Source organism: Stenella coeruleoalba (genome assembly GCF_951394435.1).
Source record: "Stenella coeruleoalba genome assembly, chromosome: 3".
Lineage (NCBI taxonomy): Eukaryota > Metazoa > Chordata > Mammalia > Artiodactyla > Delphinidae > Stenella > Stenella coeruleoalba.
The window spans coordinates 92,294,683-92,366,771 of record NC_137148.1 but is presented as its reverse complement, the minus strand read 5'-3'; the positions used below and the strand labels follow the sequence as shown (position 1 = coordinate 92,366,771).

General features: G+C 41.0%; 1 protein-coding gene across 6 annotated transcripts; it reads right to left on the bottom strand.

The window, feature by feature from the left end:
• Positions 1 to 34,564: 34,564 nt before the first annotated feature.
• On the bottom strand, positions 34,565 to 65,994 carry NREP (neuronal regeneration related protein). Of its 6 annotated transcripts, none has more exons than XM_079918375.1 (5): positions 65,663 to 65,975; positions 65,061 to 65,102; positions 63,685 to 63,753; positions 42,564 to 42,641; positions 34,566 to 38,290 (listed from the first exon to the last, which is right to left on the bottom strand). In XM_079918375.1, the coding sequence occupies exons 3-5, from the start codon at positions 63,685 to 63,687 to the stop codon at positions 38,165 to 38,167; spliced, it is 207 nt and encodes a 68-aa protein (XP_079774501.1). In that variant the 5' UTR covers positions 63,688 to 63,753; positions 65,061 to 65,102; positions 65,663 to 65,975; the 3' UTR covers positions 34,566 to 38,164. The 6 variants fall into 6 exon arrangements, with proteins under 6 accessions (XP_079774505.1, XP_079774501.1, XP_079774504.1 ...); XM_079918378.1 differs by having other exon boundaries at positions 65,061 to 65,096; XM_079918376.1 differs by lacking the exon at positions 65,663 to 65,975 and adding an exon at positions 65,483 to 65,630.
• Between the last annotated feature and the right edge of the window lie 6,095 nt (positions 65,995 to 72,089).

Here is a 72,089-nt window from a genome sequence, read left to right as displayed (position 1 = left end):
GGTTCATGCCCCGGTCCGTGAGGATCCCACGTGCCGCGGAGCGGCTGGGCCCGTGAGCCATGGCCGCTGAGCCTGCGCGTCCGGAGGCCTGTGCTCCGCAACGGGAGAGGTCACAACAGTGAGGCCCGCGTACCGCAAAAAAAAAAAAAAAAAAAAAAAAAAAACCTGACCTTTCAACCCCCTTCCAAGACAGACAAGCCCATTACAGTCCCCAGTGCCTCACTAAGCTCCGCCTAGCGGTCTGAGATCCTGACCTAACAGGTGGACCTCTCATGCTTAATGATTTCTTTCAGCTTCTTTCTGCAGAAGGAGCACACCCAAGACAGTGATAAGAAAGAGCATGGCTGCACCGCCACTGTTATTGCCCCACCAGGCTGATTTCTAAGGTTAAGGCAGCAATTGTAAAACTTGCCATATTTTTCTTGATGATGATGTTAATGCTCTTTACGAAGTTAAAACAACAATGATCTGAACTGATGTAAACCTTTGGGGGCTTGCTGCATTTTCATGAAAGCCTGTAATGACACGTGCAGAGTAGGAAGAGAGTCACCATCCTTAGTATTCATGAAGAAGACTGGCGGTGAGAACCCCAAGCACGAGCGCCATTGTATTAGCGCTTCCCGCCAAAAGCACAGCCTAGGCACTTGATGGCGCAAGAGCAACACGTGCCCTGCTTTAAGGAACCCTCAGACACAGAAGGAGCTTATACTTGGAGTCAGGTCCATAACTTCCCATTACCGCGTATTAGCGACTTTCTAGAAAGGGACAGTTTCTAGATTTTTAATACAATCTAACGTTTATATGAAGTGCTTTATTATGCACTACACACTACATATGCATTTTCTTTTTTCCTTCTCATAAAAATCTTATTGGTCACTTTTATTATTATCCTCATGTTATGGATGAGAAAACAAGGCACAGAGAAGTTAAGTAGCTTTTCCAAGCTCACACAGCAATAAATGGCAACAGTGAAACTCAATCAAAGACAACAAAGTTCATGCTTCTCTGAGACTCTGTTTTTGGGTCTGTTTACCAAGAACTTTCTCACATGTAATCCCCGGTAAACTTCAAAACAGCCCTGTACATTAAATATTATTGTCCTCATCGTATGAATGAAACTAATAAGGCTATAACATATACTTAGGTCCATTAGCTTTTTAAGTAAATCATTTTTAAATGCCAAACAGATGTATGAACAACTAAAAACTCTTAAATATAATACTTTTCATATCATATATTTCAAATATTCATCACCTAAGAAAATGTTAATGTTCAATTTGAACATAAATTTTGCCAACTCCCTTTCTGGATAGGTTGCCAGATTTAACAAATAAAAATACAGAATGCCTAGTTAAATTTGAATTTCAGATAAAAAGCAGATGATTTGCATGGGGCATACTGGTACTAAAAAAGTATTCATTATTTATCTGAAATTCAAATTTAACTGGGCATCCTGAATTTTATCTGGCAGTCCTATTTCTGGAAGATATATTTAGTGTGCCATAAATAAGGAAATTTTAAGCCAATTGAAAAAGATCAGAGAACTACTCTTTTGTCATCAGCTACATTTGTACTAAGCGTATATCTGTGGATGATGACTGCCTAGCTACTATACAAGTGTGTGGTCTGGTTTCTGCCCTCCAGGAGTTCACAGTCCAAACAGTCATTACAATGTAAAAATAGTGATAAGTCGATGACTCTTTCAAATGCTTTTAGTTCTAGCTACTAAAAATTAATAACAGGAAGTGCCGTTTGTATAGTTTTTGATGATTTGTGCTAATTTAAGATTCACAAAATTTTATGAGGGCTGTGAGCATTCCCATTTTACAGATAGAGAAAAAGAGACTACAAAGTTATTTGTCTAAGGAAACAAAGAAATGGAGCAGAACTGGGGTTTAAGTCTCCTGATTCCAGCCTCACTCATCTTTCCTCTACACCCAAAGGACCACATTTCTCAAAGCAGCAGGCTAGCCATGGAGGGGAGCACGGGGAAGCCACTGCCAGATAGCGGTGAACGCCCTATCTTTCTGGGTACCTTTATGATGGTGCCAGATCCTGGAACCCCAGATGACAACAGAGGGTGATGATTCACCTTGAAGAGTCTTCTGGTTGGCCTCAAGCCCTTCAGACTCTGTTAACGGAGCAGGCAGGACTGGCTCAGGTGAACAACCTGGAAAGCAAATTTGTTGGGAGCAAAAAGTAAGTAATTCAGGAAAAGCTCAGGTCCTATAGGGGTGGTCTGACTTCCATCTAGGTCACATTTTTCTAAGTGGATATGATGGTTAACTTCATGCGTCAACTTGAATAGGTCACAAGGTTCATGCTTGGTCAAACATTATTCTGAGTGTTTCTGTGAGGGTGATTTTGGATGTTTTTAATATTTCAATCAATAGACTGAGGGAAGCAAATTGCCCTCCCTAGTGGGTGGGCCTCATCCAATCAGGTGAAGGCCTGAGTAGGACAATAGGCTGACACTCCCCCAAATAAGAGAGAATTTCTCCTGCCTGATGGTCTTCAAGCTGAAAAATCCGTTTTTTCCTGCCTTTGGACTCGAAGTGAAACAGTGACTCTTTTGGGTCTCAAGCCAGTTGGCCTTTGCACTGGAACCACACCATCAGCTCTCCTGGGGCTCCAGCTTGCTGACTGCAGATCTGGGGACTTGTCAGCCTCCATAATCACAGGAGCCAAATCCTTATAATAAATATATACATACACATACATATGTATACATGTATGTATGTGTATATATATATATAAAGCTAATATTTTCAGGTTTCTGAATTGTTTACACATACACATGCATATTCACATATTTGTGTAATATACATAGACCAAAGCCATTCTGAAATAATTCATTTCAGAACAATTAATCATATAGAACTCTAATGCATCCTTTCATCAGGAAGCGGTAGAATGCAATTTATCTTGACTAAGGAACAATTTCATCTATTTAAGCTGACTTTTGATTACACGAACCAGAGCCTTTACATACAGATGAATGCTATCCTCTTCCTAACAGTTACCTAGAAAGACTATCAATTCTATAATGCTGAAAATATTTTTTTTCAGATTGTCTAGAGTCCTCAGTACGTTCCTCTGAGTATTTCTAATTGCAATAAATCTTTAATCTTCAGAAATGAATCAGATGTCTGAAAATAGTCAGATATTCAGAGAATAAAAAGGAGGACCAAGCTGGATAATGTAGATGGATGGCCCACTTGGGGTTACAAATTCCAAATGAAAAACGGTGAATCTGGTTTTTTTACTTTATCTGAAGTCAATCATATAGAGAAGGACAAAAAATTTTTCATCTGGCAGAATTGTTTTAATATACATATCACCTTCGCAGGATATTTTAGAACAGCATTGAGGGCCTTCAGTTCTCTTCCTGGGGTACCTCTCTAATCTCTCCTCCCACTTCTTGTCATTTCTCGTTCCCTAACAGCCTGCCTGAATTTCATGTGTTCGTGCCCTTGACATCCCTCCTCCTCATCTGTAGAAAACATACTCATACTATTTTTTAACATCTTTATTGGAGTATAACTGCTTTATATTGTTGTTAGTTGCTGCTGTATAACAAAGTGAATCAGCTATACATATACATATATCCCCTTATCCCCTCCCTCTTGCGTCTCCCTCCCACATTCCCTATCCCACCCCTCTAGGTGGTCACAAAGCACCAAGCTGATCTCCCTGTGCTATGCGGCTGCTTCCCACTAGCTATCTACTTTACATTTGGTAGTGTATATATGTCAATGCCACTCTCGCGCTGCTTCCCAGCTTACACTTGCCTCTCCCCTTGTCCTCAAGTCCATTCTCTATGTCTGCATCTTTATTCCTGTCCTGGCCCTAGGTTCTTCAGAACCACTTTTTTTTTTTTTTCAGATTCCATATATATGGGTTAGCATACGGTATTTGCTTTTCTTCTTCTGACTTACTTCACTCTGTATGACACACTCTAGGTCCAACTACCTCACTACAAATAACTCAATTTCGTTTCTTTTTACGGCTGAGTAATATTCCATTGTATATATGTGTCACATCTTCTTTTTCCATTCATCTGTCAATGGACACTTACGCTGCTTCCATGCCCTGGCTATTGTAAATAGTGCTGGAAATGAACACTGTGGTACATGACTCTTTTTTTTTTTTTTTTTTGCGGTACGCGGGCCTCTCACTGTTGTGGCCTCTCCCGTTGCGGAGCACAGGCTCCGGACGCGCAGGCTCAGCGGCCATGGTTCACGGGCCCAGCCGCTCCGCGGGATGTGGGATCCTCCCGGGCCGGGGCACGAACCCGCGTCCCCTGCATCAGCAGGCGGACTCTCAACCACTGCGCCACCAGGGAAGCCCCATGACTCTTTTTGAATTATGGATTTCGCAGGGAATATGCCCAGTAGTGGGATTGCTGGGTCATATGGTAGTTCTATTTTTAGTTTTTTAAGGAACTTCCGTACTGTTCTCCATAGTGGCTGTATCAATTTACGTTCCCACTAACAGTGCAAGAGGGTTCCCTTTTCTCCACACCCTCTCCAGCATTTATTGTTTGTAGATTTTTGATGATGGCCATTCTGACTGGTGTGAGGTGATACCTCATTGTAGTTTTGAGTTGCATTTCTCTAATGATTAGTGACGTTGAGCATCCTTTCATGTGTTTGTTGGCAATCTGTACATCTTCTTTGGAGAAATGTCTATTTAGATCTTCTGCCCACTTTTGGATTGGGTTGTTTGTTTTTTTTGATACTGAGCTGCATGAGCTGCTTGTATATTTTGGAGATTAATCCTTTGTCAGTTGCTTCATTTGCAAATATTTTCTCCCATTCTGAGGGTTGTCGTTTTGTCTTGTTTATGGTTTCCTTTGCTGTGTAAAAGCTTTTAAGTTTCATTAGGTCCCATTTGTTTATTTTTGGTTTTATTTCCATTTCTCTAGGAGGTGGGTCAAAAAGGATCTTGCTGTGATTTATGTCATAGAGTGTCCTGCCTATGTTTTCCTCTAAGAGTTTTAGAGTGTCTGCCTTACATTTAGGTCTTTAATCCATTTGGAGTTTATTTTTGTGTATGGTGTTAGGGAGTGTTGTAATTTCATTCTTTTACATGTAGCTGTCCATTTTTCCCAGCGCCACTTATTGAAGAGGCTGCCTTTTCTCCATTGTATATTCTTGCCTCCTTTATCAAAGATAAGGTGACCATATGTGCGTGGGTTTATCTCTGGGCTTTCTATCCTGTTCCATTGATCTATATTTCTGTTTCTGTGCCAGTACCATACTATCTTGATTACTGTAGGTTTGTAGTATAGTCTGAAGTCACGGAGCCTGATTCCTCCAGCTCCGTTTTTCTTTCTCAAGATTGCCTTGGCTATTTGGGATCTTCTGTGTTTCCATACAAATTGTGAAATTTTTTGTTCTAGTGGTAAAAAAAATGCCAGCGGTAGTTTGATAGGGATTGCATTGAATCTGTAGATTGCTTTAGGTAGTACAGTTATTTTCATAATATTGAATTCTTCCAATCCAAGAACATGGTATATCTCTCCATCTGTTTGTATCATCTTTAATTTCTTTCATCAGTGTCTTACAGTTTTCTGCATACAGGTCTTTTGTCTCCTTAGGTAGGTTTATTCCTAGGTATTTTATTCTTTTTGTTGCAATGGTAAATGGGAGGGTTTCCTTAATTTCTCTTTCAGATTTTTCATTATTAGCATATAGGAATGCAAGACATTTCTGTGCATTAACTTTGTATCCTGTTACTTTACCAAATTCATTGATTAGCTCTAGTAGTTTTCTGGTAGCATCTTTAGGATTCTCTATGCATAGTATCATATCATCTGCAAACAGTGACAGTTTTACTTCTTCTTTTCTGATTTGGATTCCTTTTATTTCCTTTTATTCTCTGATTTCTGTGGCTAAAACTTCCAAAACTATGCTGAATAATAGTGGTGAGAGTGGGCAACCTTGTCTTGTTCCTGATCTTAGTGGAAACAGTTGTAGTTTTTCACCATTGAGAACAATGTTGGTCGTGTGTTTGTCATATATGGTCTTTATTATGTTGAGATAAATTCCCTCTGTGCCTACTTTCTGGAGAGTTTTTATCATAAATGGGTGTTGAATTTTCTCAAAAGCTTTTCCTGCATCTATTGAGGTTATCATATGGTTTTTATCCTTCAATTTGATGAAAAATTTTTTATCCTACTCTATATGATTGACTTCAGAGAAAGTAAAAAAACCAGATTCACTGTTTTTCATTTGGAGTTTGTAACCCCAAGTGGGCCATCCATCTACATTATCCAGCTTGGTCCTCCTTTTTATTCTCTGGCATATCACATTGATTTGTGTATACTGAAGAATCAATATTTCCTTGCATTCCTGGAATAAACCCCACTTGATCATGGTGTATGATCCTTTTAATGTGCTGTCGGATTGTTTGCTAGTATTTTGTTGAGGATTTTTGCATCTATGTTCATCACTGATATTGGCCTTTAGTTTTCTTTTTTTGTGACACCTTTGTCTGGTTTTCATATCAGGGTGATGGCCTCGTAGAATGAGTTTGGGAGTGTTCCTCACTCTGCTATATTTTGGAAGAGTTTGAGAACGACAGGTGTCAGCTTTTGTCTAAATGTTTGATAGAATTTGCCTGTGAATCTGTCTGGTCCTCTGCTTTTGTTTGTTGGAAGATTTCTAATCATAGTTTCAATTTCAGTGCTTGTGATTGGTCTGTTTATATTTTCTATTTCTTCCTGGTTCAATCTCGGAAGGTTGTGCTTTTCTAAGAATTTGTCCATTTCTTCCACGTTGTCTATTTTATTGGAATATAGCTGTTTGTAGTAATCTCTCATGATCCTTTGTATTTCCGCAGTGTCAGTTGTTACTTCTTTTTAATTTCTGATTCTGTTGAGTCTTTTCCCTTTTTTTTCTTGATGAGTCTCACTAATGGTTTATCAGTTTTGTTTATCTTCTCAAAGAACCACCTTTTAGTTTTATTGATCTTTGCTATCATTTACTTTATTTCCTTTTCATTTATTTCTGATCTGATCTTTATGATTTCTCTCCTTCTGCTAACTTTGGGGTTTTTTTGTTCTTCTTTCTCTAATTGCTTTAGGTGTAAGGTTAGGTTGTTTATTTGAGATTTTTCTTGTTTCTTGAGGTAGAATTGTATTGGTATAAACTTCCCTCTTAGAACTGCTTTCGCTGCATCCCATAGGTTTTGGGCCGTCATGTTTGCATTGTAATTTGGTTCTAGGTATTTTTTGATTTCCTCTTTGATTTCTTCAGTGATCTCTTGGTTATTTAGTAGCATATTATTTAGCTTCCATGTGTTTGTATTTTTTACAGTTTTTCCTGTAATTGATATCTAGTCTCTTAGCATTGTGGTCGGAAAAGATACTTGATATGATTTCAATTTTCTTATATTTACCAAGGCTTGATTTGTGACCCAAGATATGATCTATCCTGGAGAATGTTCCACAAGCCCTTGAGAAGAAAGTGTATTCTGTTGTTTTCGGATGGAATGTCCTATAAATATCAATTAAGTCCATCTTGTTTAATGTGTCATTTAAAGCTTGTGTTTTCTTACTTATTTTCATGTTTGATGATCAGTCCTTTGTGAAAGTGGAGTGTTAAAGTCCCCTACTATGATTGTGTGACTGTCGATTTCCCCTTTTATGGCTGTTAGCATTTGCCTTATGTATTGAGGTGCTCCTATGTTGGGTGCATAAATATTTACAATTGTTATACCTTCTTCTGGATTGATCCCTTAATCATTATGTAGTGTCCTTCTTTGTCTCTTGTAACAGTCTTTATTTTAAAGTCTATTTTGTCTGATATGAATATTGCTACTCCAGCTTTCTTTTGATTTCCATTTGCATGGAATATCTTTTTCCATCCCCTCACTTTTGGTCTGTATGTGTCCCTAGGTCTGAAGTGTAGACAGCATACATATGGGTCTTGTTTTTGTATCCATTCAGCCAGTCTATGTCTTTTAGTGGGAGCATTTAATCCATTTACATTTAAGGTAATTATTGATATGTATGTTCCTATTCCCATGTTCTTAATTGTTTTGGGTTTGTTTTTGTAGGTCTTTTCTTTCTCTTGTGTTTCCTGCCTAGAGAAGTTCCTTTAGCATTTGTTGTAAGGCTGGTTTAGTGGTGCTGAATTCTCGTAGTTTTCGCTTGTCTGTGAAGGTTTTAATTTCTCCATCGAATCTGAATGAGATCCTAGCTGGGTAGAGTAATCTTGGTTGTAGGTTTTTCCCTTTCATCACTTTAAATATGTCCTGTCACTGCCTTCCGGCTTGCCAAGTTTCTGCTGAAAGATCATCTGTTAACCTTATGGGGATTCCCTTGTATGTTATTTATTTTTCCCTTGCTGCTTTTAATATTTTTTCTTTGTATTTAATTTTTGATAGTTTGATTAATATGTGTCTTGGCATGTTTCTCCTTGGATTTATCCTGTATGGGACTCTCTGTGCTTCCTGGACTTGATTGACTATTTCTTTTCCCATATTTGGGAAGTTTTCAACTATAATCCTTAAAATATTTTCTCAGTCCCTTTCTTTTTCTCTTCTTCTTCTGGGACCCCTATAATTCAAATGTTGGTGTGTTTAATGTTGTCCCAGATGTCTCTGAGACTGTCCTCAATTCTTTTCATTCTTTTTTTCTTTATTCTGCTCTGTGGTAGTTATTTCCACTATTTTATTATCCAGGTCACTTATCCATTCTTCTGCCTCAGTTATTCTGCTATTGATTCCTTCTAGAGAATTTTTAATTTCATTTATTGTGTTGTTCATCATTGTTTGTTTGCTCTTTAGTTCTTCTAGGTCCTTGTTAAACGTTTCTTGTATTTTCTCCATTCTATTTCCAAGATTTTGGATCATCTTTACTATCATAACTCTGATTTCTATTTCAGGTAGAACTCTGATTTCTATTTCAGGTAGACTGCCTGTTTCCTCTTCATTTGTTTGGTGTGGTAGGTTTTTTCCTTGTTCCTTCATCTGCTGCATATTTCTCTGTCTTCTCATTTTGCTTAACTTACTGTGTTTGGGGTCTACTTTTTGTAGGCTGCAGTTTCTTAGTTCCTGTTGTTTTTGGTGTCTGCCCCTAGTGGGTAAGGTTAGTTCATTGGGTGGTGTAGGCTTCCTGGTACTGGGGACTCATGCCTGTGTTCTGGCGGATAAGCCTGGATCTTGTCTTTCTGGTAGGCAGGACAAGTTTTGGGGTGTCTGTGAACTTAGTATGATTTTAGGCAGCATCTCCACTAATGGGTGGGGTTGTGTTCCTGTCTTGCCAGTTGTTTGGCATGGGATGTCCTGCACTGGAGCTTGCTGGTCATTGAGTGGAGCTAGCTCTTAGCACTGAGACAGAGATCTCTGGGAGAGCTCTTGCTGATTGATATTACGTGGGGCCAGGAGGTCTCTGGTGGTCCAATGTCCTGAACTCGGCTCTCCCACCTCAAAGGCTCAGGCCTGACACCTGGCTGGAGCACCAAGACCCTGTCAACTACATGGCTCAGAAAAAAAGGGAGAAAAAGAAAGGAAAAAAAAAAAGAGTAAAATAAAATAAAGTTATTAAAATAAAAAATTATATTACTAAAATAAAAAAATTTAAAAGTAATTTTAAAAAAGAGAGCAAAGAAACCAATAAGCAAATCCACCAATGATAACAAGCACTAAAAACTAAGATAAACATAAAATTCAGAATCTAGTCAGGTGGGACTTCCCTGGTGGCACAGTGGTTAAGAATCCGCCTGCCAGGGCTTCCCTGATGGCGCAGTGGTTGAGTCCGCCTGCAGATGCAGGGGACATGGGTTTGTGCCCCGGTCTGGGAAGATCCCACATGCTGCGGAGCGGCTGGGCCCGTGAGCCATGGCCGCTGAGCCTGCGCGCCCAGAGCCTGTGCTCCGCAACAGGAGAGGCCACAACAGTGAGAGGCCCGCGTACCGCAAAAAAAAAAAAAAGAATCCGCCTGCCAGTACAGGGGGCGCAGGTTCGAGCCCTGGTCCGGGAAGATCCCACATGCCGCGGAGAAACTAAGCCCGTGTGCACAACTACTGAGCCTGTGCTCTAGAGCCCGCAAGCCACAGCTACTGAAGCCCGCGTGCCTAGAGTCCGTGCTCCGCAACAAGAGAAGCCACAGCAATGAGAAGTCCGCGAACCGCAACAAAGAGTATCCCCCCTCGACGCAACCAGCGAAAACCCGCATGCAGCAATGAAGATCCAATGCAGCCATAAATAAATAAATAGATAAATAGGATAGAATAGAATCTAGTCAGGCGCATACAGCAAACCCCAAGTCTACATTTGCTCCCAAAGTCCACAGCCTCAATTTTCGGATGGACGGGGTTAAAGGAGCAGCTGCTTCGGGGGCTGTGGCTCACTCAGGCCGGGGGGAGGGAGGGGTACGGAGTGCAGGGCGAGCCTGCGGCGGCAGAGGCCGGCGTGATGTTGCACCAGCCTGAGGAGCGCCGTGCATTCTCCCGGGGGAGTTGTCCCTGGATCCCGGGACCCTGGCAGTGGCGGACTGCATAGGCTCCCGGGAGGGGAGGTGTGGAGAGTGACCTGTGCTTGCACACAGGCTTCTCTGTGGCTGCAGCAGCAGCGTTAGCGTTTCATGACCGTCTCTAGTGTCCGCGGTGATAGCCGCGGCTCGCGCCCATCTCTGAAGCTCGTTTAGGCGGTGCTCGGAATCTCCTCCCCTCGCACACCCCAAAACAATTGTCTCTTGCCTCTTAGGCAGGTCCAGAGTTTTTCCCGGACTCCCTCCCGGCTGCTGTGGAGCACTAGCCCGCTTCAGGCTGTGTTCACGCAGCCAACCCCAGTCCTCTCCCTGGGATCTAAGCTCCGAAGCCCGAGCCTCAGCTCCCAGCCCCCACCCGCCCCGGCGGGTGAGCAGACAAGCCTCTCGCGCTGGTGAGTGCCGGTCGGCATCGATCCTCTGTGCGGGAATCTCTCCGCTTTGCCCTCCACATCCCTGTTGCTGCGCTCTCCTCCGTGGCTCCGAAGCTTCCCCCCGCGCTGTCCCCACCAGTGAAGGGGCTTCCTAGTGTGTGGAAACTTCTCCTCTTTCACAGCTCCCTCCCAGAGGTGCAAGTCCCGTCCCTACTCTTTTGTCTCTTTTTTCTTCTGCCCTACCCAGGTACGTGGGGAGTTTCTTGCCTTTTGGGAGGTCTGAGGTCTTCTGCAGGCATTCAGTAGGTGTTCTGTAGGAGTTGTTCCACATGTAGATGTACTTTTGATGTATTTGTGGGGAGGAGGGTGATCTCCACGTCTTACTCCTCTGCCATCTTGAAGGTCTCCCCATACTTATTTTGAGCCAGTGTTTCTCAAACACCAGTGTGCATCAGAATCACCTGGTGAGTTTGTTACAGCACAGCTGGCAGGGCCCAACCCCCAGAGTTTCTGATTCAGTAGGTCAGGAGTGGGGATGAGAATTTGCCTTTCTAACATGTTGCCGGTGAGGCTGATCTGCGGCCGACAAATTGAGAACTACTGCTTTGCACTGCTTCTTCGACTTTGCTGCATCTACCGTAACCTGAGGATCTTGTTAAATGCGGAGCCTGATTCAGTACATCTGGGGTGGAACCCAAGGTTCTGCTTTTCTAACAAGCTCCCACTTTTAGCAGCATGACTGTGGGACTCAGCTCCGAATACCCCTAATTTTTTTTAGAAGAAGAGGGCCACCCCCCTCCTCTATATCAGTGGTGGCCAAACTTGTCTGCACGTTAGAATCACACAGAGATCTTCACAATATACTGGTGCCTATGTCTCATCCCAGAGATTATGGCTGGTCTGAGGTACAGCCTGGCCTTTGGGAGTTTTAAAAGATCCTCAGGTGACTCTAATAATGCCAACAAGTTTAGGAACCGCTGCTCTAAAAACTCAAGCTACTTTCCATCCTCCATTGTATTTTCATCACAGCTATTGTCAGTCTGTTGGCTTCTTTTGTCTTTGCTTTCATCTAATCTGCCCTACCAGCTCATTCACCCCCCTGAAGGCAGAAACAGAGTCTGTTTCCCTAACAGTGTTTGACACACACTAGCGGTGAATAAATATTTGTTGAATAAATAAATGAGTGACAAAAATAGAAATAAAAATGAATTTTAAACGATATTACCCAAGTCACCAGACCCCAGTAGAGTAGGGTCTGCCAAAAAGCCATTTACCTAAAATAAATTGTCTGACTTTCTCATAATAGACTTACAGGGACTACTGCTCTTCACATGTTCAACCATCTGACTCGTTTGCGTTATGAATTCCGTCAAGAAACTTTTCTGGGGCTTCCCTGGTTGCGCAGTGGTTGAGAGTCCACCTGCCGATGCAGGGAACACGGGTTCGTGCCCCAGTCCGGGAAGATCCCACATGCCGCGGAGCGGCTGGGCCCGTGAGCCATGGCCGCTGAGCCTGCACGTCCAGAGCCTGTGCTCCGCAACGGGAAAGGCCACAACAGTGAGAGGCCCCCGTACTGCAAAAAAAAAAAAGAAAGAAAGAAAGAAAGAAACTTTGCTGATACAGCTTTTATCAATATTTCACACAGTTGATTTTTCACTTGCTACTGCAGGCTTGCTAAGGAATCCAGCTCAGCCCTGGGATCTAGAAACTGTCCTGCCCGCTCCTCGGATTTCAAAAGAACAGGAACAGAGCCTACCCCAAGTTTGTGCACTTACCTTCTCCTGCAGGGGAACTCTGTCCCTCTTCTGCACAGGACATGGTGCCTTTTACCCCATCATCAAGGGGTCCTATACAGAAGCCAAATGTCTCTGAAAAGATGGAGTCCATTCTCTTTCCCATCATACTCTTCCCTTTCAGACCTCTCCACAACTGCAAACGTAGAGAAATCAGCTAAGTGTAGGCAGCTGAAGCCTGGATCCCAAGCTCCCGTGTCTCATGATGAAGTGAAGACTCCTGTGGGTTTGTTGAATGAGCATAGTTTCTTAGGGTCCATTGGCTTTGTAGTCACACCTGGAAAGGGCAAAACTTCACTCTGTATTTATTCTCAGAGAACTATTAAGTCTTAAGTCACTCACTGTGCCAGTGGCTCCTATACACATTTCCAGGTCCTCAGGCTGCTTCTTGATGTTTGGAACAGATTCGTGTCAAGTCCTGACATTGTACCAAAGAACAGTACCGAGGCCCTGCAGCATTACATGAACTAGGAGAGAAGTTAGCTGCTCATATCAAAAAACCAAATCTCCACTAGCTTAAATATGTAGGATTTATCTTCCCCCCCCCACCTTATCTAACAAGACTTTTAACTAATGCTGCAACTCAAAATACAATTAGAGGCAAGGTTCCTCTATTGTCCTTAATAAGAAGACATTATCACCTCTTGGTTACAAGATGGCTGCTGTGTCTACTTACTTAATTGGATACTGGCATTCTGCTTAGCCAGGATCATACATGACAGTTTGTTTTTTCTGGGAAAACCTAGTATCCTGAATTGATTTTGGAAACATAAAATGGTTTTAAGGTCAGCTTCTTTTAGATTGGTAATTTAATTCATTTGGACCAAGATTCAGTGAGAGGCTAGAAAGGCCACTGTAGCCACTGAGCCATGAGGGGCCCAAGTTGAACAAGAGGCTATCCCCGCTTCAAGGATTTTATATTAGCATTGTCACCTAAAGCCTCCTCTTTAGGGACAAGTTCTCTATACATGTGCTGTTTGCACATGCTCTCTGTAAAATGCTTCAAGTAGCATGCTTTGAGGTGCTAAGCTTGGTACTCTGAGAGTAGGAATCGAATTCCACCACATGATCCATTTGAAATGTCATCTGGAAACAATTAAGGACCAACAGCTCTTCCAAATGGCTCATAAGTGATACTCTTGGCACTTGGTGGCCAAATATTTGTGGAGGAGAGGAAAACCCACTCTTTTCTAACCACAAATGAAAATACAGTAACTGCTAAAGCCTGACTCCTCCTTAAATAGTCTTTCGGGGAAGGGCCAAGGTGACAGGCTCTCATGTAGTCAGGTAATTAGAAAGCACATACCTTGTGGCAACATCATGTTCTCTTAGACAAAAGGATAACCCTGGAATCAGCTTAGGAAGAACTAAGTAAAGAGAGTAAAGGTTAAAAAAAAAAAAATCTTTCTGAGAGCTGAGATTAATGGGTAACTTGTTTTACTTTCTAAACCCAGTTTCTCCATCTAGAAAACAAGGGTAATATTGCCTACTTCAGAATAAGTTGTGATGAAGATCAATAAAGATAATGTTTGAAAAGCAATAAGGCAACGCCTCTCACATTTTAAGACCCAAATAGATGGTGTCTGTATTATTATTACTCTTATTGTTGCTGCTATTGTTATTTTTACAGTCAAGTGCAATTACCAGTCTAGCTCAGGAAGTCTATTTCATGGTTGTCATCATTATGGTAGAGGTGTTACAAGATTACAGTTGGGAAAGAAGAATATGAGAAAAGCATATACTTTTGAGTGATGTCTCTCCTTATCCCTAAATGTTCTTCTTTCATGGGGAAAGATTTTTTCTTATTTGTTCACAACCATCAGCCACCATAAAGAAACCCTTTGGGAAAGCAATAATCTGAGGCATGATTCTTTTGCTCTCTACTAAATGCAGAAATGGAATCTCTTACACATCACAGACATCTTGTGATTTTTTTAAATTACTTTTTAATTAATGACTCTCATAAACTGTCTCCTGTGTAACTATTCCCTTTAGTTACACAACTGTGTGCCAGACCTGAGCACAGAATCATGGGATTGCCTTGCTGCACACCCATCCCCTGGGAGTGGGTGTGGGGATGTCCTCTGGAAGGTGGGATTTTCTTCCTCAACCATAGATCCAGGGAGAAACTAAGTCATGCCTTGATCCCACCTTCATAAAGGGGGACTGTTCTCTTTTCTTGGGATTGAGCTGAGGTTGGAGCCCTCAATGCTGGCTAGAGGAGAACAAGCTCAGTCCCATGCACAGAGTTCAGGGGATCCCTTCGTGGCAGGGTATAGGGAGCTCAGGACCAAGGCAGCCTGCGGAAGCCCCTAGGAGGAGATTCCAGGAGACATCCTATCTAGAAGCCAGTTTTAAATTTCCTCTTTCTGCGTTATTATTCCCTCCTCTTACACCTAATACTTCACTAAGCCTATGTTAAACATTGCTGCAGACTCTCTGGTAGTTGGAGGAATTATCCATGTCCATATGGGAGGGTCCAATGTCAGTACTTCAGGAGGAAGCAAGTTATGAGATGGCAAAAGATGAATGACTAGTAGACAAGGAATATCAGTCAGAGGAAGAAAGCCAGCTGAGGGGTGCAGGGGAGAACAAGTTGTTTAATGGAACATAAAATCATCCCTAAGCAAATTTTCAAAAGTTTACTAGGGGTGGTGGGAGGGTAGAGAAGAATGTGAGAAGACCAGATTTCCACATGGCATGGGATAGGATTCCAGACTATCATTGTGTTTGTTTTTCTACTGTCATTGTTTGAATTCAAAGGAAAAATTACCCAAAAAGCTGGAGAGTTTGCCGACATTGGGGTTGTCCTCGTTTGCTAGGGCCACCATAACAATATACTACAGACTGCATGATTTAACAAAATGTATTTTCTAACAGTCTGGAGGCTAGAAGTCTGAAATCAAAGTGTCAGCAGGACTGGTTTCTTCTGAGGCCTCTCTCCTTGGCTTGCAGACAGCCACTTCCCCGCTGTGTCCTCACGAGGCCCTTTCTCGGGCACACACATCCCTGGTGTCTCTCCCTCTCTTGTAAGGACACCAGTCCTGTAACTCCTATAAGGACACCCCAACAACCTCACAATCACCTCTTTAAAGACCTCATCTCCAGGGCTTCCCTGGTGGCGCAGTGGTTGAGAGTCCGCCTGCCGATGCAGGGGACGCGGGTTCGTGCCCCAGTCCAGGAGGATCCCACATGCCGCGGAGCGGCTGGGCCCGTGAGCCATGGCCGCTGAGCCTGCGCGTCCGGAGCCTGTGCTCCGCAACGGGAGAGGCCACAACAGTGAGAGGCCAGCGTACCGTAAAAAAAAAAAAAAAAAAAAAAAAGACCTCATCTCCAAATACCGTCATGTTCTGAGGTCCTGGGGGCTAGCGCTTCAACATATGAATTTGGGAGGGACACAATTCAGGGGTTAATACAGATGTCAAAAGGCAATAACATCTAGGCCCTAAAGTCTAGAAAAATAAAAGAAGGAGAGACAGGTGGCCATCAACATCAGGGTGACAGCCTTTCTTCTCTTCATTCTGATCCTCTCTTTTGTCTGCAAAACATGGCATTGTTTTTAACGGATCGTCTTTCTGAAAACCCTAGGCTGTCTCCTCGATGCTTTCTCGAAGATTTTAATAAAGAGGTCTCCATTAGGGGTGAATGGAACGGTGTGGTGGGAAGGACTGCAGGGGAAAAATCAGGAAATAAAGGAAGCCTCCGGTCTCTCGGCCCAGCAGGAAGAGCGTTGGCTGAGACGTGACAGGTTTGCTGCACACAGACCTGCTTTCAGCACTCGACTTCCCCACTGCCTCTGGGGCATGCAGCACTTCATTCAAACACACTCAAGGCAAAGCACTCCAACATTGCTGAACGTTTCTCTGGCAGGTTTCCTGTGCTTCATTCTTCGAGTTAATGGTGGCCGAGAAAATTACACAAGGTATCCAGCATGTTGACATGCTACTTGCTTCACCGTCTACTTCAAAGTCCCTCAGGGTTCTCTGAATTTTGTTTTCTAGAACAAATATTCTTGACATAAGCATCAAGGATGCCCATGCAGTTATTCTTAATGGTGGCAGAAAGCAAGTTCCGGATTTTCAGGTCAGAAGCAATCTGTCTTTTAGCAATTAACAATTAATGGCTTCACAGTAATAAGTTTGGTTGGCACAGGCTTATTTCTTCAATTCACTGATACGATAACAACCATGCATTAAAAATGAACTTATTTCTATTGAGTGATTATCACTTTGCTCTTTTTCTTGCTCTTACGCTGTAACTTACCTGGCATTGCCCGAGGTTCTCCTTCAGTTTCCTTGATTGAAGATGCCATCTAAGGAGATGAATTTGATTCACCAAATCATAAAGCTAGACGAGACCACAAGAAATTGTTCAGTTAAATCTGCCAGGAAAACTCCAATGCAACAAAACCATCAACACTTTCCAGGGCAGAAAGGCAGTGTTTCCTGTATATTTCACGGTCAGAAGGATTTTCCTATATCAGGTCACTCCCCTAACAGTGTCTGAACTTGAATTAATTCTGTATTACCGAATCCTCTGCCCCATATCTAGCCTCAGGAAGAGGCCTGGTATCCAACGTTTCCAAGGAAATACACAAACTGAATTCTGAAAATGGTGACCCTGGGTCCCCCTTGAAATCTTGATTTCCAGTGTTAGTTACGGCTACAGCTAGAAGAGCACTTAGCCTGTGGCTAATTCAAGAATTTTTGCCCGATGGATGACTTGTATGGTCAACTCCCTTGAAATCTGGAGAGTCATGCTGGTCATAAATGCAAATTTCCAGGGGGAACCCTCTGCAATTTTTTTGAAGCAATTTTTCTTTTTCTTACGATACATTAGAAATTTGGCTGGTTGCTTATCTTGTGCTATTTGCTTATGACTTTGCTGTACTTTTACATGGATGATCAAAGCATACTTTGCTGTGTCCCCCTCCTTCTGTGGTCTCCTATTCTGCTCTCCTTCCCTCAGTCTTCAGCAAGGATTTGCATCTTTGAGAAGACCATCCACCCAACAGTGCCCTCTCCCTTCCATCTGGCAACTTGGCAGTGGGATCAGTCAGGGCTGGCTCTGAACTCCTGCCTTGTGCTATTGGCCAAATAGGAAGGGAGATTTGCTCAGTGACCTGCTATTTGCAAATAAAGAGCCCAAGACACGGTCATTGAGTGACAAGTGGCTGAGGAAAGACTTGGGTTGTCCAATGCTGCATGTTAAAAGCACCTTCACCAGCCCAGAAACCCAGGGTTTCTGGACAGAGTCAAAGTGGAAAAGCTTCAGGGGTCATCAGCATAGCTGCACTGTATCCCCTACTGCTGCCAAACAGCCCAGCTCAGGCCTTTATTTCAAGGGTGAGGAAACTGAGTCCCTGAGACATACGGTCATCTGCCCAAGTTCGTGTAGCTAGCTCATTGCTGTAAAGTTGAGCCCATAACTCAGGTCCCCTGATTTCTAGCTCAGGGTTCATGCTGTTATAGCATGTGGCTCGCAAGGGCTTCTGCACCATCCCATCTATCCCTCAGTGCCACCCTAGCCTCCAACCGATAAAATCAACTCTCTGCATGCCAGACAAAATAAGAGGTCTGAGAATGTGAGTTGTGCAGCCAAAAAGCCCGAAGCTACTCTTGTCTCCCTGCCTCAAGAATTGTCCATTTCCCTTACCAGCCAGCCCCTGGAGCAGCTAAAGGGCATGACGTGGCTTTGCACGCTCATTCTGCAGGGAACAAAGGCATACAAAAAGCAACTCATATTACTGGTGTCCTCAAATTCTTTCAGTGTTTCCCTACAGAAGGTCACAATCCTCACTCAGTATTAGAGGCATCCCTTAGCCTGCCCCGAACCTCCCCACTTCCTTTCTCCCCAGCAGCTCCTTACCCTGCCCGTTCTTGTCAGTGCTGGATTCTTGCCTCTTGCTATCCCATTGCCCTCCGCCAGAGCACCCCTCCTGCACCCTTCACCTAATGCTAGCTGAGCCGCCAGACGCAAATTCTTTTTCCCAGGCGTTGCTCGAGAGGGATCCCCTCCACCTCTTCTCTGAGGTCATCCAAGTACTCCCTGCACATGGAGCATGTGAGTTCAGGTATTGTTTTCTGTGTGTCTCCCAGGCTCTCCTTCCCTAATGGCTCCCGTGCTTTTTAATATCTATTGGATACACCTTGTACTTTCTCACCTCTGTACCTTTGCCCATGCTGTTCTCTTGCTGGGAATTCCATTTCTCATTTCTGCCTATTAGAATCCTACCTATGCATCAAAAGTTCAGCCGAAATATTACCTTCCATTAAACTGTCTCTACTCCTCTGTATTCTAATGCCGTTGTAACAAATTACCACAAACTTAATGGCTTAAAACAACACAGATTTATACCTTTATAATCCTGGAAGTCAGAAGTCTGCAATGGCTTTCACTGGGCTACCATCAAACTATTGGCAGGTCTATGTTCCTTTTGCAGGTTCTAGAGGAGGTTTCCTTGGCTTTCCCAGCTTCTAGAGGCTACCCACACTCCTTGGCTTGTGGTCCCTCTTTCGTCTTCAAAGCCAGCAGGGTTGCATATTTAAAATCTCTCTCTGCTTCTGCCATAACTCTGCCTCCTCTCTGTCCCTCCTCTTATAAGAATTCTGTGATTTTATTGGGTCCACCTGAATCCTCCAAGAAACCTCATCTCAAGATCCTTAATCACATTTACAAAGTCGTTTTTACCATGTAAAGTAACATATTCACAGGTTCTGGAGATTCCCCTAATGGAGAATCTATCTTTTTCATTTCTATAACCTCATAACATTGTGTTTGAGTATCTGTAATTCAGAGTTCATCAGAGACTGTCTGTATCCTTACAGCGGGGTAAATGCTTTTTTTTTTTTTGAATTCCAATAAAAGTTTATTTTTGGACACTGGTATTTGAATTTCATATTATTTTCACATGTCACAAAGATTATTTTTTTCTTTTTCTTTTTGTATTGAAGTACAGTTGATATATATTACATTAGTAATTAGTAGTAAAATTTACATTAGTAAAATCACATAGTGATTCAACATTTATGTACATTATGAGTTGATCACCATGATAAGCCTAGTAGATATCTGTCACCATACGAAGTTATTCCAACATTACTGACTATAGTCCCTGTGCTGCACACTACATCCCCATGACATATATTTTAATTGGAAGTTCGTACCTCTTAATCCTCTTCACCTGTTATGCCCAATCCATACCCCCACTCCCATCTGGCAATCACTAGTTTGTTCTCTGTATCTGTGAGCCTGTTTCTGTTCTGTTCTGTTTGTTGGTTTGCTTTGTTCTTTATATTCCACATATGAGTGAAATCATACAGTATTTTTCTTTCTCTGACTTATTTCACTTAGCATAATTCCCTCTAGGCCCATCCATGTTGTCACAAATGGCAAGATTTCATTCTTTTTTATGGCTGAATAATATTCCATTATATATATTTCTCATGACAACTTCATTTCTTGGAAAAGTCTAACCTCCCTTCCCCACTGCAATGTCCACCTACAGGCACAAAGATAATTTACATAAGTATGATCACTGCAGAAATATCTATAGTAATGAATAATTGGAAACAACTTAAAAGTCTATCAGTATGGTACTAGTTAATTAAATTGTGATGTAGTAAAAAAACAGAATATTAAGCAGACATTCAAAACAAGACGAAGATGCATGAACTGGCATGGAAAACGTTCACAATATGTTGTTAAGTGAAAAAAAAAAGCAAGTTGCATGCAGTACGTCTAAAACAATTTGGCTTTTGAAAGCAAATCATAACATATGTGTAATAAGTTATATATGCAAACAAAAGGATCTGGAAAATAAAGAGGTTATCATTTGTCTATGTGATTTTGGAACATTTTCACCCTCTTTGAACATTTGAACTTGATTTTACAGTTATGTTTTGCTTTCATAATTGGAAGAAGGGAAAGAAACCTATTCTGAAAATACAGCAACAGATGTTATGTGAATTCTGGAAACAGGAGGTCAGCAATGGGCATTTGGTAAGAGACTAAAACAGAAGACATTTTTCTTTCACAGGAAACTGAAAGCTAACAAGGAGGTCCTACCCTCTTGTTAACCTTTTTGAAATTAACTGCTTTGCATTCACTTTCTTTCCCACAAAGTGACAGCACTCACATAAAAATGTCTCTCAATGACATTAGGATGTCATGATTCCACGGCTCTCTACATCTGACTCTTCCGGTGCTTCTGCAGCTTGACAATAAGCTTAAGGAAATCTCCCAGAATTCCCAGGGTGAAGAGTGAGAAAAAAGCACCCCTTTGTTATTGAATTGGATACAGGATTCCAGGCAATATTAACAAAGGAATATTTTTAAAGTGGATTTAATTAGACTGTTCATGGTATAAATTTCTTTTTATATCACTCCATTTGTGAATTGAGGAAGACTTTTAAATGTCATCTCTTCTTTCCTTACATTTCTGTGTCACTGTATTTTTTTTCTCCTATACTCCAGAATCTAATCAATTTAGAATCCTTTACATGTGACAATTCTTTGAATTGAGTTTGGCCACCAAAATAGCAGGACGCTATCAAACTTATTTTTGTATATATGATTCCATATGTTTAAAAGTCAACATGCAAATATATGCAAAAATTCTAGAATTAAAAAAAAAAAAAAAAAAACTCCCTGAACTTAAAACCAGGCCTTATGGGTGGTTCCAGGTGTTTCGAAATCGGGTGCCTTGCATGTGTGGGTGGGTGGTGGATGGTGAACACCAACCTTACTTTCTTCCTTGAAGTTGCTAAAAATGAAATTCTCCAGGAGACAAAGGAGATGCATTCAGTGAGTGTTCAACGATGATTTTCTAATTGACAGTTTTTTTGTAGATACTTTTTAAATGAACATAATTCCATTTACGTTAGTCAACAATACTGCCACTGTTATCCCTGGAATGAGAACCACAAGATTATGCCTCTATACTCTGTCTAGTACCATGATTCCTCTATTACAGAATAATAAATCCAGTTATCTGTTTATTCAAAATTTCAACTTAACTCAATAGTATTCAAAAACACAGCAATTATTTTTTCTGAGTCTCATTTCCATTATTGGCAATCTTCTCTGCATAAAATGTCTTCTGCTATGATGAGGCTAGAATTTCAAAACCTTGAAAAATGCCTTGCTTAGTGTCAAAATAAGAATTACAAATTTACAAAAACTTGGCGCTGTTTATTTCTACTTAGAATCACCTCCTTCTCTCTGGAATCATAGAACTCTTATGAGGAATCTGTGTACCAAGCAAAGATTGCAAGCACATGGAAGAAAAGAAAGAAGAAAGGAATTCAAGTGGTTGGGTTATAAGATATAATGGACAAGAGAATTCTAAGAGGTTTGGAGTGCTGCAAATATCTTCCCAGCTCTAGGCAAGCCCAAGCTTGCAGAGTACCACCCACACGCCCACCTCCTAGTCTCCAGCCTCCCACTTCCTAACCACGTACTCTCCTTCCCCCGACCCAGGACCTTCCCTCTTCCTGCCCACTCACCCTCTTACCACCTATCTGGATACTCACCTATAAAGGTGAGCTGATGACATATAATTCAGGATATGAATGAACATGTTTTGAGGATAAAATCTCAACCCATTCTTAATTTCTTGGCGCATTCTAAGATACAAAGTGACCTTCCCCAGGATGGAACACAAATATGCCCTGTTCATCCCGGGCAGTGGATCAAGTAATTGTGTTTCTGAGGATTAAAATTGCCTTACATTGGGGAAGTAAAGCCAGTTTTTTTGATGTTGAAGATTTGGGCTCATGTTTAAAGTAGAGTCAAGTTTCTTACTGATTGGGCCATTAAAGTCTATTGTGAGAGGAAATAAAGAAATCTGAGCTTTTGGATAAAGCAGAAGTTGGCATGAAGTTAAGGAGGTTGGGAAGAAAGGGGAGGGAGGGGAGAATGGAGCCCTGAGCCAGGAGGGTGTTCCACCATCGCCAAGACCATACTAGGAAAGGGACCAAGAAAAAGCCCTCCATGAGGAGGTTATCATAGGCATGTTAGCAAATATTTTTCCCAGCTGGAATAAGAGATTTTCAAGATAGGTGGTTGGCCAGGGAGATTTAGAGATGCACACTTCGGACTGGTCAGTCACAGATGCCCATACACAGTGGGGATTTGGAAAGGATATTCACACAAGAGGTCATGTTCTAGTGACATATATTGTTCCATAAGATAAAATGCATTTCTATTGTGAATGTTTAGAATAACTAGAAAAAAATGGATAGTGAGAGTAGATAGTGGCAAGATGGGGCAGAGGGGTGGGTAGCAGTTGTGGGGAAAGGGCCAGGCTTTTGGGAATACCAGAAATAAGAACACAAAGAGAACAGTAAAATCAACAAAGTTATTTTCAACCATAAGTGCAGAAAGATCGTTTTGCCAAAGTGCAATTCAGATAAAAACCAGACAAGTTAATTTTAAGTAATCAAGAAAACTAGAGTCATTGTTCTAGAGCCTATTTTTTATGTCTTCATCCTGGAATTCTTTTTGGTATGTTTTTATTTTTTAAAATATATAGCTAGGGCTTCCCTGGTGACACAGTGGTTGAGAATTTGCCTGCTAATGCAGGGGACACGGGTTCGAGCCCTGGTCTGGGAAGATCCCACATGCTGCGGAGCAACTAGACTAGGCCTGTGAGCCACAACTACTGAGCCTGCACATCTGGAGCCTGTGCTTCACAACAAGAGGGGCCACGATAGTGAGAGGCCCGCGCACCGCGATGAAGAGTGGCCCCCGCTCAATGCAACTAGAGAAAGCCATCGCACAGAAACGAAGACCCAACACAGCCAAAAATAAATAAATAAAGTCTATATATATATATATATATATATATATATATATATATATATATAGTTTCTTCAGACCTGGAAAATTTACACTCGTGGGTAAAAGAAAGATGACAATAATGTCAGTGATTCATCACAGATAAATATTGAGAAACTAACAATGTAGACCAAGGATAGAGCTGGAGGATTTGGTGGGCGGGGGGGTGGGGCGTGCGTGGTACAGAGAGGGGAAACGACCTAACTTTTTAAAAGGGAGAATAAGGTAGATGCTGAAGACTATTAAATTTAACACCATTCTCGGGATTTTTCCTGAGCACACGATGATGTTGGAGTTAATCTTTTAGAGCCAATCCGTGTCACAAAGGAAAAGTCATGCCAGGCTATGGTTTCCTTGATGGCTACGATTACTCTACAGGTAGATGGGGGTGCTTTAAATCGAGTGAGTCTAGACTTAAGCAAGTCACTTGACAAAGCCTAAGTTCTGTCCTTGTAATCAAGTCAGGGAAAAAGAGGTAGCAGTGATGAAAGCTAATCCTTGGACTACTGCCAAAACAGTTGCTTAAGAGTAGCCTGGGGAGCTTGTTAAATGCTCCAAGATAGTCGACTGTGCCATAGCTCTTTAGGCTCTGGAGTGAATTCCAGAAGTCAGGTTTTGGTAATCTCCCCAGATGACTCCCATGAGCAGACAGGCATGACATCGCTGAAGGAAGCTGACTTACAGACAAAAGACAAGCTGAAGGGAGACACCCCAAAATGCCATGCGGTGTTCCATTCCAGTCAACACTTTCCTCAGTGTCTCAGATAAGGAGGAGAAGTTTATCACATTCTAGGATGACATGAAACTGGACAAGATGGTAGAGTTAGCATCTGAAATGATCTCAGCCTAAGTCTGACCAGATAGAAACCAAAGATTAGGTAAAAAAAAAGCGCCTGTCAGTAAAATTTTCACATCACCTATGACTTCAAGTCATAGGGGAGACATCTAATATTCATTTTATAATTTGTAATATTAGAAAGTCAATGAAAAAGAATGCAGGGATCTGGCCATGGTCAAAGGTCTTTCGGCCTGGGCAGGAAGATGATTATGTATAGACCTTGCAAGACAAAGAGTCAATCATGTGGTCACTTTGGCACACGAATGGGGAGTTACAGATTTCTGTGAGTAGACTTCAGGAAAAAATAGATAATGTGTATGTCTTGAGTCCAAAAATGTAGATCACATGGCATACCTTTCTTAAAGTTATGGAATCAAGTATTAAAAAACTGTACTGCATCTCAACAAGGTCCAGGCCAAAAACGCTAGTCATCAGTTAACAACGATGGTACTTGACCTCCTTGAAAGGTAAGCATTTTTCAATCTCAGAATTGAAAATTGAGTAGAGGAATATCTTAGAAAACTAAAACCCAATAATATCAACATTTTTGCATCAAGGAAACTTAAAATTCAATATTTTGCATACTTGTAATGTTTGAGAGTTGCATTTGAATGACAGCTTTGTAACTTCAATGTAAAATATTTAAGTAACTGATTCAGACTTCTGGTTTGCAGTGGAATTCTTACTAACTATATGATACAACAGTACCACTTAAGATAACTCAGGGTTCACAATATTTATAAACTTAATTTATTAGATTTATATGAATTACTTAGTACTTGGAAAAGTTTGCCAATCAGGCAAACAAATTACTCTAAATGGAAATAAAATATATTAAAATTATTAATGCAATGTAAAATATGTGAAAGTGTTTAATTAACTAGTTTTAAATGTGATCAAATGTTGTTCAAAGTCCATTAGAGTGATTGCTAAAATTGCTAAGCATAACTAGAATAACAGGATTTATACATTGAATTTACAGCCTAAGGAAGAATGAGGTTATTAAAAAGCAGTGACTTTAACTAAGTGAGTATCGATTTTTGAGAACAAAATCAACACCTGAATAGTCTTTTCTACATAGACAAGCTATCCTTGAGTGAATCAAAACCTCACGTTAGCTTGTCCAAAGTTGGGATGGACCAGCAGCAAGTGTGAAAATGATGAAGGCTGGAATTTGAGTCCTTAAAGCTCCAGTGGAGGTCTCGTGATGTTGAACCTGCCAAGAGCCGCCACGATCTTGGACTGAGCAGAGAGGTCAGTGTCCAGAGAGAGGGAGCCCATCACCTCTCTCCACTCTACACTGATCAGATCCCTTGACATACCATGCTCACTCCTGGAAAACCTGTCTTTAAGACCAATTGTTGCTAACTGTCCTGAGCCAGTTTGATCATTCACTGAGGTTCTTTTTAGTTTGTTTTTGTGAATAATGGCAGATGTTTTAGTAGATAATAGAAATGGGTGAGATTAGTTACCTCCCCACAAAGTCACTACCAAGTTATAATGAAAGCAGGTCTCCAAACAAATTCTGCCACATGTCTATCAGACGTTTATTAAGCAAACATCTATTAATAAATAGGCACAAGGGGCTTCCCTGGTGGCGCAGTGGTTGAGAGTCCGCCTGCCGATGCAGGGGACATGGGTTCGTGCCCTGGTCCGGGAAGATCCCACATGCCGCGGAGCGGCTAGGCCCGTGAGCCATGGCCATTGAGCCTGCACGTCCAGAGCCTGTACTCCGTGAAGGGAGAGGCCACAACAGTGAGAGGCTCACGTACCGCAAAAAAAAAAAAAAAAAAAAAAATAGGCACGAAACACTTCATACAATCTGAAATGCCAGTTCTCTGTCCTTTTATGGCATCTGACCATACTTTTCATGGAGATGTTTCTAGAAGCAGATGTAACAACATTTTGATGGCAGAAATCTGTACCTCTTATGGAGGAGCTGGCTTCCAAAACTTAACAGGGCTCTCACGAGGGCACAGGCTTAGACCTGTAAGGCAGCTTAGCAGAACCTAAGAAAATACTTTAGAAAAAAAGCCTGAATTCAAATATTGGCTGTTCTCATACATCAACTTGGGAATTTTACATAATCTCTTTTGCCTTCCATTTCTTCATCTGTAAGGCAGATATAATAAAAATTACCTATTTTAAGTAAAGGAACTAAAGGAAATAATGCATGTAATGTACATAGTGTCAAATAGCCAGCACTCAGTAAATATAAACTGTTATTGTCATTGTTTTGTGTGATTCCAGAGAGAGAACTACTGTTTATGGGTGAGAGTGAGAAATGGGAAAATAGTGAGTCAAGTCAAAGAAGTAATTTTCTGGCAATTAGACCATTACAGAAATAGATGAAGGTATCTTTTGCTGAAATAAATTCCTATCAAGGTCGGTATCCAAGATGAAACTGTCTTTGGTCTTACCAGGAGTTTATCTAAGGTTTCAGAGGAGATTCCTGCTGAGGGTAGGAGATTAGATGTAGAGAGGTCTCTTTACTTTTCTCCAGCACAGATTCTACAATATTGGCCCCTTTTCTTTCCTGGCAGGTGTAATTTAGATGTGATTATCCATGTGTGGTCACAGGAGGGTCCTCTAGTCTTGTACTTTTACAGATTGAGAAGGTTGGTCTAGAGAGATCACTGTTTTCTTCATTTCTAACTCTGTGTCCTTTTCCTGGAAAACAGTCACAAGGTCTCTGCTACCTCTTTATTCCTGTTACAGGCAGTGTAGATGATTTTCTGCTTTCACGTTTCTTTCAGGTGAGTCCACGATCACCAATCTGACATTTCCCATTCCCCACTTTACATGCACAGTCACACACATCTTCAAGCAACCCTCACCCCATATTTGTTTTAAAGAATAGACTAGGACCTTGTTTCTGGGCTTAAAATTGTACCCTGGGCTACCTCTCTAGCTTTCTGCCATTTGTATTTCTATGCCATTTGATTCTTGCACAATTTTTGTATATTTACCCACCTCTGTGCTCCTTTTCTCCACCGGGAAAGGCTACAAGCAACTCTTTATCTGTGAAGTTCTTGATGTAATACCTCTATCTATACAGAAATCACCTCCTGACTTCTCCTAGGCTTAAATGATGTCTAGACCCCAACTCTGACCTTGCCCTGGTTATGTCTGCTCATCTCCTCATTTCTTGGTTATATTTCACCTGAGGATTTCCTTAACACCCAAACCTGTTACTTTTACTGTATCTTTTAATAAATGGCAATCAATTTTTAACCAGCTCATAATGTTTTCCTGTGCCCATTGCTTCATGCATGAAGAGTCAGAGGAATCCCTTGGTCCTTGATGAACAGACTAATCATAAAATGATATAAGTGATTTATAAACATTTTAAAATGTTCATCCTCACTAATATGAAAAAAGAAAAGAAAAGAGACCCAAATAGGAGCAACGAGGTACTATTTTACTCTTACAAAATTAGCAGATTGGAAACCAGGTGAGTACTGCAAGTCTGGTGAGGATGTCGTAGGACAGGTATCTGTGCCTACCCTGTGGATAAGAGTGTAAGTTGGTACAAGCTCTTGGGAAAGCAGTTTGGCAAAATATAATTAGGAAACATGACAGATACATATATAGCCTTGGCGGCAAAGAGTTTCATCATAGATAAGGTAATAGGTAAGAAAGTTTGCTATAATTGAATATTTGGCAGCCATTCAATGTTTTTTTCTTCCTCTATTCTAAAAATTAAACTTTCTATTTTGAGATCATTGTAATCTCACATGCAGTTGTAAGAACTAATGCAGAGGGATCTCATGTACTCTTTACACAGTTTTCCCAGTCATAACATCTTGCAAAACTGTACCACAGTATCACAATCAGAACACTGACACTGAGACTGTTAAGATGCAGAACGTTTCCATCACTACAAGGATCCTTCATGTTGTGCTTTTTTTTTTTCTTGTAATAAACTTATTTATTTATTTATGGCTATGTTGGGTCTTTGTTGCCACGTGTGGGCTTTCTCTAGTTGTGGCGAGCGGGGCCTACTCTTTGTTGCAGTGTGTGTGCGGGCTTCTCACTGTGGTGGCTTCTCTTGTTGTGGAGCACGGGCTCTAGGCACCCGGGCTTCAGTAGTTGTGGCGCACGGGCTTAGTTGCTCCGCAGCATATAGGATCTTCCTGCGTCAGGGCTTGAAACCGTGTCTCCTACATAGGCAGGCAGATTCTTAACCACTGTGCCACCAGGGAAGTGCCGTGTTGTGCTTTTAATCACTTGATCCTGCCCACACCCTCTCTTTGGCCCCTAATCTGTTATTTGTACACTTTTGTCATTTAAAAAAAGTTATATAAATGGAATCATACAGTATGTAAGCATTTGGGATTGGCTTTTTCTCACTCAGCCTAATTCTCTGGAGGTTCATCCAGGTTGTTGCATGTATCGATAATTCATTTCTTTTTATTGCTGAGTAGTATTCCATGATATGGGTGTACACAGTCTGTTTAACCAGCCCATTGAAAGACATCTGGGTTGTTTCCAGTTTGAGGGTATTATGAATAAAGCTGCCATAAACATTCAGGCCTAGGCTCTTACATGAACAGAACTTTTCATTTCTCAGGGATAAATGGCCAGATGTGCAATAGCTGGGTCATACGTTAGTTGCATGTTGAATTTTTTAAGAAACTACCAAACTGTTTTCCAAAGGGGCTGAACTTTCTACCTTCCAGCCATGTATGAGCAATGCAGTCTTTCCTCACCCACAGCAGCCCTTGGTGTTGGCGCTATTTTTATTCTAGTTATTCTGATAGGTGTGTAGTAGTATCTCTTTGTGGTTTTCATTTGCATTTCTCTAATGGCTAATGATGTTGAACAATCTTCAAATCTTACTTGCCACATCTGTATATTCTCTAGGTTGAAATGTCTTTTCATGTCTTTTGCCATTTTCTGATTGGATTGGTTTTTTACTGTTGAATTTTAAAAAATTGAGACATAATTAATATATCATAAAACTCATCCTTTTAAGATGTACAATTCAGTAGTTTTAAGTATATTCAAAAGATTGTGTAACCATGACATGTTATGTAAGTCCAGAACATGGCAATCACCCATATTCGTTAGCAGTCACTCTTCATTCTCTCCTTCCTCAGCCCCTGGCAACTTCTAATCTACTTTCTATTTCTACGGATTTGCCTATTTCGGACATTTAATATAAATAAGATCATGCGATATGTAACTTTATGTGACTGGCTTCTTTCACTAGGCATAAGGTTTTCAAGGTTCATCCACGCTGTAGATGTCTCAGTGTTTCATTGCTTTTTTATTGCTGCACAGTATTACATTGTGTGGCTATATCACATTTGTTTAGCTGTTTATCAGTTGATGGACATTTAAGTCATGTTTTCTTTTTGGCTAATATGAATAATGCTGCCATATACATGTGTTTTGTGTACACATATTTTCAGTTTTTTGGCTGTACACCTAGGCATGGAATTGATGAGCAACACGCTAAGTCTACGTTTAACACCGTGTCGCATCCCCAAAAGCCACGTAAGAGTGTGTAGGAAATGTAAAGGCTAAGGAAAAGGCTCTGCCATCTTAGACAAGCTATTCCACTCCGGGCAACTAATTTTCCCTCAGCCGAGCTAATGATTCTGACCTCGTATCACTGCAGAGGGGCCATATGTGAAGTGATATAAGTGGCAGCTCCTCAAGTGTCCTACACAGACAATGAGCAAGCGGCTATTTTTCACACTTCCCAGGAGCTGCCACCACACTTTTTAAATGTCCCTCTGAGCTAGCCCTCCTCAAGAACTCATATCAAATGCTCCTTCATTATCACATCTGACAAAGCAGATCCTAGCTGTTAATGACAAATTAGAGCATCCCAGTTACCCTTCTCTCCAAGAAAGTCGTGCCCCTTAGCTCTGCGGGGAACATTTGCTTTTCAGAAGCTAGCTTTGGGATTTGAAGGAGCGAGCCAGGGAAGCAGCCTCTGAAGAGGCCTGAGTGGCTACCCTTGCTTGCTCCCCTCTCCCAGTTCTCCAGAACCTTAGGTACAAACAGCCCAGGGAGACGAGGGAGGAGGTCTAGGGCCTCTGAGAAAAGACGTGACTGTCTTCCTCCTTCTCAGGAGCACTGGGAGCAACACTATGGTGAGGGGCGTACGGAGACTTGGCTCAGGAGTGGGGCTGCCCCAAGTGTCAGGGAGCAGAGAGCAAGGGGCTCTACAGCAGCTGTAGGGACAGTAACGGGACCCCTGCTCCCTCAGCTTAGCTACGTCACAGGACACCCCGATGGCCAGCGAGCCATATAATGTGTCCCTGGTGTAAGCCTCCACCCTTGATCCTTCCCAGACCTCGGCCATCATTTTTAAAAAAGAGCTGGGTCAGCCACAAACAAGGGTTCTTGTAAAAGGGCAATAGGGGGTTGAAAGCTCCAGAAAACAGATCACAGGGGAACTGGCTAAAGGAACTAAGGCAGTTCTGCCTGGAGGAGAAAAAGGTGAGGGAGCAGGACACGAAAGGCTGTTGTGTGGAAGAAAGAGCCCACTTAACCTCTGTAGCTCTGAGAACTCAGCTAGGACCAAAGGGTGGGTGGAAAGTAATACAAGCGTTAGGCTCAGAAAGGTTCCAAGTAATAATTAAAGCTGCCCAACTTGAAGGATCAGCAAATTAATGCATTCTTAAGATTCTCTATTCCATGAGGCTTTCACGTTAGCTGCATGGGTCTCCCAGGGAAATAGCTAAGCTACGTGTTAATGGCACTGTGTACTGTGAGAGGGAATAGATCAATTTCACATTATTTCTATGGAGTTATGCTCAGAGGTAAGCCTAATGGACACACACACAATAAAAGAAGATGACCCCCTTTTTCTGCCCTGATGCCCAAGCTGCCTGCCGCTCTATGGGCTTTTCTTCAGCAGTGCTGGGGTCCCAAGGACTCAAGGATTGGGAGCCTGCTGTATAACCTCACCTCTCACTGACCTGGGCCCCCTTCTCCTGTGACCACTGACCACCACCCCCGCCTTTTGGATATTCTAGATAGAGCTATAACCAAGTGTTTAAAAGAATTTGGAAGAAAAGGATTAGCACTAAAGAGATTTGACCTTGTAAGGAAATGAAGTAAAGGCTCTGAGAAGAATTACCGACTTACTGAATTCGAAGCCCAGGAAGACTGATCTCTGAGATCTTCCTCCTGCCATTTCCCTGTGCAGTAGGGCCTCGGTGGACCATCCACTGACAGGTAGTCTGGATCTTTCTTTCCCTTCGCCATCAAAATTGATTCCTGCTGTGTTCCCTGGGAGTCTTGTTCCCTGCAGTGCACTAAGTTCATGGCCAGCAAACTTCAAGGCTTCTTCATTCAGAAGAATAATGGGGGAATTCAGGCACTGGGGCTGGGTGAGAAGTATTTCTGGCCAAGAATGAGTTCCTCAAAGCCCAGTGGATAGGTGGTTATCTAGCTCAGAGATCTTAAAACATTTTTATTCTAAAAAAAGAGAACCTCAATAGAGTATTTCCATCATGCAATTTTTAAGTTAATAGTAAAGTTTTTCATCGTAAATTTAAATACTTTCAAAGGTTATAATTTGGAGTATATTGTAAATGTTTCTGTTTTAACATAAAAGTTTAATTTCTTTCATAAATGTATACAATAAAATCCAAACACCGTGCAATTGATAATCCATAATTTTATTTTTGAAAACAAACAATTCTTCAACTTGCAGAAATTTGACGTTTTTTCATGAACTTAAATTTTTATTCCAGTTCCCTCTAAGAATCTTATATTAATAAATATTGATCACCCTATCACATTTATCTGCAATAAAAAAATGTATCTAAATTTTAAAACTTTTATCTTCTGTGACCATAAAACTGTAAGCATTAAAGAAATCTGTGTGGATGAATTAGCATTATTAGCAATTCACTACTAATTAAAACTACATGCATATATTATATTAATTATTAAACACAAAAATTGAAATTATAATGAAAATGTACCTCAATGAGACGAATTTTTTCGGTTAGTTCTAGTATCCGTGGATGGATATTACTTATTGCTAAAATGAGACAGGGGTTGTCATCAATTCTATTTCTTTTGTTTGTTTGTTTTTAAGCTATGACCTGTAGGAATTGAAAGTGTTTTATTATAGCAATGTAATTCAACTCTTTGATCTCCTTCCATGTTATATGCCAAAATTCATATAATGATCTATTATCAAAAAATATTTCTAATCTCCTGTCACCTGACAACTTGATTAGGTCCTTATGCATTTTTCTTATAAGCAACGAATTGGAAAGCACCCTGACTTGCAAAGAGATTTCTTCTCGTCATTAGAATCTAATTCACTTTCTCAATTTCTGGGAAGAAAGATCTTTGCTACGATTTACCAAATGATTGTTAATTATGCTGTAACGCTTTCACCTAGACCCACCTTTTTAAATCCCATGTCTTCAGAAATGAAAGGAAAACCAGATATATTACTAATTTCATTATACTTTTGCCAAAATAATGCTTTTGGATAAAATATTTTGATCTTATTTTTTCCCTTAACCATATTACTGTTACCTTGGAGTTGCAGATTCAGCCCATTTACGGAACATGTCCATCACAAACCTCATTGGCAGAGCCAGTCTTCACTGTTAAACCAATTAGTCAAATCAGATTCACTTTCTGTCAGAAAAAAAAACTTTGACTTCATTTTTCAATTCAAATAGCTATTTTGAGGATTATTATAAAAATCAATGAGAATTAAAAGCATATCTTGTGAAATTGATCACTAAAACCAATCAGAGAAAATGATATAGAGCTAATATAACTTATTGCATGCTTAAATAAGTTATAAAAACAAAATGATCCATACACTTTCTCAATCAAGAAGAATGACGAAAGGCATGATGTATCTCTAGTAAAACTGTGTGAGGTTACTGAATGCTGCTGACTGACTTTGGAGAATAAGTAAGAACTAGTGTAAAAATCAGAAACACCACAAATAATAGAAAGGTTCTAGGCTGCTAATCAGTCTAGCAGCACGTAATATTTTTTGTTGTTGTTATGAAAAAGATATTAAACATTTTATAAGACAGAATATGATGAGAATTGACTATAATTGAAACAAATATCTCATGCTATGCTTTGATACCACAGGTTTTTGATAATTTTATTAACTAATGCACATCAAGTCTGAAAGAATCCATAATAAAAAGTTTTTATTCTTGAGTGTTATCCATTTTATCGTGTAAAAATTGAGTATTTTCAAAAGGCATCCTAATTGCATTGAAAATAATCAGCATTGCAAACCTATACTGCTTTAGCTGTTCTAAGTTACTTTCCTCCCAGGTAAGAAATATCCTAGGGATAAGTATGGAGAATAGTGGAAAAAAATTGCTTACAATTACATGAACAAGCCATTTTGGGTAGTTGATGTCTCCTACTGATTTTCTCTTTGCTTCACTCTCTCAGGACTCTCCCTCAAGTGCAAGGCATTCTTTGACAAGAGTCAGGAGGAGAAAGAGGAAAAAGCATTAAATAAAACTTGTCATTATTTCCATCACTCCACTTTACCAGTATTATCTGAGTTCTGAAAATCCAAATGAGTCCAAACACCTCACTTCCGTATTTTCTAATCTATCAGTTTGTGTGTATAAGAAGGGAAAGCCCAAAGCACTATGGGTTTATGATTAATCATTAAAGGAAACTTTCTCTTTGTTTGCCACATCTGGGGTTTTTGTGTCGTATTAAGGCAATCTGTTATATTAAGAGTTGGGATGTATGAGACCTGTATCCTTTTTTGTATAATGTGGGGAGAGGACTATTGTGAATACAGACTCATTCTCAGCAGAACAATCTTAGGAACACGTCTAGTTTGCATAGAGGATCTAGAAATGAGTTCCTTAAAACTATCCATGAGCATGTATGTACTCCCTGGAAAGACTTCACACACTCTGAGTTACACATACCCCGGCTTGAAAACCATGCATTTATCAGACCCGTATGTAGCCTAACCTAACCCAGTCCAAGATGTTATAGCCTGGGGATCTCAGTCACTGGAGGAGAGTAACTGAAAAGTTGAAAAGAGGGCCCAGAGGTACAGAGAGAACTGCAGCAGCCCCTGTTTGGGGACCAGTAATGAGGAGCCTCTGTTTCCAGTCTGGTGTTCACAGACATGCACGTGCTCCAGCTATCACAGAAATTAGAAGATCCCCTGGCTCTTTGTTGGTGCAAATAAGCACACCACCATCTTCTGAAACTAGAAGTTTCATGTTGCAAACTCACAGGCCAACAGAGGGAGGCAGGTGACGTAAACGAACAAAGCAGACGGGGTCTGAGATTAGCTGTGTGAGACTGGATAATGGAGGGGCCAGGCCTCACCAGAGATGGAGGCTGCTACTCAGCTTCCATTTTTCAAGGGAAGCCAAAAACCTGAATTTTCATGTGAAATCTTCCAATTTGTAAATGTTGGCAATTAAATCAACACTTTTATAAAACACATTGCAGGCCAAACAGAACAAGTCTACAGGTCATATCTGGTCCGCGGTTGTTAGTTACCAATCTCTGTCCGCCCAAAGGCAACTGGGTGATATTTTTACCTCTAGAGAGAGAACAAAGCAGTCTTTAACTAAAGTTTGGGTCTCCCGCTCTGACTCCAGCTACTGCTCCAGTTTCTTAGCTCCAGCTCCGCTTCAGCAGTTTATTAACCCTGAACAAGTCGTAGCTGATTCACACGTGGGTCCTGCAAGTTTAGAGTGAAGTGCATGGTCAATTATCTAGTATTTCAAGCTTCATGGGGATGGAGGGAGTTGTCATCATCAAACCCAAGCCATTTAGTTGGATGGACTTTCAAACATCATTTATTTCAGCTTCCCTGTTTTTACAGCTTCCATTAACATTTTCTAAATATTCCTTTCAGGGCTGATAGCACTTGGATTAGTAAATAGTATTATAGTTCCTGGATGCTCTCCTCATTTGCCTTCAGTCTCTGGAGCTTCAAGGACTGTAAAACCTTCTTCAATCAAAGAAATATCTATAGGTCTGCTCTCAGCCATTCTCACTTCCAGCCCTTGGCCTACAATTACCCTGAGGCTTTAACTTCAGATGGTGTGCTGGTTTTCCAACGTGTCCACAAATTCTTTGATACTCCTCCCTTCAGGAGGTAGAGCTTAATTCCCTCCCTGTGAATGTGAGCTATACTTAGTGACTTGCTTCTAATGAATAGAATATGATGGATGATAGTGATTCTGAGAATAGGTCACAGGCATTATGGCTTGCTCCCAGCTCTCTCTTGAATTACTCACTGCGGGGGAAGCCAGAGGTCATAAGGACACTTAAGCGGCCCTGTGGAGAAGCCCATGCATGGGGGAACTGAGTTCTCCTGCCAAGAGCCATGTGAGCAAGCCACACTGGGAGCAGATTCTCCAGCCCTGTTTAAGCCTTCAGATGACTGCGGCCTGCTCACCTCTTGACTGCAAACCCAGGACAGATCCTGTGCCATAAACACCAGCGCAACTGCTCCTGAATTCCTGACCAATGGAATCTGTGAGACAAGCAAATTTTGTTGTTCCAAGGTGTCAAGTATGGCTGTAATTTGCTATGTGGCAATAGATTAACACAGAGGGGCATAAAGCAACCCAGCCTACCGTCCTCCTGGCCTGGCCTCATCACCTTTCCTGTTCCAGTTTAACCAGGGCAAGAAGACAAGATGTAACTCCTCCCAGCAGTGATGTTAGCTTATCATTTGCTAGATTCCAGGTAGCTGGCTATATATGAATTCATGATTTAAAATCCTATCTCAAATTTTTATCCACTTACAAGTGGATAAAGCCTTTTGTCTTATACATTTGTACACTTTTGTGTGTGTGTGTGTAAGTATTCCATGAAGCAGCAAGGTCAGGTATCTTTTGAGATGGGTAAAGAATACCACAGAGTAGGTCTTTATGGCAAGGGGTAAAAAAGAGTGTTTTGAGGTGTGTGGGAGTGCCCTGAAAGAGAAAAAATATAGAAATAAAAGGGTCTCGGTTTAATTCTCCTTTGTACCCAGAGGCAGCTCTGCAAATACCATCCTAATGAGCCACTGCCTAGCCCCTAATCTCATAAAACCCTCAGAAGGGAAAATGCATGAAAGGCAGAGCTGATTCTATCTCTTTTGATATTTGTCCTTGGGTCTACTTTTGGGGCTCTGAGAGCACATGAATTAACATGAACAAGTGAAAGCATTCAAAAGTAGGCCTTTCCAATGACGAGCCAAGCCAGTTACCATACAGCTTGCATATTTATTGAATACTACTAAAATAGCTAAAATACATTGGGTACTTGTTGTGAGTGCATCAGTAAAGATCACATTGCTACAAAAGCCTGCATATTCAGCAGTACACAACTGCAACTCTACGGAAATGCCACAGATGCAGAATACTGTTTTCTTGCTCTATTTACACAGCGGATATACCTATTCTAACAAAGGAGGGAGGGGGGTAAATGCACAGGAAACTCAGGCCAATGGGGGAGCGAGAAGAGAACGAAGAAGTGCAGTGCATGCGTCGGTTGATGTGTAACAGTCAGAAGCGGGACAGTTCAGAACAAAGCCTGCCCTGTCAAAGGAAGAGCTAAAAGACAGTTATATAAAAATTAAGGTGGGCTTTCAGACTGGCTAACACAACAACATTCCATGAGTGGATGGTATTGTCTGATTGTATTTTTGTTTATCCATTTCATTGGGAGCAAGGACAAAAATGTAAAATCTACACCTTGCTTATCAGAACTGCCGAAAGAGAGTGCTCTGCCTTTAAAAAAAAAAAAAATTTGTAAAAACATTTTTTTCCAACCTAATTTTTGGGAAAGGTCTAATTTTCATGTTCCTACTGAGATGTCAGTTTTTTAGATTTTTTTCAGAGGGCATTTGTTAAAAAAAAAAGTTTGCCCTTTCTTCCCCAAATATTCTTTCAAATGAAAAGAACCAAAAGAGACACCTAAAAATGCCTGTCAAATTATTGCTTTTCGTTCTCTAAGTGAGGCAGGCGAGGCTATGGAAAGGAAGAGATTTGGTAAGGAAATTACAGTTTTGTGATTGCTCCCGCTACAGTGACTGCGTGTCCAGGAGTGCCAGCCCATGAGACATGGGTCTCTACCGCTCTGTGGTGGCACTCACTCAACCTACAACGCTGAAGAAGAAAGCCACACTGAAGACACAAGGAGAACAAGTCAATCCAGTCTAGAGAACAACATTCGGGGAAACAGAGTACCAACACCTTCTTAGAACATGAAAATAAAAAATAACTCCATCAGAGCTACCTTGCCAAGGAGCATGTTGAAAGTCCAAAATAGCACCATTCATCAGTGTCTCAGGTCCTGTGGCAGCATCTCGATCACTTACCACAAGGAAACAATGAGTTTCAAACTACTTCTATACATCGAAAGAGTACATGGATAAAATATAGAGATATACAGACAATTGATGAACATAAACTACTAGGCTTGTTACATCTAAATGAAAAAAAAAAAAAAATGGGGACTCTCAGCCTCTGCAAGAAGCAGTCGGGAGCTGTGTGAGTGAAAAGGCAGAAGTGGACCGGTTGTGTGAGAGCAGAGGGGGTTTGAGTTGTGGAAGACATCGTCGTAGCAAACCAGGCCTGAAGGCCCACCTGTAAGGGTTGTAAACGTGGATTCACAGTGTGAAATTCTGAGCGTTTTCACTTGAGTCAGAATGATTAAAAACTGGTTTGATGATACCTATTTGTCCACTGTAAATTCTCTAAAGCAAGGCTCAGAGTCCCATAGTTTCTTCTTATACTTGATGATTTACACAGAAAAAAATCCCATATATGATACCATGACCTCATCAATACCCATACACCATGTGTAATACAAATGGAGGTGATTAAAAAGAGAGGAGGTAACTGATTCCCGGGGAGTGGAGCTCACTGCTGCCAAGTGGATGCAGGGAGGCAGCCTCGGTCTGGCCATCCTTCTTGCGGCTCACTTCCTTTGGGACAGGAAGTCTTCCCTGAAGAGCACACAGACAGACACACACAGAAAAGAGACACACTGAGTCACGCTCCTAAAACCATTTGAAAACTTTTGCTTCTCTCTCCCGCCTTTTATCCCTGAACTCCTGGTGTTTTGCAGAGCTTACATATTAAACACAGTTCACCTGAATGTAAATATTAGGTCTGTCGGGGCATGAAGTAATTAAACACTAGCTGCCGTGGCTGCAGTGGCATCAAGCACATCCCTAATGGCTGGGCCCAGCCATGCAGGAGACAGCATTCCCCAGAGTCAGGTTCCTGAAGACAGTTTCCAGGACCCGATAGGACCCCCGACAAAAGACTGGGTGAGAGGTGTTCCTAGGAGTGCTAACACTTTTTTTAAAGAGTTCAGCGGCCGTGGTGGGGATACTTGTTTTCTAATACATAATAAAAATATTTAAAGCATGCCACAACTGCACAAATGTAATTTATGTACAGTTTATTCTAGAAGCAACTGGGACAGTCCCTATGGGCCTTATAGTAAGAACCAGAAGTGGGTCCCAAAGGCAGGGGAGTGTCTGGGAGGATAATCATGTGGGCTGGGGGTGGGAAGGCGGCGGCTGCAGAAAAGAGGAAACTAGTGGGAAACCAAGGCCAGAAGAGAGTGAGATTCAGCTAGATTGGACTGACTGGGGCTCTTCTAGTCTCTCCTCACGATCCTGATGAGTGAGGGTTTCGTGTTTCTGACTAGGAGAATCCAAACGCACTGTGACTGATGATCCTTTGAGTACCCACGGGGAGAAGCTCCCCATCACAACCAAACAGCAAGAGGACAGGACAATGAAGCCCATTTGCCCAAACGATGATGCAAAATAAAGGTCTTATCACAACTAGACTTTATGCCTCATTCAGAAATGAATACAGTGAACATTTGACAAGAGTCTCTTTTAGCCTAACACTTAATTACTGGAGTTGTCTCAAAAAAAATTATCCACTATGGTTTTAAAAGATCTGTTTTTTTTTTCTTTTCCTTTTTGTTCAGGTTACATGTTCTAACAGGATAGTTATAATAAGCCAATTTGACTGAATATAAGTACTTGGGTTAAAGTGATAATCTTGCTTTGTGATCTGCAAATTACTTTATTCAAATTTTTTAAATTCAGAAGTCAGGGACTTCCAAGCAACTTGAAACCAAATAAATGTTTTCAGCAGCCACCAGCGTGAACTAAATGTAACAGATAATTCAACTTTAAGAAGTCTTATTTACTGTATAGGGTTCCCATATTAAACATCTGTTATACCTAAATATGTTTAAAAAATCTCAGACTTTGAGAGCATGTAACATTTTTAGAACGTATATGAAATCCACTCAGTACGTACTTTAATGCTCCAGTCTTAGTTTGTGATTTAGAGGTTGTTTTGGTATCATTAAATACCAACAGAACCAAACCAGAAAATTAAATTAAAATATAATTCATCATTTACACACACTTAAGGATCTAGATAAATATCCAAAAGCATTGTATTGGGCAGTTCCCTTCACTTGTGAAAATAATTTCAATCTTGAGATTTTGGCATGCAATCCCACTACTTAAAAAAAGAAATCCACTGTAATCCTGATGTCTTTAATGTCTGTTTCTCCTCCCCTATCAACCAGTTAGCATCATGGTTCAGGATATGACAAGCTTAAGTTTTGGGCAAATGAAGAATTCAATGGCTGTTAACTGTCATAGGCCTAGAAAGGGAAATCAAAAGTTCATAACACATTTCACTCAACAGCTATACTCTTTGCATGGCTGGCCTTAACACTGCCTCCTTCAGACTTACTGTGAAGTGAGTATATAGAACATCAGTTGGTCCTTATATAAGTCTCAGTTTTACTAATCTCTTATCTCCATAAAAAAATATACAACAAAATGAAATAAAGAGCTGGGTGGGATCTGGGTAATTGGGAAAGAAGTCCTTTCAGGAAAAAAAATGTGAAGGAAATTATTTCAGATTTGAATTTATCACGTTTACTATTTTTTTCTCTTTCAAGGACCCAAAATGTTCACGCATGTCTTCCCTTCATTATTCATGTTTTGTGTGCCTACTATATGGATTGAGCACTCTATTAGATTTTAAGTCAACGGAGACAAAAGCAGTCCCTCCAGCCTGCCCTTAATTAATTTGCTGTATTGGAGACACCTAAATAACTGGAGGATAACAAGGCAGTGGTGGTAAACCATGCAGGGAGTTCTGCTACGAGGCACCCTGGGGAGCTCCTGGGGAGATAAAGTTCTGTGTATACTCCCTTTGGAGGCTGGAATTTACTAGATTTCAGTCCCTACCTCCTGTCCTTCATTAACAACAAAAAAAGATATTTCTGCCCCCATTAAAGGAATTTCAAGCTTCTGCAGCAAGGGGAGGAGGTATTTTGAAGAGGAGACACAAAGATGTCTTACTCCCCACAAGTAAGGCCTTGCAAGAATTCAAACACACAGTGTCATATCTTCCTCTATCATCCACCATATAATGGTCCCTACAGGACTGAGGAACTTGAGTAATCCAGAAGGCTGGAGGAGGGGATGTGCTCCTAGACGTCCCTTCGCTGATGTACCTCAGGTAGGATGGCCCTCTCTGCTCATGACTGTTAGTACATGAATCCCCCAGTTACTCAATAATGTGCTTTGGGCCAAGTAAGCCAAGATTGTTTTCCATATGATTATGCAAAGACGTGCTTTTCCAGAAGGCAACAGCTAGAAAAAGGACAAATATATTATGCTTGAAATACTATTCATATATTTAGAGAGGAAAGAACTCAAAATAACAGAAGACCTGAATTCCAGGATCCACTATGCCAGCCCCCTGGAGCATACCTCAATGCAGGGAAGGCCTAGGACACAGACTGGCCTTCCAAGAGGAAAGGGAGGCACTGTTGACCTCACTGAGGAACTTGCCCAGTCTACCCCTCTGGTTGATACCACCAGTATCAAAGAGAGGACCTCTGGATGCCTCAATGGGGCAGGAATTAATGAAAAGACTATACTCTCCCCCTTCTCTTCCATAATCACATCTTCCTCTCAGCTACTCAGGGGAATTATGCCTTGAGGTGGCCCAGTAAAGAATGTCTAGACTATACGGCGCCCCTGGTGGTGTGGTCCTGCTGAGGAGGTGGGGTGTGGGTGTGTTTTAAGTAAAGCTCCAGTATTTTAGCGCAGCTCCACTCCAACTCTACAAGATCAGAGCAACTCTAGGTCAGGCAGGGCCCAAATCATTTGGTTCACCCACTTTGCTGCCAATGATTTCAGCCTTGACCTTCAGAAATTCTCTGAAAGATTAAAAGTGATTTAGAACTGTTTTCTTCCAGTGCAAACTGCCAGTAGACATAATCTCTTTAACTAATGTCTGCCTGTTAATAAAAGATAAGAAATTGCTGAAACCATTAAGGGTAAGTAAGATAGTTTCCCAAAGTTGAAATGACGGTAGTAGCTGGGGAGTCCTCTCCATTGGTCAATTACACTTAAGAAATTTTTAAATGGAAATTTTATTTTCAATGGACTCTATTTTTTTTTTTTAATTGCAAAATCAATTGGTCAGTGGTAAAAAGTACAGTCCTCCTTGCTTAAGGTCAAATTGATATTTACCCTAACGGGAAAGTCCAAAGGTATCTACAGTAAAAACTGGTAAATGTTTTTGTTGTTGTTGTTGCTGTTTTGAAATGCTGCTAAAATCTAAAATGTAAATTTTACAAATTTTCTTAAGGCAGAGAATTGTCACGCCTTAAGATGTCTGAACAATGAAAGCATGTTTATAGAAAATATTTTTAGGCTAAAAATTATAAGAAAAAATATAACAGCTTTTTTATATTCTTTCTGTTTTGTTTCATGGGTAATCTTATCAGATAGTCAGGTATTATTACCAGACAAAACTGTCACCATCTTATACTCTTAAGATAACTTTTAGTTAGATATCTTCATATTTGAGTTTATCCACCCAGGAATGGAACGAACAAAATAAAAACCTGCAAAAGGTACATTTGACAAATTGGTTCCATGATTCTTAAATGAAAATTTGCTTTGGACTTTGGACTTGTCAAGAAAGAAAGATAGTATGAACTGTAAGAGTCACAGGACTTTAGGATATTCTTTTTCTTTTTGTAGTATATGTTATTTCCAAGGTCATAATAGTATCAGGTTAATGGATTATTATAGTAGACAATAATGAGTATTAAAATTAGAAATAATTGGGTTTTGAAATTGTTTCTAAATGGAAAAGAACCAAAAACCAAAAACCAAAAAACCTTAACAAAATGTCAGCTAGAGATCTTACCTTAGGAAGCCTTCCCTCCATTTCCTTGTTTGGAAATGGTTCTTGACTGACCCAGACAGAAAGCTCTGGGTAAGAAACCTAGAGAGATATAAAAGTACACACATTCAGATTAAAAACTGGATCCACTCTGAAACCACTTGGGAACAGCTTAATGAGCTCAATTCTCCTCAATGGTCACTTATTTGCCAATTGCAACTTAGAGTGCTGGGGAAGCCCGTCAGTTCTTCAGACTGTCAGTGTGCTTCTGAATGTACACTGCACTCAGGAGAGTTTTAGCTCAATGTCTTCCAAGACCAAGTCCAGCAGAGCAGAGATATCAATCAGTGCTATCTTTTAGCACGCAAAGTGGTAGCTTCGTGGCTTACTGCCTGAGCAAACGAAGGCACTGGGGAGGCCTAATTTTCAAAGCAACCTGTGATAAGCATCCTTGCAAAACTCCATGTTTATGAGATAAATGTGTCATGTACCCACCAAACACTGTTAAATCCTGATTCATTTATTAGAAGGCTCAATTATGCACAAAACATATGGAGGAAAGGAAGAAGCAGCCTGCATCCTCCCCAGATCCACATGTCCGCTGACAACGTACTCTGCCCAGCTGCCTGAAAGTAGCCAAGTGTCTCAGAGAGGGGCAGGGCAGGGGACTGGTGGCATCGCCATGAATGATTCAGAAAACGCTAGCTGTTGCATATGGGGGTGGGGCAGGGGTGGGACGAGGTGGAGAGAGTGAGTCCCACTGAGCAACTCTTCTTTCAATATTAGAAAGGGTTATGACGATCCTAAGAAGGTTGCTGACTAGCTGTTCTCCATCTCTGGTAAAGGCAGGAGAGGGGATAAGGACTTAAATTACAACTACAGATTTAGGTCAGCTGTAAGGAAGAACTTGGCATAAGAATTGTTAAATTACTAAAAGAATTTAGAGAGGAAAACTGTGAAATCTTCTTTAAGAAATTTAGAAACCGAATCCAACAACCATCTGTCAGGGCTAATTTACATTTGATACAGCCCTGCTTGAAGGGAGGGGAGAAAATTAGGTAAGATTCCCTCCAGATCTGATTCTCTGGATGCTGTAAATGAGCTTCACATTTAATAAATAATATTAAGAATTACACCTCATTAATTGGTTAACAGACTTGTATGTCTTTTTTTGTTTATGTTTGAAAGCACTAGATGTGGTAGCCTAATCATCGGGCTGACTGCAATGTTTTCAATGTCCCCATCAGTCACTTCGGTCAGGGGGTCTGAGGCACAAAATGTGACGGCTGTGCCTGTTTTGTGGGAGAGTCTAACAGAAACTATCTTTGCTCAACCCCAGGGACATTTATGGCACATCCCACTGTACGAAGCAATCTTACATGCATTACCTAATTTATCCTGAAGGTAGGTTGTAAATAGGTCTTATCATTACAGCGAAGAGGAAACTGAAACTCAGAAAGGTCACATGACTTGCCCAAAGTCACACAGTGTAGGATAGGACTCAAACTCAAGCCAGGCTCCCAGGTTCTGAAGCTGGGTTCTTTCCGCCATCCTGATGCCCTCGAATTATCCCAGAATGCAAATTGCCTACCACCTCTCTTTCAAAATTACACCAGTCCACAGCCACCACACACATTTAGGTCTTAAATATTTGAGAGCTCATGCTGCAAGAACTGGGCCTGTTTTCTGACTTCGGACTGGGTCTGCTTTCTGGGCCATGCGGTTCCCCCAACCCCAAACTCCTGCCTCTTGCTCAGCTTTCCCTGCTCTGCTCAGTTCCTTCTAGGAGAATGCCATCATCTGCCTTGTCTGGGACAAACAGCCACCACTGACATTCCCCTGAACCAGGAATGGGTGAAAAGAACAAAACTGCCATCTTAGATACACAAGCTTTGTTTAAGGCTTAAAAGAAAGTTACAGCACACAGAATCCCACTTTGGGAAATTATAGGAGATCTCAAATTGGGACCTACTGTAAATTCACTCAAATAAATAGATAAAAGACGATGACATCTCTACATTACTGCTTTTCAAGGCATGCTTTAAGTATAATTAAAAACATGACACATATCAGCAAGAAATAATACTCTACTGTAAACCAAAAACATTGATAGAAATACATGTAGAAACATAGTAGACACATGGATGCAATGAAAAGCAAAATCAAGTAAATGTTGTATCTGTTTTCTTATGCTTTTTTATGATATTCTACTTTAACAAAATGACACTACATTAGCATTTAACTTCTAGGTCCAAAACATGAATACTGAAGCCACCCAAGTCTGATCTGTAGGGAAAAATAGCTTACCCCTCAGAAATTATTATACTTACTGTTACAATACTTATTACAAGTTTTTTTTCCAAGAAATTTCCTTTTTTTTAAAGAAAAACAGCCAGCGACTGTATGCCAATGAGTATCTGCTGGCAAATCCATGACTAAGGAAAGTTCCTTCCCTACTTCAAATTTGTTCTTTTGAAACATATTAATTTAGCTACAGATTGACCAAGGGCATTTCTAATTAGGCATTTTCTTAGTGTGTGAATCATAAAGTAATCAGTGTATATGTTACGAAAAATAAATGTCACTTTGGCCTTGTGGTAAATTCATCTTGTCTCCTTCTGAGTCAGAATTTTAAGCCCAAAATGGCAGGGACATATAAGAATCTCAATTACATTCTTAACACCTGTCTGGCTGGTCTCTAAGAACTCAGTATATCCCTGGACACAGAATCTAAAGGGGAGTAGTTAAACTTTTATTTTTTGGTTTGGGGAAAAGGTGGTAGATTATTAGAAATATATGCTACCTACATTACAGCTTTGTTCATTCCTATACCTGTGGTGTTTTGAAGACTCTTAACATGAAGGACTTAAGAGGAAAAAAATCAATGACAATCATTATCCTTACTCTCAAATAACTTAGAATACCTTTGTCCATGCAGGCATTCACCATGAGTTTGTGAAATGCCCGCAGCGTGCTGCACACAGATAGACTCTGGATATCACAAGAAGAAAAATAGAGTTCCTGACTCCTAGGAACTCAAATCAAGGGGCAGGGGAGGCAAACAGCAGGGGCGATAGATCCTCTAAAAGATCATTTTAAAGCATGTGCTATGGGCTGAACTGTGTTTCCCCCAAAATTCATATGTTGAAGTCCTAACCCCCAATACTTCAGAATGTAACTGAATTTGGAAATAGGGTAATAAAGAGGTAATTAAGTTAAAATGTGGTCATATGGGTGGGCCCTAATCCATTATGACTGGTGTACCTATAAGAGGAGGAAATCAGGACACATCTACACAGAGGGAAGACCATGTGAAGACACAGGGAGAAGACAGCCATCTACAAGTCAAGGTGAGAGGGCTCAGAAGAAACCAACCCTGCTGACACCTTGACCTCAGATCTCGAGACTCCAGAATTGTGAGAAAATAAATTTCTGTTGTTTAAGCCACCTAGTCTGGGGTACTCTGTTTTGACAGCCCTAGGAAACTAACACAGTGTGTTTTAAGTGCAATTTTAAAAAATGTATAGGTTATGTCAACTGTAATAGCAGTTGGAATATCCATCAACAAATTTAAAAAAACAAACAAAACCAACATTTAGCAAGACATCCACTAGTGCTGTCAAGAGAGGAAGTAAGGGTGGCAGTGAGGGATCTGGGAGGGTATGTGATGGCTGCCAGATGCAAGCCAAGGAAGACAGAAGGCTGAGGGGTAAGGATGTAATGAACTCTGTGGGGGGAGGCACCTCCACGGCCAGATCTCGCTACAGCTCTCAGTGGCCACAATAGTAACGACACAGATGCAACCCCACAGGCTGCTTCTTACCTAGTTCAGAATATCAGAAGCTGACAATGATCCTGTGATAGAGGCTTCTGAGTGCTGATAAATATGTGGGTCAGAAAAGAAGGTAAGTTGATCTATCTTTCCGGAGAGCATCTGTGCTTGCTGGACCCCAAATCTGTTCATTCTTCTTGGTATTAGTCAACTGATGCTCCGAAAGTGGACACATGGTTTAAATTGTATCCCTTGCATTCAGGTTTCTGGATTCAAGTTTGTGTTTTTCATGAAGACCGGTTAAACTAACTTTTCCTCTCTTAAACTTCACCAAGTTCTCTCTTGGTGGTGGTGGTGGTGTGAGCACCTCAGAAATGTAAGCACATGGGAATCCCTCACAACTGTTGTTTTATTAAACAAGTAAACCAAAGTTTGTCTTAGTCTTCACAAGAGAAGTGTGTTCTCTTAAAACTGTCTTCCACATATAAAATAAACAACTGTTTGTTTTTGCTCAAGTAAAATCCTCAAACCCTCTCGAATACTGCTCTTCCAGATGTCAGGAATCAGAGAAGCAAGCTATAGCCTCAGCAATTAAGAAAACATCAGTATTTGTGAAAATACAGAGAGGATGAAATATTTTAATGTTTTAAATTGGAGAACATGCAAAGGTTTTGCTTGAATTCGGGGGAAGGTTGAGTGTTTATGCTCATTGAATATGTTAGTCATTGCGTCTTTTTCTATAATGCCACATTTATCTCATTGATGACTATGTTTAGAAACAACAGAACATGAAGAATCATGTTGGTTTAAATACACTAATCATGATAGATATGTATTTAGATATCCATGAGCAATTCTTAGTTAAAACCAATTTTTTTTGCTTTCAAGTATACTTTATATATTTTAACCCACTAATATAGTTTTATGGAGAAAAGGTACTATTTCTTCCTCATTCCCTTAAATGTATTTGATGGTTGGGCATTTAAGTTTCAATTGTCTATCACTGCATACAAGTTTAGAAGAAAATGCTCATGGTTTTTGCCTTTTGTAATCTTTATTTCCTTCTTTCTTTCCAGGCTTGTTTTATTCTCAGGGCAATGCATAGTGAAAAATAACCTCATTTTTTAAAGTCTATAAGACAATTAGCTTGCAATGATTATTGCCAAATTAGAAAAATAAAATGTGGAGGAATCAGAGACCACTCAGGCAAGGTACCCCGGCCCCTCAAAATGCCAACTAGATTATCATTCAAATTATTTTTTCTAACCTCTCAAGCTTTTCATGGCAAAACCTGCTATTTATTTTCCAACAGTATAGTCCACATACAGAATCAATCTAATTGACATGCTTCCTATCACTTCTACCAAACTGCATGTAAATTTTGAACTATATCTATTTAGTACCTGTTTCTAAATTCGTATTTTCCTCTGCTCATTTACTGTCTTTATCAATATTTCTTTGGGGAGACTGTTATATGAGAACAATCTTCAAAGCAGGGTCATGGCTTTATTCGGAGCCTAAGTATACCACAGACATATACGCTGCTTATTTCGCTGGTTAACGTAACTTCTCAGAAACCTGCTATGAAGATGTTGCATGGCTTGCTTGTTAATGACCATAATTATAATATTATTTTCTACCCTTAGTGGGATTCTATGTGCTTAAACAATGGTCTTTTTATGACTTACCAAGGATAGGTGCCCACCCCCAGCAATTAGGAGAGGGAACTAGAGTGGCAGATGTCCAACCTGCATAATTAATTCTTTGAGCAGCAAAGGAGTATATTTTATCATCTCTCTGCCAATGTGTGTGTGTGTGTGTGTGTGTGTGTGTGTGTGCGCGCGCGTGGAGCCAAGTTCTATTCTGCCTAATTGGCTGGGAGGTTGTGAAACCCAGTACTGTAATACAAGGAGAATTTATGTGCACATACATGCTCTTCATTTCTGCAAATACCCTTTGAAGTGGTGCTATTAAGAATCTCCCTCAAAAGTCAGTCTTCTCCCAGGTGTTACTGGTCATGGGAGAGGGCAGAATGTAAACTGAAACCATAAATGAGTTACAAGGTCATTTTCTCTGAACAGCATTACATCAAAGATTAGATGGTGCCAAAAGATGATGCACTGAGCTGTCTCTCTAGAGACCCACTCTTAGAGATCTGCCTAACCCTGTGAATGCTGCTTGGAGATGGAGTACACAGTGGGGGAAATGACCTGCAATTAGAAGACCAAAAGATAAATATGCAGAACACTGGGTCATTCAGATAGTGTACGTCACCTCTGCAGATTCTGGAAAGTAAAATAAAAGTGTTAGTTGGTCCCTAAGTTGGCCAACATTCTGGTTCGAGAACTAAGTGAAACATGCAGCGACCTAACTTAAATACACACACACACACACACACACACACACACACACAGGAGCTGGCTGTGGTAACAACGGGTAATCACAGAGAAAGACTTACAAGCACCTGACTGTTGCACTCAACCACAAATGCCCTCCTGCTAGAAAGGAAGGCATGGCCTTTTAGGGCACTGCTGTATTACAACACTTGCTGACACTCCCGGTTTTTCCATGGCCTGGTAAGTTCTTAATCTGTAGAAATGAGGGTGGGAGAGACAACCGGGTTCATAGCTCACAAACTGGTTAAGCCCACTGGTATTAACTTTGCTTTGGGTGCATATGTTTACTATGGGCACAGAAAATGTCCACATTTTATTACTATTATGCAGCAGATTATGTTACTGCCCGTGATTACAGGTCAGGCAGGCAAAGGATTCATATCTCTTTACTTTGTGAGTTGGGGTGTTTGAAACAAGCTGTGTAGAGTTTAATAGTGGAATCCTCTAGATTCCCTCTGCTGGTTGTGAAGCCATCTTGAGAGGCCGTTGATGAATATGTGGGAGCCTGACAGCTGTGGAATTTCATTTCTAGATTTCAACTAGGCAGAGAAAGGAAAAGGAAGTCTCCTCACTGGCAACAAAATGAAAGTGTTTACATGTGAAATTAATCGTCAGCACAAAGAGCTTTCACAGTCACTCTGTTCCACAATATAATATTCTGCTTGTTTGGCTGCTGAGTCTTTTAAAATTTGATTTCTATGAATAAGAACAAAGACTTAGTTAGAGGAGCCAGGAATCAAGTCAGGAGCAAGTCACAAAAGGTTAACAACATTACCCAACTCTGCTCTGTCACCCCTCTTTGAAACCATGCGCTATGTGAGTTTGGGGGGTTTGGATGGCGTGTGGTTCAAGGCAGGGGTGAAGCAGTAGCTGGAGAACTCAGTGTGCTGAACCCGAGGTCAGTTGCAAACGTTTGTATTGTGCAAACTCCTCTCATCCCAGCCTCATTCCTTTCCAACAGGAACGTGCCTAACACAAAGCAATCCACCTAAAGGCTCCATAAATCCAAAAAAGGGAGTTACTGATCGAGGAATTCTCAGATTTCTGCCAAGGCACCCTCCCCTGGGCTGGAGGTCAGCCTGGTACAGGAATCAGAGCCAAAATGTGGACTGGACTCCGGGAATTAAGTTCAACACTTCAAATCTAGACTTTTAATGGGTGACTTTTCTTTTCAGTGATGAAGACAAAACAAAGTACAAAAAGCTGATAACAGCCCAAAGTAAACCAGGAGAAAAAGTACAAGAAGAAAGCTTGGAAACAAATCTCATAAGGGATATCTAAGAAGAGATTTTCTGAACAAAGGGAAAAAATAAAGCAGCTTTTAAAAACTCTAGTTTGAGATTAAGCAGTTTGTGAGTGAACAATAAGAAAGTGCAGGCCACAAAACAAGACATTTGCTCTTTTCAGCAGAAAAAAAATACTGGCCTTTGTTAACTAGCAAGAAAAAAGAAAAGGCCCCTCAGGCATTTAAGCACAGCATAAGCTTCTCCTTGCCCCATGACCTCAAAAAATATGTTAATAAAATCTTTACCTCCCTGGAGTGGAACCAGAATAAATATTTACTTAACACGTCTGAGTTCTAAGTCTGGACCACCTTATTCCCTTATATAAATTGGTTTTCATTTGTAACCAAGAAATCAGAAAAACACCACATCTTGCAATGTTTCTCCTACTTTTAAGGTGAAAGAAAAGAAGAAGGAAGGATGAAAGGGAATGAAGGGAGGGAAGAGAGGAAGAAAGAAAGAGAGCAAAAGACTGAAAAACAGGAAAACGAAGGAAGGACGGAAGGAAGGAAAGAAAGAAAACCATATTGGGCCCCAGTGCACCAAACTGCACTTAGGAATTTTTGAACTGTATTCTCTGTCACAAATGAGAGTCACGCTGTTGATATGCTTTCCAATACTAGACATCTGGAACTAGCAGGACTTTTTCCAAGCACATTCCAAGGTTAATAGGAAACATCTAGACTTGCTTTTATTAGCTGGTTTGAATAATTTTAGGTATGCTGGGTTTCAAACAACTACAAGAAGTCTGATTTCTACTCACCAAGAATACTGATTTTTCTTTCCTCTTGTCCTGAAGTTACTGCACCATCCACTAAAATCTTATAAAACTTTTCACCAACAACATGGAAGAATAAGTCCTCAAAACTCAGATTTCTTTCGCTAAAGCCCTCAATCAAAGGCTAGTGCAATAGGTATTTATTTATCTGGACATAAGGATTTGGGGTTCTTCTTGATCTGGATGAATGATGAGATAACCAGTTGCTTTTGACGAGCTTGTGGACATTTCAAAGCATTCCTATTGATGACATGAGCAAGACTGACTTTTCCAGAAAGTGTGTATTTTCTCCCAAAGTGCTCATTCCGAAAGAAGTTATTCTCGCTTTCCATCAATGCACCCTCTTCTGCTGGCAGCTGCAAACCGCTCAGCATTTAGCAAAACACATTTCACAGTTCAGTGCTTGTCTTGCACCGTCTTGGTCATTCAAAGACTGATAACTCTTTAACAGCAAACAGCATCATAACAGATCACCAAATTTGGAGGGAAAATGGTTTCTGTTGTGGAGAGGGTGTAATTAAAACTGGTTTAAATCAGAGGCTAGTTGATTATCTTATAAGAAGTTTGGCTTTAAAAAGGGGGAAAATATAGCCAGATCCGTATATAAATGCTGTAAGTGTTTAGGTCACAAACAGGGCACTAAGAGGCTTCCAGTAACCTGTCCTCTATGAAAACTGGCAAAAAGCTAAAAGTACAAGAGGAATAGAATAAGGTTAGGATGGACGTGCCCCTGTACACCACCTGGATTTTCAGCCCCACTGAGTACAGCTTGGTCTGATTCAGTATTAGTCTTCTCCCTGACAAAGGCTCAGGCAGGCAGTACCATGGGAAGCAGAGAAGACCTATGGGGGCGGCCACCAACCCAAATAGACAAGGTGTTTCGGTACTGGGAGTCACCCAAAAAATACTTCAAGAGCTGTGAAGATAACTGCAAAAGGAATGCCAAATTAGGAGGCTAAATTCCCTGGGAAAGGGATCACATATTCCAACTGACGCGAAAAAGCCAGCTTTGGAAACTCAGAACTTCATTCCAAGTCCTGACTGCATTCTGCGACAACAGAATACATTGACATTGACATCTTCTGGGCTTTTCCCCCTCAGTCCTTCTTCCATTGCAAACCAATCAGCAAAACTATACTACTCCAAAGGAAGAGAACTGTGAGCAATGCATGAGGGTTGTTGGAACCCACACGGGCAGAGTATGTAAATTTGGAGACCCACAGTTTCCCATGGCAATGCATACTAGAGTTCATTGTAATTTTTTTTTTTTTTTTTAATTTTAGGCATGTTTTCCAGGCACACTCATTTAATCCTCAGGGTGCTGTCGCAAGGATGAAGTGCATCAATACCTGTAAAGCCGCGGCAACAGGGCCCAGCACACAAGGACTAAGTGGATCTGGGGTAGCTGTTATTATCATCACCCTCACAGTCTGACAGATGAGAATGCTGAGGGGGAGCAGTCAGGGAGCCTGCCCAAGATCACACACCCAAGAAATGGAGAAGACAGGATGCGAACCCAGTCTCTCTTCTCAGAGAACACGGTCTCTCAATATCGATCTTCTCTGCTATTTCCCCAGAGCTACCTGCAGTGGCGTCATGAGGCTCCTGAGAGCTGGGGCCTGTTTTCAACCCCCAAGTAGGTGCTGAGCATCTCCACTTAGTGCCCTTGTGATGAAATTTAGATAGATTTCTGACACCTACTATCAAGAGTAGTTTTCTCAGAAATATTTGTTACTCTGCCAGCTGTGTTTCTGATAAATAGCTGCCCTCAAAATTAACTTACCTAAAAAAATCAGCACTGTCTGAGGGCACAGAGGGTGTGCTCGTCCACATGTCACTACAGTAGTGGGGGAAAGACTACTCTTAGAGCAGCAACTCTCGCTTGGCTACATGAGGGCTGCGGATCTAATTAAACCCCAGCAACACTCATCACCACAGTTTTGTCTTTTTCAGTTTTCCCTGGAAGGAAATGTTCAGCACAATATAAATATCTAGCAAACACTGCAGCTAATTACAAAGGGCATTTGCTGAGAAACAAATGGTTTTCATATGACCCCTAAATGAACTCTCAAACGACTTCTTCTCTGATGGCCTAGTAACGGACAGTCTAATCCAGAATATTTTTCTTTCATCAGATGCCTTTGAAATCATGTTCACTGTAACTCTGCTTTTCAAAATTTCAATTTCAGAACAAACTGTTTAGTCAAAGGGGAATTAAACTCTTATCTTTACCAATGATATACAGATATCCAAACCATACACTACATATAAAGTAATCCTAGTTGAAGAGGAAGAAAACAAACACTTATTAGACCAGAGAGGCAGTGTGGAAACTACTAAGAATGGTAATTCAGAAAGAAAAAAAAATTTAACCCGATTCCATTTGGAAACTTTTAATTAATGTAGTAGAAATGCAGTCAGTACTAAAGACAGAAAAATGGAAACATAGAGATCAGGGAACAAGCCAATTATTAGTTATTTCTATCATGAAGGCAACAAATAGAAAATAACAAGGAAAGTAGTATCTGATCCTCAGACTACAGGCAGAGTACTGTATTCAATCAGTCAAAGACATAGTGCCCCTCTGGGTTTGTCTGAACAACGTAAGAATACTGATCAATTTGGTAAGAATTCACATTAACTATCAGATGAATTGTTTATATGATGCCAAAGAAACAAATTTAATTGAATTTCTGATTGAATTGATTGTGACAGTGTAGACAATTAATCCTGTAAAAGAAAATTAAAGTTTCAAAAGGAGTCCTCATGAAAAAAAAAAGCATAGGCTTAATGAAGATGAAATGAAAAGATATGGAGACTTGACTCCCAGACCTTGATAACAAGATCAGAACAATTTGAGATTCTATTATCAAGAAATGAACAAAACATCCAAAGGCCAGAGGCATTCTGTGATGTATAATTAGACCTAAGTCTCCACAGGGCACATGAAATGGAGCCTTAGTTGTGGTCCAGAGCACCTAGGCTTTGGAAACAGTCAAATCCAGGTGACTAAGGATCAAAATTACAAAGATGAGAAGGGCTCCAAGAAGATGCAGGCAGAATTTTTGATGCTCTATTAACTGAATTGGTTGAGTAGATATATTAATTGACTATCCAATCAATAAATCAAGAAATAGTTACCAAGTACTTACTTTCTGTGAAGCATTTAATATTTAGTAGGTAGCTTTCAGCTCTAGAGAATGAACATATTATCAAAGAAAATGTCCCCATGACCTTGGGCTGGAAGTGCCAAAGTAGCAAAGAAAACCCTTTTTTTTTTTTTTTCTCAAAAAAGTTTTTCAGAGCTAAGCCACCAAATCCTGGATATCTATTCAGGAAAGGAGAGGGCTAGTTAATGAATTCATCTTTTCAAATTCTAATTCTCTTAGCCATGCAACCACAGAAAGTACATGAGATCGCATCTTTCAAACAGTGGGTCCGTTCCCTGCCCAGTATTCATTCTCTCAGCCAGTGTTAACTGAGTCCCTACAACGCAGCAGGCACTAGGCTAAATGTTCAACCATGTGCTGCCAACAGTGCACGCAGGTTCAGCAACCACCTGGCAAAGGTGCATAAGAACAGACTCTCTCCCCTCATGGTCTCAGTAAGCCTTTTGGTAACTTTCACTATGACGACAATGAAGGACATGAAACAGTCCTTCTTAGTAAAGTACTTGATAACAATCCCTTACTTGGGTCATGTTTATAAGTATCTTAGTCAATAAGTTTTATTCATCTAACTACAGACGCTAGTTTTTCCTTGACAGTTCTTAACGCTGGCTGCCAAACACGCAGTATCTTCTAATTTCTACTCTTTCCTGTCCAAGAATGGGTTCTATATCTGACACTGACTTTATCCAATAAAAGTGACCTCAAAATGCCTGGACCCATTTTAAACCCAACTTTTGTAGATTTCTCCCTGTTCAGCCACTGGACTGCAGTATTTTTCCCTGCTGGAATTGTATCAAACACAATTCAGACAGGAAGGCTGTTACCTGCCCCAGTAATCAAAGGACACTGGTGTGTGATGGTGATCTGAGTAAGGGCTGGAGTGGAGAAGGGAGAAGAGCTAGAACCGGGCAACGACACCAAAACTTCTGTGCACGTTATGAATCTCCCTCTTGTTTTAATTGCCTATTGGTATGAGTCTCTGGCTCATATTTTCACTGGAACAACTATTCAGCCATTCTCCCTTTCTTTCCAGTCAATGGCTCTGGTTCCCAATTTCAGCTTAAAAGGGGCAAAGAGACCTTCCTTTCATCAAGCACATTCTCTTAAATATCTTCTCCTTCTCCTTTTCAAACACGAATTATGTTTGTATTTTAGTCTATGAAAGTGAGGATAAACAAGGATAGTGTAAAATCAAGGGTTTAAAAATACTTCCAGCTAGATAATCCTAACACTTTTCAGGCACAAAGCTTAGACTGGAAACCATTCTAAGGTAATAAGAGGCAATCATTTCACTTATGAAGATATCATTACCTTGTGAAACCAGAGCAGATGATGCTCTACCGTCATGAATGCCTTAGTCAGACTGCTGAGAGGCAAACTGGGACCACTGGCAAAACACCATTGATGACCTGGAGCACAACGGCACCCCACAGCCAGTGTTCTGGATGGATGTGTGACTCCACCCTAAAGATGAGAGTCCTCTTCCAGCAGACCACACCGAACTAACCTTCTGGACACTCTCAGGGCCTCTTCTGTCTAAAGCAGTGTAGAGGAAGGGAGCACAGAACTACAGAGCTGGTTTTGTATTGTGCTTAGACTTAACTCTCCCCTTTTACCTCCCTAACAAACACTGAGCCTTCTTTATTCAGTGAGAGGGGTTTTCAGCAGCAAATTCATCACCTGTCCACGGTGATCTCATTTCCTGGGTCATACATTCTACAATCTGCACTGTCGCGACCCTGCAAAGTGTTGGGCTATTACTAGTTGTAAATCTCAAGGTGAACCACCCGGTTCTGCCCAGAAATAACAGATCTCCACGTATCCCTGAGCTCTGACTCATTCATGTATTCCACAGACATTTATCGATTACTAAGAGTGTGCCAGTTCCTACACAGGTACTGGAGCAGTGGTCAGAGTGGTTCATGGAGGTGCAATCTATTCTAAGGTCCATGAAGGTTAGGGGATCCTTCTACTTTGTAGGAAAAGAATGCCAATCAACTTCACTAGCTGTTCTAGAGTTCCCTCTCAATGACGAAACTTTCCCACATCTGAACTCACCATCCTGGTAGAGGAAAAGGAAAAAAATGAGGCATCACAGCCTCAACTGCTATCATAAAAAGAGGCCTGATGTTCACTTACTAGTGGTCAGTGTTCGTGTCTCAAGTTTACAATCTTGGAGGGTAGAAAAGCATGCAGAAAGAAGCCAGCTACAAGTAGACTGTTGTGTGATGAGTGTACAGAGGAGCATGAGATCATCCCTGCTGGATGTCCTGGGGTGAGTTTCATGGAGGAGTTGTCATTTAAATTCAGTCTGGAAGAAGAGCTTTATTTTGTCAGGAGGAGCATTCTTTCTAGGACTGAGTAAGCAAAGGCACAGAGGGAGGGCCTCCTGGGGCATGTTCAGAATAACAAGTGGCCTGGTCCCTCTAAGAAAATATATGCTATAGTAGCTAGAAATAAAAGATGAGTTCACATAGTTCCTGGCATGGCTGCCCAGCCACAGAAATTAAACTTATGAAGGTTTAAACACCGAAGTTGAAAAAAAATACTTGAAAGTATGAGGTGGGAGTAGGCTTAAGGAATTCAAGGAACAGTGCTTACCTATGTCACTTACTGAGAGACTTAGGGGATGAGTCCAACCTCATCTGAAGGGGCCAAAGGAGCTGGTAAAATCGTTTCATATTGAAAACCTTGCAGCTGATGCCTTCTGAGTCTGTGCTGTTTCCAGAAGAGGTTCCAGAAAAATCCTTCTTGGTCTTGGCTTTCCCCAACTTTTGTGTATCATGTGACAAGATTCCCTTATGATGGTCACTAGACTACTGACTAAATTAGTAACAGCCTGTAGGCCTCAAATTGTAAACAATTTTATTATGGTGATGTAAGTGTTGGCTTGAACTCTGAATACGTACATCTGGCTAATCAGGAAGAAGTAGAGAGAGAGAACCAGCTGGGTGCGTGTGGTTACAACTGATTAGCACATGGCTACACCCAGTTAGCCTCACAGAAGGGACGCATGGGGCCTCCTTTCATGCAGCTGGCACGGCAGCAACACCCTCTCTGGCCAAGTGGACACTGACGAACCCTCTGGCATTTACCAGTGGAAGTGCTGCCACCTTCTCCCAAGAAAGAGGTTAAGCGTATGCTCCCTTCCCAACTCCCTCCAGCTAGGGACCTTCTTTCTTTTCCACCACTCCACCCTGACCCAAAGAGAGTGAGAGGCAGCAGTAAATTAAGCTTACAATCAATCAGAAGGTGTATGTGAGTGTGTGTGCCCTTTTCTGTTGGGCACAATCAAAACGCAAAGAACCTGAGACAGGCTGGAACCTGAGTGAGAGCCTCGGGCCATCTCCAAGATGCCCGCTCAGTGGCTTCCTCTGGCTCAGCACATCAAGTCCTCAACCTCTAGGTCGAGTGTGTGAGGTCTGTCTTCGAGAGCACAGAGGCCCTAAACAGGGAGGAGGACATTCCCTACTGTAGTAAAAACGCATTATGCTCACTCCTGTAAGCATACTTTTCTTTTATGAGAAATATGCTTTTCTCTCAACTAAATCTACCGGAATATTCTTAATTCTTCATTCACTCAATATTTATTAAGGATTGATGCTAAGCCCTAAAAATCTGAAGAAGGCATAGTACCTGCTCTCAAAGAGCTTCTAAGTTTCAAATTTTGTGCCGACTCCAATCAGTTGTTAACAGAACAAGATTGTGAGGATTGGGAAATCATATTCAGGGTGAATAATAATAATGAGCGTCAAGACACTGATTAGCAATGTCTGCCACAGGTATATAGCAGGAGTCAGTGGTGGCACACATGCCATACATTTGTCATCTCTGGGTCTAGCTGAATTTCTACCTCCTTAAAAAAAAGTTTTTGCCTATAATCCCCAGTCCCCAATAATACCACTCTTCTGCATTTTACAATTTAGCACTAGATTATACTGCAAGACAATGTTTAAGTTTGTCATGCATATTAGTCTTCTTGCCACAACTAAAATATAAATCCACTGAGGCCACTGGCCAACTGTGCACTTTCCATAATGCAAAGAACTAAGCATAAAGAAAATGCTCAACAACAAAAACTTGTTCAGCTGACATGGGAATATATGCATAACCCTACTGCTAACTCTTCTCATTTTCTTTTCTTTTTTTTTTTTTTTTTTACTCTTCTCATTTTCTTCAGTACTTTCAGACATGGCATCTTTGTTTTCTTGGGACCACTTTCATAATATCACAGAATGAGATTATACTGGAAATAAGTAAAGACTCTTTAAAGTTCCAAAACTGGGAGCAAAGGTCCTCCTAGATCCCAGAGGGGATTTTTAGGACTGCAGGAGAAGCTGCTGTGAGTTTTGAGTACCACAGCTAGATCAAACCTGGAGAACTAGCATCGTACCAGGTTGTTCAGAGTGTGGTTCTAAATGCTGGTAAAGGTGAGCAATTGCAAGCCATTCTTTTTTGGGCAAGTGGCTTTATGGCTTAAGCACATTTTTTTTCTCCTGTTAATAAATAATGGATGATCTCCCTGGTGGTGCAGTGGTTAAGAATCCGCCTGCTAATGCAGGGGACATGGGTTCAAGCCCCAGTCTGGGAAGATCCCACATGCCGCGGAGCAACTAAGCCCATGCGCCACAACTACTAAACCTGCGTTCTAGAGCCCACAAGCCACAACTACTGAGCCTGTGTGCCACAACTACTGAAGCTCGCGTGCCTAGAGCCCATGCTCCGCAACAAGAGAAGCCACTGCAGTGAGAAGCCTGCGCACCGCAACAAAGAGTAGCCCCTGATCACTGCAACTAGAGAAAGCCCACCTGCAGCAACGAAGACCCAACGTGGCCAAAAAAAATAAAATAAAATAAATGTATTAAAAACAATCAATATGCCATTGAGGTACATTAAAAAAGAAAAGGGGAGGAAGGAAAATAATTTACTGTGGAAACTAAAATTACACTCACTTCAACTTCCTAGCTCTTTAGAAGAATGGAAGGATACAAATTACTTCTAGTCCACCAAAACTAAACAAGATTAAGTCATTAACGATGAATTTTTTGAAAGTCCAACTTAATAGGTATTAGCATGTATAGACCAAATATTTACTGAGCTTCTAACATATATTTAATACTTTATTAAGCACTATATATGAAGTTTATAAACCCTCTGGGAGCCTATAATTTAGCTGGTCAGTGAAAGAAATGTATGTGGTCCAACTAACAAATAATGCAAGAGAGTATAATCTAGTGTTATACTAGGTTAATACCATGTCACTGCTACTAATAACTGAATTGATATTTAGAATTTAGTTGAGAGCCATGCTAATGCTTAAGTCCCAAACCATTAGAGCTGCTAATACTGTCATGCGCTAATAGATCAGTTTCAGGATCACTGCTGTTTTTTAAACCACTGAGATGAGAGACTCTTGAAGCTGTCCCTAGGTGCAAAACATGTCCAGAAATACCCATTTCAGATAAATTTAGAACCAATAAGTAATATTTTTAGTAACCATAATTTCTACAGCTGTGGGCTGAGATTTATGGTTAACCTGTTTTCCAGTACAAAGCAAAGGAGTGGTTTAAAATTAGAATTTTTTAAATGTATCTTCATCAACTAAGATGACACAGTCCATGTACATGCAATATATTTTCTGGTATACTCAAATTGGATTTGCTGGTAAGATTTCCTTATTGCTAGTTTTTTCCTGAATAAGAAAGGAATTATTCAGATAATTCAGGCAAATCCCTCCCACTCCTACCTCACTCCAGCAACATTTTGAATAGCCAAGATGAATCAGACAAAAATCAACTTTTTTTTTTGTTTTAAGCATAATTATTCAGATAATTATCTCAACCCTCCATTTCACTTTGGTTGTGAGAATAAGACCTTAAAAGACTTTCCAGCCAGAAACAGCATTTAAAAAAATATGTGCAAGAGCAAGGAAGCCACAGTACTTCACTCCAAGGCTCCCAGTCGGTCCAATGTAAGTGAACAGGATGTATAAGACTCATAATCTGGAGGTTACTCATTTGGCTTACTAAAGTATTCATATTTTAGAAGTGTATTTTCTGATTTTAAAGTATTCATCTTAGGGTTTAAAATAAAGTGAATTCCTTCAGTGTATTTATGAAGATCTGATTTACATGCCAGTTTTTAAGGATTGCATCAGGTTAAAATAGAAGAAACAAACAAACAAAAAAAATAGAATGGTGCTTTAAATAACTGTTTATTCCAAGATTTCTGCTTAAATATCTTCTCCTGCCTGAAATATCTATTTAGTTCAAGAGGAAGCAGGACTGGGGCTAAACCCAGATAGACCATCCCTACTGTCCTCATTCCCTAAACAATTCCCAATTCTCCCCTCACAGTGTGCTAGAAGGCCTGGTGAAAGAGAAGATAGTACCATCTAAAATTACCCTTCTAGGTACTTTTCAGCATCTCCACAATCAAGAATCACTAAGCAACTTGTAAATTTACATTCCAAAACCCAACGGCACAGCTACCAACAGGACCTCATCCCTCCGCAATCTTTGTATTTTTCTTCAAACAAGGAAACCTTATGTTAATGGAGAGATTATTGAAAGAGTCTCCTTGTAAGCCCATGAATGCCACTTCACAGACTGTACAGAAAGCAGAGCTCTATGAATGGTACAATGGAGTCAACTCATCTTTTTGAAAAGCTCAGCATCGGTCTTAGAGAGAATCTAAAATTGTTCCAATTCCTAGGTCTCTGTTAAAACATAATGAGCCCATGCTTATGCCACTGTGAATCCATGGCACATCCATACTTGGAGGCAAGTTTACAGCACAGAGGGCAGTCATGTTGAAAATAAGGACTTACTCTTGACATGGAATTAAATAATTTAGTTTTTCAAACTATTCAGTAAGACCCATCTGCTCATCCTGAAGTATTTTCTTCTCAGTGATGTACCTGAAGCAAGTACCTTTAAAATAAAACAGCTAAGTAAAAACCAAGGACCCATATAAAAATATAATCTTAGAAATTAAATTTAACAAAAAGCCAAATATAAATTAAAGAAATGCTGAAGATTTCTGCAGACTCACAATATCTTGTTAATTGCAAAGAAGGGGGTGGGGTGGGGACTAGAAAAACGTATGTTTACTAGAAAACTGAAAAAGCTGAGGGATGAGTTATTTAAAAAAAATTCTAGGAAACTAAGATAAGGCAAACCACACTCAAAATTAAAACTTTTAACAGTCCTCCTAAAAGGCACAACCCCAGATGAACTGTAGTCTATGTAAATGGTGCCCCCTGGAGTTGTGCCCAAAGGGTCCCCTACACAGAATACAATGTGATTAAAGCCTTGTAGTGTCAACAAAGCAGTTGTATTTTTTTGGTAATGCAAAAGGCACATTAGTATTCTTTAGTGCCTTCAAATTATCGTTGTGAAACATCACTTTAGGGTATGTCAAATGTCTAAATATTGAATCACTCTGTTTTGAATTCTGGAGTCTACTAGTTAATTTCTTACTCTGGAATGAGCTGACTATAAATTTGTATTTGGAATAGGCCCTTTACTAAGCAGCTCAAATACACTGAAATTAGATCCTCTTTAATGTTTTAAATTATGTAAATGGAAATACACATTTAACAGAAAAGGCATGTTTGTATATTTTCTAGAGGTGGCCAGGTGTTAACTCTATTGCTTCCCTAGTACTAGTTTCTACTGTATACGGGCTAAGTCTTTAAAAAGCCAGTTACAGAGATCAGCAAAGTAATCTGTTTTAATCAAGGAAAGAAAATAACTTCATTTTTCCAAAAAGGAGAAAAGGAGGTATAAGACCCCTCTAATATCAGTTTTAAAAAAAACACAATCGAAACATTTTTTTTTAACATTAGAATGTGAAAAGACTTTGAAGACCTCAGACCTCCTGGAATAAGAGAATTGCTAGAAAGTTACTTGGAATCACCCACGGACAATAACTGTCGGTGGTTTCATTTCAGGCAATGGGCTTGTGCCAAAAGGGACTGACATCTTGATGAAAGGATCACCAAAAAGTTGTGAGAATTTTTCCATGACTCAAAATCCTTCCAAGAGCAACAAATTGTGATTTCTCATTCTGCCACCATACATAAACGACAACTGTGAGAAATTGACAACATGTAGTAATAACTCGAATTTGCTCTTCGGCATGCAAATCGTTCCAACTTTCATTCTCGGCTTTGGCACACATGCTTGCCTTCCACAAAGCTCACTCCGCTCACTACTATGGAAACACGATATTTACTCTTTGAGTCTGATCTATAGGGCTAGTTTTGGCAGAGTCAGTGGTCAAACTGATGTTCAACCAAACTGGTCACCTGACATATCACAACACACATGAATCTTCATGGTCTATCTATGGTGACACAAAGGGTAAGGTTCTGGGATAAAGAGCTATAAGACATGATGATGTGGCCAGTCACAGTAAAAGATAATTAAATAAACAAAAATACTTTGCAGCAGTTTATTTTATTACCATCCTAGAACTCTATGACAATGGCTAGTTAGGAATTTAATATGGAGTTAGGAACCATTTGCACAAAACCTACTGATTAGTTTAATTTTCTGTTCATCCCTTTTGCCTCCAACCTTAAGTTCCTTAATTTGGTCATTATCAATCTATGCCCAAACAAGATCTATTTGATTAGGTGCTTTGACACCCACCTGTTGAAATTACAGGTGAGGCACATACAAAAAATAAGAGCTTACTTATTAACAGAATTCAAACAGAATTCATTTAACTGCTTCTGATTCATTTTTCTCGTTGGAAGCTTATACTTCGATTGTTCTCAAAGAAAACATCAAGTACATCGGATTCAATTTTGATTCATTAAATTCCTCCCTCGTTTAAAAGAAAAAATGAAAACTAAATTTGGAAATCACACACTCTAAGTGGCAAAGAGGTGTTTTAAAGAGCATAAACATCTGCAGGAGGACATGCTGTACTTAAGTGAAAAGTTTCATGACATTTCTGTTCTATTTTTCAGTTCAACTTTATTTCCATAGAGGAAATTTTTCAAAGAAAATTAATACACTTATTCAACTGTTAATAACGTGTATTTCATCTATTTCTTTAATCAGTCATCAAACACTTAACTTCCTCCTCTGTGGATCATAATGCTTGTCAGAAATAGTTACACTTTCATTTAGAGGATAACATGCTTATCTTCTAAAACTGAGCAGACATCTCTCATAAATGAAGTTATAAATCAACAACAACAAAAAAACACTAATTATGTTAGAGATACAATAGACAGTGTATTAATATAAAAGTCCATGCTCTATGTATATATTGCTTTTAAAGACAGCAGATTCTATAGCTGTTGGATTAGCTGGACACAGACTCCTATTTTGGGGGATAAGTTCTGGCTATCTCTAACAGAAGACTCATTGCTTTGTTTGAGCCCTACTGCTGCCACCTCTTCCACGCATGTCACAACATATCACTCTTCTTAAAGAAGAGAATGGTTTCTGTTGTTGGAGTTAAATAAATCGCCCCTTCTGAAAGAGGAATTTCAGTTTTCTATTCAAAATGATTGAAAATCAAAAGACCTAATCCCTAATTCACCACATCCAGTTCATATAAATTGCTGTACTGCAAAGCTCCCCAGGCTAGAGACAGAACCTTTGAAAGGTCAGATGGGGTAGGAACAATGGAGGGTTCAAGCAGGATGAAGGTGGGTGGTTGATATTTATATGGAATAAAGACTAATAAGAAGCAACTGAGAATCTCCTCTGATGACCAATGCTTACCATTTTGAGAATCCTTAACAGTCTTGGCCTTGCACCCTCCCTCTCTTCAGTCCAAGGAGACCAACCAACCTGCAAAATATGTTTAAATACAGTAGACAAATTGCCACACCACAGGTCAGCAAATGAGAAAGCCTGTTTAGAGGCTACAGACAAATAACCATTTTCTGTGGTTAAGCTAAGTTACATGCAAATTATTGTAACCACTGGGGCTTCTGAAAGAGCTTTTCAATCGGTCTGTAGGCTTAAATAGGGGACAAAGGAATCCCTGGTACCTAGCTTCCCAGAGTCCTGGGCTATTCTTATTGTTGGGTTCATCTTTAAATTGCAGGAGTTCAAACTTAAAAGTAGAACCAAGTGATAAAAATAGATTGTTTTCTGGCTGCTCTTTGTTCCCAGACATACTACTGGCAGTATATTTGCAATCAAGACAGCAGAATAGGAATCAGCCTTCCACCGCGTAGTGTAATGCCTCAGAGTGGATATTTTTGGAAATGGCACTGCATTACATAACCTTCCGTGCTTAAAAAAAAAAAAAAAAAAAAAAAACTACACTGAGGGGGAAAAGTCAGGAATATACACCATTATGCCCTTCTCCCTAAACCAAATAAACATTAATGTACATGCTGCAGTGATTTTCCTCTCAACCTTTGTGTCATCAGAACACAGTTCTTTTGTTAACATAAGTTAAGACAAAAATTAAGATGAATGGAGAAACTAAAAGTTCTCTAACAGGGTATCTTAAGCTCTTCGAGTTTTCCTATAATGGTATTACAGATACATATAAATGCAAATGAGATTATTATCATCATCAAGCAAAAAGCAGTCAGTTATTTTTAAGCCCTCCCTCCCCTGAAGTTCAACTGCTTTATAAGAAAATGCAGGAAAAAAAAAAGTGTTGCAAGATCGAATGCCTGGAAAGACCCCAGGAGGCGACAGCAGCTTTGAAAGAGTAATAAAGTCTAAGGATGGAGGGACACAAATTCATTTTATAAAAGGCGCGGGGGGTGGGGGGAGGCTTGCATGCACCAAAGTGCATCTCATGAAAAGAAACAAAACAGTTCCTAACAATGCTTTATGAGCAAGAAGAACAAAAATTAACCACACCAACAAGCAAAAAACCCCACCCCTTCGCAAAAGAATTCTCCCTCTTAACTTGTGCATTTTTTTTAAAAAAGCCCAAGTTAAATTCCAGCCTTAATGCAGTAGGACCCAAAATGCCAGAATTTCTCCAAGTACACGCTTCAGCTCTTTAAAATTAAGAGGGAAGAAGCATGAACTCTGCAGGGTTGAAGGGTCCAGCTAAGAGCAACGGAAAGAAATCGACACAAAAGAGAAAGCAGCGCTCCCGGCCGGGGATGGGAATGGCATATACTTACAGACAAAAGCCCCGCTCCCTGTTCACTCTCTCCTCTCTACACCTGAAACACAAATGTGGATGAAAAAGGGTATCATGCTAGAAAGACAGCTGGGGGATGGGGAGAGGGGGCAGGGGGAGGGAAAAGGGGTGGAGGAAGAGGAGGGAGGAGGGGGAAGGGAAACAAAACCCAAACCAGCTTCACTTCCAAGAAGTGCAGCCTTGGAAAAAGGAGGGGAAGGTCTCCCTGCCTCGCGCTCTCTCTCTCTCCAAGAGTGTGTCTCTTTCTCTAAGAGTCAGTTTCTTTCTCTCTCCCTCTCTCTCTCTCCCTCTCTCTGCTGCTAGTGTGCTAGTGAACAATGAGCTAATTCTGATGGGCTGGTGCGGCGCCAGCGCCCCAGCCTTGCTGCCACTGTGCTGCCGCGGCGGAGCCAGACTGCTTACTCGGCAGGAATCGGCGACTCGGGGCCCGGTCGGCGAGCGGCCAACGAGCGCGCGCCCCGGCCCTCGGCACCCCGGGCACCCCGCTGCCCCCACTGCGCTGGCCCGGGCCTGGGGGACAAAGGGTCCCGCAGACAGGCGCGCCGCCCCGGCCCCGCCCCCCGCAGCGCGGCGCGCACTCACGCCGGCCCGGCCTCTGTTGCCCCGGCGGGCTTCTTCGCCTCGACGTGCGGTTGCTTTTCAGACAAATAAGGAGGCGGAGGAGGCGGTTTGGGGGCGAGCCAAGCGTGAAGGCGGCCAGGGCGCTGCATAGCCCGGCGGCTGGCCAAGGCCGCGGGGAGAGGCGGCGCGGCCCGTACTGTAATAATAAACCTGCAGCAGAGGGCATCTGAGGGAAAGAGGACGGCGACGGGCGGCAGCCGCCTTCCCTTTTATGTGCCTGTCCCGAGCCGAGCAGAAAATGGTGCCCGCGGCGGCGCGGAGCCACACAGACACACAAAGAGCCGGCGTTGCATGCGTTTGCGCACGACCCGGGTCTGCCCAGCCGGGGACGCGCGCCCCGCTCCCGGCCGCGAGGAAGCCCGCGGCCCGAGCACCCCAGCGGCCCTGTGGCTGCGCGCGCGCACACACGCAGGCACACACATACACACACACACGCGTGCGTGCACACAGTCACACGCGTGCACAGGCAGCAAGAGCTGAGCTCTGATGTGATCAGCACCCTCCCCAGGTGCTCCCTTCTCCTTCCCTGAAGGATTTAGTAGGTTCCCCACTCTCAGCCCCACTGAAATCATACTTCTGAAAATTGGAGATTGCGTTTTAAAAGCGGTTCTTTGCATTTCTGATTTTTTTTAAACCTCATCTTTCTAATTTAAAATCTGACTGTCTTTTCACAGTAATGTAAAAGCTCAAAATTTTGCTACAAATTCGAACAAACTGGTTTCGTTGCCAACCAAGTGGGATATAATTTTATGGTAATTGTCAGATGTTAGAGGACAAGATTATTTCCTAATTAAATTGCTTTGCCAAGAGAAAAAAGATATAAAGGATCGTAATGTCTTTTAAATTTGCCATCAACATTTTACTTCTAATCACTGAAAGCAATGTTTTCCATTATAACAATCAAAAGGAAAGGGGGGGTGGACTTACAAAACTAAGTTATTAAACATATATTTATAGAATGTCTTGTTTTTTAGTCTTAAGTTTTTTTGAGTACAGAAAAGCACACCTTAAAAAGCAATGTTTTACACTCAATTATAAAGAATAAATTCTCTGTAAGCTTATTGCCAGGACTATAGATGTCCTTGCACACTACCAAAGCAGCAAGTACTGATTAGGCTGCCAGTGGGTGCGATGTTTAAGGGGTCCACTAGGAGCTTCCCTGAATTAATCTAAAACATCACAGTCGTTTTCCTGCCAAAAAAACTTACCTTGGAACCATTACTAGGAACAAAGGGAAAAAACAAGTCTCAGTGAACTTCCCTAATGCCTTCAGGGCCGGTGTTCACCAGACAGGAAAGTGATGGAAGGCAGGTCTGCCGAGTAAACGGGGCAGTGGGATAGGGCAGAAGCCTGGGGGCTGCCTCTGCACGTCTGAAGCCCCAGGAAGCTGGTAAAGGGTACCCCAACATTGAGATCTTGGGCATTCACCTCAGAGTCAGACTCGAAACCCAACAGGGCACTGCCACATGTACCAAAAATCTATCCCAGGAAAGTATGCTCAAAAGGTACTTCTACAAGAAAACATTTCTACACACATACACACACACACACACACACACACACACACACACACACACATACACACAAACTGCCTTTAGTGTTTATGCAAAATTTACCTAAGATGATGTCCTTTCAAAACACAGGGAAATTTGGAATTTATTAAACTTTATTTTTTCTCCACGTGTAATCACAGACATCTAGGTGACACAGATCTTTTAAGTAATAAGAACACTGGGTCAGAATCATAATCTATTTACTGTGTTCCAGAAAACAGTTGCAAACCAACTATTCAAGAAACATTCTTGAGTCCCTCTAGGTGTAGGAGACTACACTAACCACTAGGGACCTAAATAGGACCACCCACCATGTCACCTCACTCAGGAAATGTAACAATAGCTGTCTCAGGCGCTCCTGGCTGTCATGCCCCGTCCCACTCCCATCTATCCTGCGGGTGACATGGTAGACCTACTCTCCTGAAATACTTTTCAATCACGGTACTTACTCCCTGCTCCATTACAATACAAAGACCATACTTAGTCTTCCACTTAAAATTCGCCACAATGTAACCACAATCCAGCTTTCTAGCTTTATCATCCCATCTTTTTCCCATTCATGGTATATCAGTCCCTTGCATCCGTATGGTTCATATTCATCCCTAGACCATTAACGATCAGGAAACAAAGTCACACAAACACTGACTTAAACCAGAGTGCCTCTACCTCAGTAGTATTTTGTTGTTTGGGGCCAGATGACTCTTTGATGGGGCCCAGGGGCCCAGTGCGGAGGCGATAGGGGGCCGCCCCGTTCATTGTAGGATGTTTAGCAGCATCTCTGGCCTCTACCAAGTGGATGCCTGGAGCAAGCCTTGGCTGTGCCAACCAAATATGTGTCCACACATTGTCAAATGTTCCTTGGAGGGGAAAACTTACCTCTGGTTGAGAATCACTGCTTAAACAACCAGATCCATTCGTGAGAGGAAAGAGGTAGCCTTTCTTGAGCTATGTGGACCACATGCAGGAGGGACAGAGACCTGAACAAAACTGAGGTTTTCTTAGGAAAGAGGAAAAAGAAGAACGCAATGTCCTTATCTTAGACTGTACAGACTGCAGTGAGGGGGTAGGGAAACAATCAAAGCCAAAGTTACAGTGCATTGTGATAAGGACAGTTGTAGAGTTCTACACAGGGTACACTGTGAACACAAAGCCTCCTTTCTTAACCAGACCAGGGGTTCAAAGAAAGTTTCCTAAAGGAAGTGATGCTTAAACTGAATCTGTGAAGAATGAACAAAAGGCAGTAAATTGAAGAAGGGGGAAAGAGACATTCCAGCGGAGACGGGGGCAGATCATGAGCTAAGAAATGTGATCGCTGACTGGTGACAGCCAGGTGACAGAAGAACCCTGCGTCAGAAACTGACCGTTGTGTTCTATCCCTGACATGTATGCCAAAGAATAGTCCATCAGAGGACTTGGTCAAAAAGAGAAGTTGTACTTTAGAAACAGGGTTTTCCTTCAATCTCTCTTAGATATCTGGTTCTCAAATATATCCAAATGTATATTCCTACAATTCTATTTGTTTTCAGCCTATGTCGTTGCTTGAGGTAACAAGTTTCATGAGGTTGAATTCTAAGTGAAAAGTTGTGTATAAAAGTGGTTAGAGCCAGGTCTATATGACCCTGTATAAGTTCTTTAGCCTTTTAGTCTGAGTTTCTTCATCTTTCGGTTGGGGTTTACATTCTAACCCCAGAGTGCTGTATTAAGTGGAATTGCATATCATGTTTGGCCTTTAGTTAGCAGTACATACACAGTAGCTTTATAGAATACAACAGAAGTATTATCGGAAACTTTATAGAATAAAACTTATATGACATATATAGTTCCTCTCTGGTCAACCCAAATGATGTGTGGCTCCCCAGTGACTCTTGCATGACTCTTGGGCCTTTTCACTTGCTGTTCCTGCTGCCACAATGCCTCTTTCCTCTTCTTCAATGTGTTAACTCTTGCTCATTTTTCACAAATTTGGGTTGTGTATCACCTCCTTTAGGAAACTTTCTTTGAAGCCCTGGTCTAATTTACAAAGGAGCCTTCATGCTTACTGTGCAACCTGCGCAAAACTCTACAATTGTCCTTACCACGCTGCACTGTAACTTTGCCTTTATTTTTCTGTCTTCACCACTAGGCTGCGAATTCCGTGAAGGAACAGACTGAAGACATTACTGGTTACCTGCCTGAAACCCACTGTCTCTTTCCTCCTCCACATTCTTAGTGAAACCCTGATTTTGTCCTGGGCCCCATCTTTCCCCCATCCAGCCCATGATTCCAGGGAAGATGACCCTAAGGAGTAGATCCTAATTATTTTAGCCAATCAGCGTATTGGATTGCCTGGGTCTAATAACGCTCACCCAGAAATAAGCATGTGACCATCAGACTGAAGGGAAAGAATTATATTGCATGTTAGAGCTAAGAAATTTGAATTCTATGCTTAAAGCAATGTGGAACCATTAAAGAAATTCAATCTGAAAGTGACATGACCAGATTTTTTTTTCCTAGAAAGACTACTCTTAGAGCAGTTTGGAGGATGAATTTTAGTAGGGAGAAAGGGCAGAATTGAGGAAATAAGATGAATTAGGGGATTATTACAGTAATCCAGGTGAGTAATTATAAATAGCCCAAATTAAGGTAGAGACCATGGGAAAGGAGATGAGGGAAGGAGTCAAGATACGTTCCAAGGTAGAATTGCAGGACTCATTAGGGGTTTAATAGAGTAACAGGGATTAGCTGGAGAAGAGAGCCCAAGAGGATTCCAGGTTTCTGGCTCTGTGACTGCTTAGATGACGATGGTCCCTCCTGAAACAGAAAACACAAGAAGAGTGGATTTGGGAGGAGAAGGAGGTGATGATAAGTTCAGTTCTGTACCTGTTGAGTGTAGAACTCATACACTCAATACTCCAACAGCAAGCTTTGAGTAATTTTCTTATCACTACCTCCCTTTTCCTCCTGCTTCCTTCCTATGATAGGCTGAATTGTGTCCCCTCCAAAATTCATATATTCAAGTCCTGACCCCCAGTATTTCAGAATGTGACTATATTTGGAGATAGGGTCTTTAAAGAGATGATTAAGGTAAGATGACTCATGAGGGTAGGCCCTAATCCAATGTGACTGGTGTCCTTATAAGAAGGAGATTAAGACACAGGCACAAAGGAAAGACCCCGTGAAGATGCTGGGAGAAGATGGACATCTACCAGCCAAGGAGATAAGCTTGAAAGAAACCAACTCTGCTGACACCCCAATCTCCAGATTTGTTAGAAAATAAATTTCTGTTGTTTAAGCCACCCAGTCTGTGGTATTTTGTTATGGGAACCCTAGTAGGCTAATACACCTGCCTTACCCCAAACATCCAGAAGACTAAAGGATCTGTAATATTTCTGTTTGTCATGAGTTTTAGGATACTGTAAAATAAAAAGTCCAAGAAGGAGCCTAAGCCTAAAGAAGTAACATGTCCACTAAGGGCAAGGCTTTGTCCAAACCCAGAAAGTAATATTAAATATGTATATGAAAGTTGTAGCGATGGAAACTCATCTGAAATTCAGGGTTCATGGTTCTCAGAACAGCATTCCAAAACACATAAGGAAACCAATTTACAATCAACGCTGTCCACTTGCAAGTTTCCAGCTGTATTTACACAGCTGCCGAAGGCAGCACAGATGAGGATTCTCTACTCCACCACTGAGAAACCCACACTGAGAATATGTTCAGAAAAGTGTCTTCATATCTGAGAATTCAGTAAGTCTCAGGAAGTAACACAAAACATCAAGAACTGAGCCATTGATGTTGGGGACATTGGCAATGAAAGGAGGAAAAATAGGTTTATATTTAGCAAACTGTGAAATCTGAACATAAAAGTGAATATAGGATAACTTCCAACTTACGTCACTCTATCAAACATAATGATGAACATAGCATTTGAAAGATAAAGGACAAATGTAAGAGATGAGGAACTTTTGAAAATCATGGTGATCTCAGTCTTGTATTTTGCCCAACATCTAGAAATAATTGAAAGTCCCTGGAAAAGTCAAGTTAGCCCTCCTGTAGGTGAAGAACAAGCTGGCTGTTGTAGAAACAAAGAGATAAATGGAAGGAATGTCTCAAAGGAAGATTTATTCAGATGATCCTACTATGCAAAACAGACCCATATGAAACATTTTAAAATTAGCCTTCTGCTTGCCTTAAAACTTATCTGAATGGTGGTGCAAAACTTTAAAAATAATATGAGTGGTAAATGCTGTTCCAAAACAAGTATAAGGAATTTAAAAATCCCATTGTGTGTGTGCCTGTGTGTGTGCCCATGTATGTGTGTGTTACCTAATTCATCTTAACAAAGAAGAAGGGGAAATTGTGAATTTTTAAAAACTGATTAAAGTAATCAATGAATATTCTCCATAACACTGGGAAAATGCAGAAACATGCTCTAAGAAGCTGACAGAACGTACACCATTCTATTATATGAAGATAGTGCTCACCTTATTCAGGACATGGAGTAACAAAAAAAGTCTCCAGATTTAAACATCCCTTGATACTGTGGCATGGTTAAAACAAAATTTTATACATACTAAATCTATTTTTGAAATTAACTCAAGCACCTTGACAGCTGAGCTAAGTTCTGTCCCCTTACAGTGGGATTTGTCATCCTCAGACTTCAGGATTTAATAGATAGATACCTGAGATACCCAGGGTTATAGTTTGGGGAACCCTCGTTAGGCACTTTCCTCACCTCATCACCCTTCTCATCTGACCACTTAGTCGAGAATGGAGATGGAAGGAGGAGGCTGACCAAAGAGAGAAACAGCTGATTGGAAGCCAGAAGGCTTTTTGCCTTTAGTATGAAGTTCTCC

What these genes read in the sequence shown, in the direction of transcription:
- NREP (XM_079918374.1), bottom strand. Translation starts at nt 65,790, where the DNA reads ATGCAGCGCCCTGGCCGCCTTCACGCTTGGCTCGCCCCCAAACCGCCT. An exon ending in GCAACAGAGGCCGGGCCGGC is followed by an intron (nt 65,103 to 65,662) that starts GTGAGTGCGCGC and finishes TTTGTGTTTCAG; the next exon opens with GTGTAGAGAGGAGAGAGTGA. An exon ending in AGGGAGCGGGGCTTTTGTCT is followed by an intron (nt 63,754 to 65,060) that starts GTAAGTATATGC and finishes CATATTTTGCAG; the next exon opens with GTTGGTTGGTCTCCTTGGAC.